Raw genomic sequence first — 70,215 nt, forward strand, 5'->3', positions numbered from 1 at the left:
TTGACCCTCAATGATTGAGACAGTGAACGTTCCCTTGGAAACTGTAGTGTACTCTTACTGCCCTCTAGTGAAAAATTACACACAGTCACATAGTAATACTGTATAGGGATCCAAACTGGTGGGGGGCAAAGAAGTTGAGAATGCGGAAACTAGCGTGATGTGTAGTATAGAGCTATGCAGGATTTCAACTGGATGACCCATTTAAGGTTTAAAACCACCCATTTCTCCAACATGTGAAGCCGAAGTGCAGTTGTAAAGAACACTACTGTTTCTAAAACAAGGCCAATACATAACAGGGTTAAAGCATCTATAGTAGCTATGCATTGTATTTGTACAGGGTCATTTCACATGTATAATACAGTCATTACAAAAGTATTTACAAAAAAAAATTGATATATATAATTCTTGATCCACTGTTGAATTTAGGCACAAATTAAGTGAACAAAATGCATTCCTATGATTTAGTTACGTACGCACTTTTGCTAAAAAAAATTACAAACCATTCTGTAAACAGTTCCATCATCCAGTTGATAGTCCAATGGATACCGTGCCATCTATATATATCAAGGAATACTGTTTCAAGGTGCAAATGTGCAACCAAAACAAGAACACAAACGTCATAGTATAGTCAAGGTCTACAAAGACCAAGCCTAATGTTTTGTGACACGTAAAAATCTGTCCATTTCAGGAGAGTTGTAACTACAAAACACAAGTCCCAAACTTCCCAGGTTTTCCAGAAAAATTTGATTCTGGGAATCCTTCCAACCACGATTTCTGGAATTTTGCAACTCTACTAGGGAATACTAGGAAGAGAAGCCTCCGGCAGATCATGATGATCCAGATGCATGCATAGAGAGATTTTTTTTTTTAAAGGACAACACTGCATGGATTTAATAGAATATCACTACAAATACTTCTCGCAATGCAAAATAAAATGAGCAAGACGTAGATGTCTATGTACAGGTATGAAGGTGTTATGGCAGCGTTTCCTAAACTCATTCCTCGGTACCCCAAGGGGTGCAAGATTTGTTTTGCCGTAACACTATACAGCTTATTCAAAAGATTAAAAATTTATGATTAGTTGATTATTTGAATCAGCAGTGTAGTGCTAGGGTAAAAACCAAAATGGGCACCCCTTGGGGCCCCCCGAGGACCGAGTTTGGGAAACCCTGTGTTATGAAATCCTTACATACAGTGCCTTTGGAAAGTATTCAGACGCCTTGACTTTTTAAAATGGATTAAATAAACAAATCAGCAATCTACACACAATACTCCATAATGACGAAGCAGAAAACAGGTTTTTAGAAATGTTTGCAAATTTATAAATACATTTAAACAGAAATACCTTATTTACTTAAGTATTCAGACCCTTTGCTATGAGACTCAAAATTGAGCTCAGGTGCATCCTGTTTCCATTGATCATACTTGAGATGTTTCTACAACTTGAATGGAGTCCACCTTTGGTAAATTAAATTGATTGGACATGATTTGGAAAGTCACACACCTGTCTATATAAGGACCTATAGTTGACAGTGCATGTCAGAGCAAAAACCAAGCCTTGAGGTCGAAATAATTATGTCGAGGCACAGATCTGGGGAAGGGTACCAAAACATTTCTGCAGCATTGAAGGTCTCCAAGAACACAGCGGCCTCCATCATTCTTAAATGGAAGAAGTTTGGAACTAACAAGACTGTTACCCGATGGTCACTCTGACAGAGTTCCTTTGTGGAGATGGGAGAACCTTCCAGAAGGACAACCATCTCTGCAACACTCCACCAATCAGGCCTTTATGGTAGAGCGGCCAGATGGAAGCCACTGCTCAGTAAAAGGCACATGACAGCTCGCTTAGAGTTTGTCAAAAGGCACCTAAAAGACTCTCAGACCATGAGAAACAAGATTCTCTGGTCTGATGAAACCAAGATTCAACTATTTGGCCTGAATGCCAAGCGTCACGTCTGGAGGAAACCTGGCAGCATGGTGGTGTCAGCATCATACTGTGGGGATATTTTTCAGTGGTAGGGACTGGGAAACTGGTCAGGATCGAGGCAAAGATGAACAGTTCAAGGTACAGAGAGATCCTTGATGAAAACCTGCTCCAGAGCGCTAAGGACCTCAGACTGGGGCGAAGGTTCACCTTCCAACAGGACCACGACCCATAAGCACACAGCCAAAACAATGCAGGAGTGACTTCGGGACAAGTCTCTGAATATCCTTGAGTGGCCCAGAAAGAGCCCGGATTTGAACATCTCTGGAGACCTGAAAATAGCTGTGCGGCAACACTTCCCATCCAACCTGGCAGAGCTTGAGAGGAATGGGAGAAACTCCACAAATACAGGTGTGTCAAGCTTGTAGCGTCCTACCCAAGAAGACTCAAGGCTGTAATTGCTGCCAAAGGTGCTTCAACAAAGTACTTAGTAAAGTGTCTGGATACTTATGTAAAGGTGATATTTCTGTTTTTTATTTGGGGTATTGTGTATAAATTGATGAGGGGAAAAAAACAATTGAATCAATTATATAATAAGGCTGTAACCTAACAAAATGTGGAAAAAGTCAAAGGGTGTGAATACTTTCCGAAGGCACAGCTAAAGCCTTTACCCAAGGTTTTGAGGAATCATGAGGAAAATCTAATGCTACCTATGCCATCTACACATGTACACAAATAAAGAATCAATTCATATTTCAACTCCTTATAATACAAATTAAAATGTGACTTTTAGCTATGAATCATAGTGGTACACTATCAATACACAAGGCAATGGAACTGAAGTTTTCCTTTGAAAAGTGAACTGTATGTGCGCCTATATATGTATTCAGGACAGAAAATAGATCTTTCCTACATCAAACTGTACTAGACTCTGCAGTATCCGAAAGTAGATGGAGACTGTCTGTTCAATGTTTCTTCATGGTAGAGATAAGAGCAGAAATGTGGACAATAGAGATTTCTGTCTAATAATGTATTGGCAGGCAGTCTCCCGTGTCAGTACTAACCAGGCCTGACCCTGAACAGGCGTGTTCTGGTTGTTATGGCCACAAGATATTTTTTTTAAACCCAGTTTTCTCCCCGAATTAGGTCCCTTGGCATCTCTGCAACTCCTCAATGGACTCGAAAGAGGCAAAGGCCGAGTCATGAGTCCTCCGAAACATGACCCGCCTGGCTGGCTGCCTTCTTACCACACCGCCTGCTTGACCCGGATGTCAGCCGCACCAATGTGTTCAATTGACGATGGGATTCAGCATGCAGGTGCCCGGCCCTGTCACAAGGAGTTGCTAGAGCATGATGAGCCAAGGAAAGCCCCACCGGCCAAACCCTCCCCTACCCCAGACGGTGCTGGGCCAATTGTGCGCCCTCCTATGGGGCTCCCGGTCACGGTCCATTGTGACAAAGCCTGGGACCTCATGTTTAAAACACAGGGTGGGAAAAAAATGTAATCATGCACATTTCTCAGATTAATTTAACAGATAAACAGTCCATTCAGTAGTAGGTTACTTACTCCGGCTTCTAGATGGACTGTAGAGGGGCAGGTTTGGTGGTACAGTGAGACCTGTCGTAACCAGTATAAATCTTACTGGTTCCCAGTAGGGCTGTGACAATACCAGTATCACAAAAAGATGTCCATGACAAAAATGAAAACACAAAGCAGATCTAACTCTGATCCTTTAATAACCTGCTGTATGCAAGATATTGTTGCTACAGCTTGGAAAATAAATACATGTGACTCTGGATGACAACATAATTACGTTTGATTCCAACATTAGGGATGCTTTCCGAAACAAGTTAAATCCGCTTTGTGTTTTGTTTCCTTGCCATGATACTAATGAGTATGGCAATACTGGTATCATCCTGGCCCTAGTTCCCAGTCCAGCCTCTTCACTAGTACACGTGCATGCGGCGCTCAGCAGCTGCCGCTAACTTTCTGCGTCGCAGGGTCATAGAGTCTAAAACTGAGCCTGCTGGGATGTCATCCTCAAGAGAGGGCAAACCTTCATCGTACTCATCATCATCGTTCATAGCAGCAGCATTTTCCTCTGGGCTCTTGCTCAGATATCTCCTGAGAGGGGCGCAGGAAGAGAGGAGCATGTTTTAGTTTTTAAGACCTCTGCTGGGTTCTTAGGGTTACGGTTGAGCCAGGATGTGGACATGAAGCTAGGGTTAGGGTTGAGCCGGGACGTGGACATGAAGCTAGGGTTAGGGTTGAACTGGGATGTGGACATGAAGCTAGGGTTAGGTTTGAGGCTAGGGTTGAACATGAAGCTAGGGTTAGGGTTGAACTGGGATGTGGACATGAAGCTAGGGTTATGGTTGAGGCTAGGGTTGAGCAGGGACGTGGACATGAAGCTAGGGTTAGGGTTGAGCCGGGACGTGGACATGAAGCTAGGGTTAGGGTTGAACTGGGATGTGGACATGAAGCTAGGGTTATGGTTGAGGCTAGGGTTGAGCAGGGACGTGGACATGAAGCTAGGGTTAGGGTTGAACTGGGATGTGGACATGAAGCTAGGGTTAGGGTTGAACTGGGATGTGGACATGAAGCTAGGGTTAGGGTTGAGCCGGGACGTGGACATGAAGCTAGGGTTAGGGTTAAACTGGGATGTGAACATGAAGCTAGGGTTAGGGTTGAGCCGGGACGTGGACATGAAGCTAGGGTTAGGGTTGAACTGGGATGTGGACATGAAGCTAGGGTTAGGGTTGAACTGGGATGTGGACATGAAGCTAGGGTTAGGGTTGAACTGGGATGTGGACATGAAGCTAGGGTTAGGGTTGAGCCGGGACGTGGACATGAAGCTAGGGTTAGGGTTGAGCCGGGACGTGGACATGAAGCTAGGGTTAGGGTTGAGCCAGGACGTGGACATGAAGCTAGGCTTAGGGTTGAGCCGGGACGTGGACATGAAGCTAGGGTTAGGGTTGAACTGGGATGTGGACATGAAGCTAGGGTTAGGTTTGAGGCTAGGGTTGAACATGAAGCTAGGGTTAGGGTTGAACTGGGATGTGGACATGAAGCTAGGGTTATGGTTGAGGCTAGGGTTGAGCAGGGATGTGGACATGAAGTTAGGGTTGAACTGGGATGTGGACATGAAGCTAGGGTTATGGTTGAGGCTAGGGTTGAGCAGGGACGTGGACATGAAGCTAGGGTTAGGGTTGAGGCTAGGGTTAGGGTTGTGGTTGAGGCTAGGGTTGAGGCTAGAGTTAGGGTTGTGGTTGAGGCTAGGGTTAAGGTTGAGCCAGGATGTGGCCATGAAGCTAGGGTGGTATTTAATATTGGCTTATTTAAAAAAAAAAAAATACTTTAGCTCAGCTTGATTTAGCTTGCCTGGTGCAGTGGAACCAATAGAATAGTCCCAAAAGTGTAACTGCAGACCCTGCCCATCTAACAAACTGTATTTGAAAGAAGTACTATTTAAAGCCAGGCATGTTAAATGTCCTGGTGCCGGGGGACATGGCTATCGGTGAGCTAATGGGGTCAGTGCTGCTCAGAGCCTCATGATCAGGGCGTATTAGCCATCTCTGACAATATAGATCAGTACCATTAACAGGAGCATGAGAAACACACTGAGCTGAATGGAATAGAACAGCATGAAAGGTGAAAAGTACAGGGTACGACCCCTTTAGCATACAGAACCAAATATTCTAACAAAAACACCAATAGACAAGTGGGCACAAACAGAGCATAGAAAAGGTAGTAAATATGATAAAATAGACAATTTGCATCATTCGCAACATCCATAATAGATTAATTTAAAATCCAGGCTAGCAGGTTAGGAACTGGAAGTGTTCCATTGAAGTCAGTGCTTTCTTTTTAACTTTAAATAAGCAGATCCAATACCTCTGTGCTCGTAGCAGTAGCTCATCTTTCCTCTGTAGCAGTATCTTCTGTCTCTCCTCGGCTGACTTGGAGAAGCGGCTGCCTCGGACCTCAAAGTCCTCCACCTCGGGGGTCACGAACTCTGAACTCCCGTTGGCCCCACCCACATCTTGTGGGGAGGGGTTGACCTGGGAGGCGGAGTGATCCACAGGCTGGAGAGGGAGACAGCAGACATTTTAAGCAGACCTGGAAGTCAGCTCTAAACTTACTGTGGAAGTCAAGTGTCCCAAGAAGGCTTTTCTCAAGTCATTTTGGGTATCGGCTCTTGGGATGAATTGACCCTGAACTCTATGTTAATGTCACATCCAAGGAGACCACATAAGCACCCCCACAACCAGCGTGTGGAGTTCCCTGTAGCAGTGTGGGACTGACTGACCTGTATGGGGAAAGGAACCACGATGCGTCCGTCCAGGATGTTGTCAGTGGTGACCTCTACAGAGCGGGTCAGCTGCAGATCCTGCAGCACAAGATGGTAGGGAACCTCCGGAAACATCTCCCCGATCTGATGGGCCTAAAGATAGCGAGAGAGGAGATGTATCATTATTTCAAACATCTAATGTAGCCTCCTTTCTTTACCTCCTTATCTTCATTGTTACTGACATGAGAGAATAGCACAGGTGAAAGATAACAAGAATAGAATGAGACACTGGTAAAAAAAATAATAATAATGGATGGACCCCACAAACACTGACCATGGCATTGAGCTGGGAGTTGTTGGCCTGTTGTACGATGCCCAGGATGTTGGTTGTGTGCATCACTTCCACAGAGAAACTGGGCAGCCAGCTGGCAATGCGAGAACCTAGTAAGGGTGAAATACATGCACGGTCAAGCTCATTAGATATTCATGGAGAGGTGTCCTCTCTAATCTGTATATGGATTTAGAGTGGTGAGAGAAAAGCCTGAATAATCGCCAACTGTGTCAGAGTAACCACTGAGAGGATGTCTATCTGCATATTTTATTGGTGTTACTCTTGGCCCTAAAGATACTGAGGCCTGATCCAGAAAACAACAAAACTAGTAGGGACTACAGATGTAATTTAGTTTCATAGCCAACACTGACACATTTACATTGATGAGTAAAGCATTTGACAGGGTTAACTACTGTAATCAAAAATATCCTGTCAATGGGGGTGAGGCCTGAAATAGTCCCATGGGTTTGGGACTTTCTCTCTGGACAGGAGACAACAGGTCATTATGGTGCCCCATCTGAATGGGAGTCATTCATGTGGGGTGGCCCAGGGAACCCTCCTTGGCCTGGTCCTTTTCCTTGCCCTCATCAATGACGCTGAACATGAAGATGCCAACCCTGTGTGGAAATATATATTTTTGAGATATGTGGTAGTAGAGTAGTGGCCTGAGGGAACACACTTAATGTATTGTGTAAAGTGTTATGAAATGTAATGTAATATTTGAAGTTGTATATAACGGCCTTAATGTTGCTAGACCCCAGGAAGAGTAGCTGCTGCCTTGGCAGGAACTAATGGGGATCCTTAATAAATACAAATACAAAGCTGCCACCCACACCATGTCTTTATAGTATTGTTGTCTGTATACAAAACATTAAGAACACCTGCTCTTTCCATGACATAGACTGACCAATGGCTGCAACATTGAGAGCATCCCGACTAGCTGCATCACCGCCTGGTATGGCAACTGCTCGGCATCTGACCGCAAGACGCTACAGAGGGTAATGTGTATGGCCCATTACATCACTGGGGCCGAGATCCCTGCCATCCAGGACCTCTATACCAGGTGGTGTCAGAGGAAGGTCCTAAAAACTGTCAAATACTCCAGCCACCCAAGTCGTAGACGGTTCTCTCCGTTACCGCACGGCAAGCAGTACCGGAAAGCCCAGTCTGGTACCAAAAGGCTTCTTAACAGCTTCAACCCCCAAGCCATAAGACTGCTGAACAGTTAATCAAATGGCTACACGGACTATTTACATTGACACCCTTATTTTATTATTTGCACTGACTCTTGCACAGGCTTGATGTACACTCAGTGGAATCCACACAAACACACTCACATATACTACACTGACACTAACACACACACACAATTAATCTCTGTTATTATCTATGCCTAGTCACTTTACCCCAACCTACATGTACATATTACCTCTACCTCGTACCCCCGCATATTGACTCGGTACACCTTGTATATAGCCTAGTTATTGCTATTTTATTGTGTGTTACTATTTTTCCTTTAGTTAATTTCGATAATTTTTTTTTAAACTCTGCATTGTTGGTTAAGGGCTTGTAAAGTAAGCATTTCACGGTAAGGTCTACTACACCTGTTGTATTTGGCGCATGTGACAAATAAAATTTGATGTGACTTGTTAAATCCACTTCAATCAGTGTAGATGAAGGGGAGGAGACAGATTAAAGAAGGAGTTTTAAGCCTTGAGACAATTGAGAGATGATGGTGTATGTGTGCCATTCAGAGAGTGAATGGGCAAGACAAAATATTTAAGTGTTTTTGAACGGGGTATGGTAGTAGGTGGCAGGCACCCTGGTTTGTGACAAGAACTGCAACACTGCCGGGTTTTCACACTTAACAGTTTCCTGTGTATCAAGAATGGTCCACCATCCAAATGACATCCAGCCAACTTGACACAACTGTGGGAAGCATTGGAGTCAACATGGACAGCATCCCTGTGCAACGCTTTCGACACCTTGTAGAGTCCACGCCCTGACGAATTGAGGCTGTTCTAAGGGCAAAGGTGGGGTGCAACTCAATATTAGGAATGCGCTCTTAATGTTTTTTACACTCAGAGTATATTGCATATTTTAACATTGTATTATATTAAGTGTTTCACTGGTTTAGGATTTTACTATTTGATAATTATTTAATTATTCATGATATGAATGTAAATTGCTGTACAATTCAGTCTGACTGCGAGAAACCAATAAAACCTACTACTTATTTACATACTTTTAAAGCGCCAAACATGTACGCAAAGCAATGTTCTAGAATATTGGACCATTGGCTTTGATACTTTTCGAATTCTCAGCACGGCTCAAGCAATTTCTCCAACTGTCAACACACTCAAATGAATATAGAGGACACATACCGGAGATACGTTGGTTGGGAATTTAGTGCGTCCCCTGCAGACGGTGGTCTCAGAAACGCATAGCTATGTCACAATGGGATGCGGGACTATGATTTACACTTAAGCCTAAATGTTGATTAATGTGTCCTGTCCCTGTGAAACAAATTGGTTCTGATTCTGAGTGCTAGTAAAAAAGTAGAAAAGTGAGTATACTGGGTGAGTGTTGGGGCCTCACCGTCAAAGTGGAAGAAGTGGTTGTGCTGGTTGAGGTGTGGCCTTGCCTCTGGCCCGGGGCCTCCAGGGCCCATGTTGTCTTCCAGCATGGGCTCCCTCTGCCTCTCCTCTCTCTCTCCTCCAGCCCCCTCGCTGATGTTCAGAGACATACGGCACGTGGGACACGACGTGTCCTGCTCCAACCAGGAACGCAGGCAAGAGCTGGGCACACAAAAACACACTGTTAATAGTGACCATAATAATGCTTTGATTTTATGTAGCACTAGGCACATAATGTTAAATCATGATAATGGACTGGAGTTATGTATAGCAGAATAGATAGTTGTTGTGGTTGCTGAAATGCGCACTGCATGGGGGTTAAGCGTTTTTGCATATCTGCTCACTTGTGGAAGAGATGTCCACAGGGCAGCTTGCGTGCTGTCATCATGGAGTCCCAGCAGATAGCACAGTCATCATTGTTCGCTACCAGCTCATCAGAGGTGGCCACAGCAAACCTGCAATCAACAATATACTTAGAAGAACAATACTTTGTCCATTTTCTTTTCAGATCATGGAAATTAATCTTTTGCTTTCAACCTTTTGCCTTCATATATGCCTCAGAGCATAGATGGATACAGCTATAACACAATGTAATGTACATAAATACAGGTACTGTTCAGTATGTCGAAAGAAAAAGCTAGCTGACTGAGCAACAAACCTGGCCTCCATGTTGTTGATGACACGGAGGTAGTTCTTGTGGCGACGGATTCTCTTCTGCACCTCATGGAACAGGTAACGCAGCTGCATGAAGATCACCAGGCTGGCCATAGAGAGCCAGATGTTACCAAACAGCTGAGAGTAGAAGGGGAGAAGAGGGAGAGAAAGAGGAGAAAAGAGCAGAGGAGAGGATAAGAGAAAGAGTTGGTAGAAAGAAGACATTCTGGTTACAGCATGAAGGGACCTATAGATAAATGGACACTAGTAACGACCCTAGTAACAAGTCAAATACGGACATGCCACTCTTGTGCAGTTGTTTTGTGTGAAAGTGAGTGGATGTGAGGATGGGTCTTGAACTCACCAGCATGTGGATGTGGTGCATAAGGTCCAGCCCCAGCAGAGCCAGCTCCATCACAAAGTCAGTGTAGTAAACGTAGGATCCTTTACTCTCCCAGGTGCCTTCATGGTTCAAGTCCCACAGGTGGATAGAGTACCTAGAGGGAGCAGGAACAGGTGTTCAGTGCGTGCGTGCGGCCTTTTCAGATTGTTACAGGCTTTGGTTTTCCCATTTATATTTTGAGGTTGGACGTTAGCACGTGAGGCGCACAGACTGGTGTCACAACACCTGTGCTGGTTTGTCATCTTGTTAGTGGGAAGGTCTTTCACCTGTGCTGGCCCAGGTGATTTTTAAGAGTGGCTGGCCCAGTGCTCCAGTTGTCTGGAGAGATGTGGAAGGTCAACTCCCTATTAGATTTCTAGACAAACAATCCTTTATCTGATCTTCCCCGTTTTTGTTTTGCTCCAACATTTTGGTTTGCTTCCTGTCTGAGTTTGGTGTGGGTTTTTCTTTTATTTGTCTCTTAGTGGGCACATTTAGTGGGTGCTCATGGTGGGTGTCTTTTAGGTTCCAGTTGTTGTTGCTATGCAACTTTCAGTTGACATCCCCAAGAGTATCTTTCAGAACCCCTCCTAAAACCCCACCTGTTTCATTTTGTTTGATGTCAGTGACTCTTTGTTAGTTCCCCCTTCTGTTTGAGTGCCATGTTTGGTTTTCTTGCTGGGGAACGTTAACAAGATGTACAACCAGTTGGTAATGAGTTTATACAAGATATACAATATTTTGGCAATTGCCTGCACAATCACTTACCGGATAATGACATGTCCAGTTCTAACGAACACCAGCATACACTGAAAGGAAACAATGGTCTGGTTAGATAATGGGGAGCATCATCAGATAAGACCATGATGTATACATTAAAAACACACAGATAAGCACTACATCACAAATGTTTATCCATATAGAATAGAGAAACAAAGGCAAGAGGACCCAATAGACTTTTTAAATGTTGCCTCCATCTCAAAATGCATTGGAGAAACATTCCTCTCCTGAGGCGAGGAGACACGATGAATCAAGGAAAAACAGTTGAGATCAACCTGGGGAGCGGGCTCCAGGCATCCTACCTCAGCGGCCATGAAGGTGACGGTGTGTACGCCATGGGGATTTCCCAGGAGACCACAGAGCAGTGCCAGGCCACAGCAGGTCAGCAGCATACCCACCAGCATGGTCAGAACCCTCACATGGCTGCCCATAGGAGTGGTGGGTGAGAATGACAGCTGTAACAACACACACAAGACTCAATGATAAAGTACGATACTGCCGTGGATGATAATAGAATATCATAACATTAAAAACCCTATTCATGAACCGGGAAAATTAGAGTTTGTTTTACACCAATAGCCTTACAGATATTGGCTAAATACAAATGATAAAACAATATTGTGACTTATCCCTCACTTCAAAGGCAGTCATAGTCAATGAACTAATCACTGATCATAATCTTGATGTGATTGGCCTGACTGAAACATGGCTTAAGCCTGATGAATTTACTGTGTTAAATGAGGCCTCACCTCCTGGTTACACTAGTGACCATATCCCCCGTGCATCCCGCAAAGGCGGAGGTGTTGCTAACATTTACGATAGCAAATTTCAATTTACAAAAAAAAAAAGGACGTTTTCGTCTTTTGAGCTTCTAGTCATGAAATCTATGCAGCCTACTCAATCACTTTTTATAGCTACTGTTTACAGGCCTCCTGGGCCATATACAGCGTTCCTCTCTGAGTTCCCTGAATTCCTATCAGACCTTGTAGTCATAGCAGATCATATTCTAATTTTTGGTGATTTTAATATTCATATGGAGAAGTCCACAGACCCACTCCAAAAGTCTTTCGGAGCCATCATCGACTCAGTGGGTTTTGTCCAACATGTCTCTGGACCTACTCACTGCCACAGTCATACTCTGGACCTAGTTTTGTCCCATGGAATAAATGTTGTAGATCTTAATGTTTTTCCTCATAATCCTGGACTATCGGACCACCATTTTATTACGTTTGCAATCGCAACAAATAATCTGCTCAGACCCCAACCAAGGAGCATCAAAAGTCGTGCTATAAATTCTCAGACAACACAAAAATTCCTTGATGCCCTTCCAGACTCCTTCTGCCTACCCAAGGACGTCAGGACAAAAATCAGTTAACCACTTAACTGAGGAACTCAATTTAACCTTGCGCAATACCCTAGATGCAGTTGCACCCCTAAAAACGAAAAACATTTGTCATAAGAAACTAGCTCCCTGGTATACAGAAAATACCCGAGCTTTGAAGCAAGCTTCCAGGAAATTGGAACGGAAATGGCGCCACACCAAACTGGAAGTCTTCCGACTAGCTTGGAAAGACAGTACCGTGCAGTACCGAAGAGCCCTCACTGCTGCTCGATCATCCTACTTTTCCAACTTAATCGAGGAAAATAAGAACAATCCAAAATTTCTTTTTGATACTGTTGCAAAGCTAACTAAAAAGCAGCATTCCCCAAGAGAGGATGGCTTTCACTTCAGCAGTAATAAATTCATGAACTTCTTTGAGGAAAAGATCATGACCATTAGAAAGCAAATTACGGACTCCTCTTTGAATCTGCGTATTCATCCAGGGCTTAGCTGTCCTGGATCTGCACAGCTCTGCCAGGGCCTGGGATCGGGAGAGACTCTTAAGTGTTTTAGTACTATATCTCTTGACACAATGATGAAAATGATCATGGCCTCTAAACCTTCAAGCTGCATACTGGATCCTATTCCTACTAAACTACTGAAAGAGCTGCTTCCTGTGCTTGGCCCTCCTATGTTGAACATAATAAACAGCTCTCTATCCACCGGATGTGTACCAAACTCACTAAAAGTGGCAGTGATAAAGCCTCTCTTGAAAAAGCCAAACCTTGACCCGGAAAATATAAAAAACTATCGGCCTATATCGAATCTTCCATTCCTCTCAAAAATTTTAGAAAAAGCTGTTGCGCAGCAACTCACTGCCTTTCTGAAGACAAACAATGTATACGAAATGCTTCAGTCTGGTTTTAGACCCCATCATAGCACTGAGACTGCACTTGTGAAGGTGGTAAATGACATTTTAATGGCGTCAGACCGAGGCTCTGCATCTGTCCTCGTGCTACTAGACCTTAGTGCTGCCTTTGACACCATCGATCACCACATTCTTTTGGAGAGACTGGAAACCCAAATTGGTCTACACGGACAAGTTCTGGCCTGGTTTAGATCTTACCTGTCGGAAAGATATCAGTTTGTCTCTGTGAATGGTTTGTCCTCTGACAAATCAACTGTACATTTCGGTGTTCCTCAAGGTTCCGTTTTAGGACCACTATTGTTTTCACTATATATTTTACCTCTTGGGGATGTTATTCGAAAACATAATGTTAACTTTCACTGCTATGCGGATGACACACAGCTGTACATTTCAATGAAACATGGTGAAGCCCCAAAATTGCCCTCGCTAGAAGCCTGTGTTTCAGACATAAGGAAGTGGATGGCTGAAAACTTTCTACTTTTAAACTCGGACAAAACAGAGATGCTTGTTCTAGGTCCCAAGAAACAAAGAGATCTTCTGTTAAATCTGACAATTCATCTTGATGGTTGTAAAGTCGTCTCAAATAAAACTGTGAAGGACCTCGGCGTTACTCTTGACCCTGATCTCTCTTTTGACGAACATATCAAGACTGTTTCAAGGACAGCTTTTTTCCATCTACGTAACATTGCAAAAATCTGAAATTTTCTGTCCAAAAATGATGCAAAAAAATTAATCCATGCATTTGTTACTTCTAGGTTAGACTACTGCAATGCTCTACTTTCCGGCTACCCGGATAAAGCACTAAATAAACTTCAGTTAGTGCTAAATACGGCTGCTAGAATACTGACTAGAACCAAGAAATTTGATCATATTACTCCAGTGCTAGCTTCCCTACACTGGCTTCCTGTTAAGGCAAAGGCTGATTTCAAGGTTTTACTGTTAACCTATAAAGCGTTACATGGGCTTGCTCCTACCTATCTTTCCGAGTTGGTCCTGCCGTACATACCAATACGTACGCTACGGTCACAAGACGCAGCCCTCCTAATTGTCCCTAGAATTTCTAAGCAAACAGCGGGAGGCAGGGCTTTCTCCTATAGATCTCCATTTTTATGGAACAGTCTGCCTACCCATGTGAGAGACGCAGACTCGGTCTCAACCTTTAAGTCTTTACTGAAGACTTATCTCTTCAGTAGGTCATATGATTGAGTGTAGTCTGGCCCAGGAGTGTGAAGGTGAACGGAAAGGCTCTGGAGCAACGAACCGCCCTTGCTGTCTCTGCCTGGCCGGTTCCCCTCTCTCCACTGGGATTCTCTGCCTCTAACCCTATTACAGGGGCTGAGTCACTGGCTTACTGGTGCTCTTTCATGCCGTCCCTAGGAGGGGTGCGTCACTTGAGTGGGTTGAGTTACTGACGTGATCTTCCTGTCTGGGTTGGCGCCCCCCCTTGGTTTGTGCTGTGGTGGAGATCTTTGTGGGCTATACTCGGCCTTGTCTCAGGATTGTAAGTTGGTGGTTGAAGATATCCCTCTAGTGGTGCGGGGGCTGTGCTTTGGCAAAGTGGGTGGGGTTATATCCTTCCTGTTTGGCCCTGTCCGGGGGTATCTTCGGATGGGGCCACAGTGTCTCCTGACCGCTCCTGTCTCAGCCTCCAGTATTTATGCTGCAGTAGTTTATGTGTCGGGGGGCTAGGGTCAGTTGGTTATACCTGGAGTACTTCTCCTGTCTTATCCAGTGTCCTGTGTGAATTTAAGTATGCTCTCTCTAATTCTCTCGTTCTCTCTTTCTTTCTCTCTCTCGGAGAACCTGAGCCCTAGGACCATACGTCAGGACTACCGGGAATGATGACTCCTTGCTGTCCCCAGTCCGCCTGGCCTTGCTGCTATTCCAGTTTCAACTGTTCTGCCTGCGGTTACGGAACCCCTACCTGTCCCAGACCTGCTGTTTTCAACTCTTAATGATCGGCTATGAAAAGCCAACTGAGATTTATTCCTGATTATTATTTGACCATGCTTGTCATTTATGAACATTTTGAAAATCTTGGCTCTCTCTAATTTTCTCCTTCTCTCTTTCTTTCTCTCTGAGGACCTGAGCCCTAGGACCATACGTCGGGACTACCGGGCGTGGTGACTCCTTGCTGCCCCCAGTCCGCCTGGCCTTGCTGCTATTCCAGTTTCAACTGTTCTGCCTGCGGTTATGGAACCGCCACCTGTCCCAGACCTGTTGTTTTTCAACTCTTAATGATCGGCTATGAAAAGCCAACTGAAAATTATTCATGATTATTATTTGACCATGCTTGTCACTTATGAACATTTTTGAACATCTTGGCATAGTTCTGTTATAATCTCCACCCGGCACAGCCAGAAGAGGACTGGCCACCCCTCATAGCCTGGTTCCTCTCTAGGTTTCTTCCTAGGTTTTGGCCTTTCTAGGGAGTTTTTCCTAGCCACCGTGCTTCTACACCTGCATTACTAGCTGTTTGGGGTTTTAGGCTGGGTTTCTGTACAGCACTTCGAGATATTAGCTGATGTACGAAGGGCTATATAAAATAAACTTGATTGACTTATCGTTTGCCAGAAAAGGATAACTCCTATATAGGACTATTGGAAACGAACATATTCAAAGCGGTCCTTGCAGAGCTGGACCATGAGGTGCATGAAGACGAGGACAGCGAACCACAGACACCACATCACCACCTCCTCCACCGTCTGAACGTTGAGCACCCCGAAGATGAAGATAAACTTGTAGAAGATGAAGTTCCAAAACTTGTCCTTCAGGTGCTGTATAGACAGAGAAAGCAGCCAGGGCAGATAGGGCATTAAAACATTTGATTTAGTCGCAAAAGCTTTCTTGTTTTGAGGAAGGATTGTTGACATATATTTTACAGTTGTATCCAAAAGCATAATTTATCAATGATTTATCAAAGATTGGCATATTTATTACATTTTGGCCTTATCCAGGCCTCTCGTCTGGGATCCGTGAGGAATCACTCATTGCCTAAATTGGCTAGGATTTAATTCAGCTGCATAATAAAATGTTTATGATAGTGGCCTCGATCTTAGCATGCATATTACACGGGACCTGGCAGTTTGCAGTAAGGGTTTCAAGGAAAAACATTAGGCTACCTGGTTAATGAATGACATTACCTAGAAAAACACAAAACGCATTCCTACTTACCTGTTTTTCACTGACACGGAGCGGCCCAAAGACAATGCACTGGATCACCTTTGCAATCAACATCAGGACACAGCAGGCTGTATTCACCATCACCTGATCAACATGACATATTGAATTGAAAGTTAAATCAGCCATCAAATGAAACAGCAAATTGACACTATCCCAAATCTATTATTTCAATATCAAGGTAAAAGTTTGTCCCAGGTTACGAAAGTCTCAATTGCAATATCAGCACAATATCTAGCGGACTAATCTCCACGGTACAGGAAGTTTCTGATGAACTTCACCAACAGCGTGGAGCCAAGACCAGGCTTTCTGGAATATACTGTACAAAGTCAAAAGTTTGGACACACCTACTCATTCAAGGGTTTTTCTTTATTTTTTACTATTTTCTACATTGTAGAATAATAGTGAAGACATCAAAACTATGAAATAACACATATGGAATCATGTAGTAACCAAAAACAAAAGTGTTAAAAACTAAATATATTTTATTTTTGAGATTCAAAGTAGCCACCGTTTACCTTGATGACAGCTTTGTACACTCTTGCCATTCTCTCAACCAGCTTCATTAGGTAGTCAACTTGAATGCATTTCAATTAAAAAGGTGTGCATTGTTAAAGATAATTTGTGGAATTTCTTTCCTTCTTAATGTATTTGAGCCAATCAGTTGTGTTGTGACAAGGTAGGGTTGGTATACAGAAGTAGAGGTCGACAGATTATAATTTTTCAACGCCGATACCGATACCGATTATTGGAGGAGCAAACAAAGCCGATACCGATTAATCGGCCGATTTTATTTATTTATTTGTAATAATGACAATTACAACAATACTGAATGAACACTTATTTTAACTTAATATAATACATCAATAAAATCAATTTAGCCTCAAATAAATAATGAAACATGTTCAATTTGGTTTAAATAATGCAAAAACAAAGTGTTGGAAAAGAAAGTAAAAGTGCAATATGTGCCATGTAAGAAAGCTAAAGTTAAAGTTCCTTGCTCAGAACATGAGAACATATGAAAGCTGGTGGTTCCTTTTAACATGAGTCTTCAATATTCCCAGGTAAGAAGTTTTAGGTTGTAGTTATTATAGGAATTATAGGACTATTTCTCTCTATACGATTTGTATTTCATATACCTTTGACTATTGGATGTTCTTATAGGCACTTTAGTATTGCCAGTGTAACAGTATAACTTCCATCCCTCTCCTCACCGCTACCGGAGCTCGAACCAGGAACACGTCGACAACAGCCACCCACGAAGCAGCGTTACCCATGCAGAGCAAGGGGAACAACTCCAAGTCACAGAGCGAGTGACGTTTGAAACGCTATTAGCGCTCACCCCGCTAACTAGCTAGCCATTTCACATCGGTTACACCAGCCTAATCTCGGGAGTTGATAGGCTTGAAGTCATAAACAGCAGAGCTGCTGGCAAAACGCACGAAAGTGCTGTTTGAATGAATGCTTACGAGCATGCTGGTGCCTACCATCGCTCAGTCAGACTGCTCTATCAAATCATAGACTTAATTATAACATATTAACACACAGAAATACGAGCCTTAGGTCATTAATATGGTCGAATCCGGAAACTATAATTTCGAAAACAAAACGTTTATTCTTTCAGTGAAATACGGAACCGTTCCGTATTTTATCTAACGGATGGCATCCCTAGTCTAAATATTGCTGTTACATTGCACAATTTTCAATGTTATGTCATAATTACTACAATTCTGGCAAATTAGTTTGCAGAGCCAGGCAGCCCAAACTGTTGCATATACCCTGACTCTGCGTGCAATGAACGCAAGAGAAGTGACACAAAATCACCTGGTTAATATTGCCTGCTAACCTGGATTTATTTTAGCTAAATATACAGGTTTAAAAATATATACTTCTGTGTACTGATTTTAAGAAAGGCATTGATGTTTATGGTTAGGTACACGTTGGAGCAACGACAGTCCTTTTTCGCGAATGCGCACCGCATTGATTATATGCAACGCAGGACACGCTAGATAAACTAGTAATATCATCAACCATGTGTAGTTATAACTAGTGATTATGATTGATTGATTGTTTTTAATAAGATAAGCTTAATGCTAGCTAGCAACTTACCTTGGCTTCTTACTGCATTCGCGTAACAGACAGGCTCCTCGTGAGGCAGGTGGTTAGAGTGTTGGACTAGTTAACCGTAAGGTTGCAAGATTGAATCCCTGAGCTGACAAGGTAAAAATCTGTCGTTCTGCCCCTGAACAAGGCAGTTAACCCACCGTTCCTAGGTCGTCATTGAAAATAGGAATGTGTTCTTAACTGATTTGCCTAGTAAAATAAAGGTGTTAAAAATAAATTACAAAAATATTTATAAACGGCAATATCGGCGTCCAAAAATACAGATTTCCGATTGTTATGAAAAGTTGAAATCGACCCTAATTAATCGGCCATTCCGATTAATCGGTCGACCTCTAGAAGATATCCCTACCAAGTCCATATTTTGGCAAGAACAGCTCAAATAAGCAAAGAGAAACGACTGTCCATCATTACTTTAAGACATGAAGGTCAGTCAATCCGGAAAATTTCAAGAACTTTGAACGTTTCTTCAAGTGCAGTCACAAAAACCATCAAGGGCTATAATGAAACTGGCTCTCATGAGAACCGCCACAGGAAAGGAAGATCCAGAGTTACTTCTGCTGCAAAGGAAAAGTTCATTAGAGTTACCAGCCTCAGAAATCGGCAAATAACTGCACCTCAGAATGCAGCCCAAATAAATGCTTCAGAGTTCAAGTAACAGACATAAACTGTTCAGAGGAGACTGCGTGAATCAGTCCATCATGGTCGATTTCCTGGAAAGTAACCACTACTAAAGGACACCAATAAGAAGAAGAAACTTGCTTGGGCCAAGAAACATGAGCAATGGACATTAGACCAGTGGAAATCTGTCCTTTGGTCTGATGAGTACAAATTTGAGATTTTTGGTTCCAACCGCCGTGTCTTTGTGAGACGCAGAGTACGTGAACGGATGATCTCCGCATGTGTGGTTCCCACCGTGAAGCAAGGAGGAGGTGTGATGGTCTGTGTCTGTGATTTATTTCAAATTCAAGGCACACTTAACCAGCATAGCTACCACAGCGATACGCCATCCCATCTGGTTTGCGCTTAGTGGGAATATGATTTGTTTTTCAACAGAACAATGACCCAAAACACAACTCCTGGATGTGTAAAGGCTATTTGACCAAGGAGAGTGATGGAGTGCTGCATCAGATGACCTGGCCTCTAAAATCACCCAACCTCAAGCCAATTGAGATGGTTTGGGATGAGTTGGACCACAGAGTGAAGGAAAAGCAGCCAACAAGTGCTCAGCATATGTGGGAACTCATTCAAGACAGTTTGAAAAGCATTCCAGGTGTCTCTACCTCATGAAGCTGGTTTCAGAGAACGCCAAGAGTGTACAAAGCTGTCACCAAGGCAAAGGGTGGCTACATTGACGAATCTCAAATATATTTTGATTTGTTTAACACTTTTTTGGTTACTACATGATTCCATGGTGTGGTATTTCATAGTTTTGATGTTTTAATTATTATTCTACAATGTAGAAAATAGTAAAAAATAAAGAAAAACCCTTAAATAAGTAGGTGTGTCCAAACGTTTGACTGGTACTGTAGCTCGGACTATATCGATTCACCCAAGGTTAATACTTCAAAAAATATTAAACACCCACCTTGTACCTATGTTTGTCCTCTGTAGATGTGTGCCTTTGTTTACTGAAATCTATACTTTTTCAATAAACATTAATCAAATACCACCACTGACTATTTCATTGTTGAGATTCAATGGGCACATGCGCATTTACACTGAGTTGCCATCTTAGAGCAAGACCAATGAGCAAACAGTCGGTAGTTGTATTTGATTAACCCTGTATTGAAAAAGTATGGATTTCAGCAAACAAAGAAAGGCACGCAACTACAGAGGACAAACATAGGTACATGTTGGCCGTTTCATAATTAATATTTTTTGAAGTATTGACCTCAGCCAAATCGATGTAGTCGGAGCTAGATTCCGCAAAGCCTGTCCTCAGCTCCACGCCGTTGGTAAAGTATATCATTAAACATCCTTTACCATGGAGTGGAGTTTAGTCCGCTACACAATATTCAGATAATTCAGTACAATTCAAAGCATGACTATCAACAAACCACAGGAGCAGAGTTCATGAACTTACCCAAACAAAAACAGTGTCTGAGACCAGGTACAACCGGACAGTGGCTGCCACATCGCTAAGGCTGGTGATTGGGTCCTCATCATCATCACTTTCTACAGGAGTACTGCTCTGTGTCTGTGTGTACTCTACTGGCTCTGGGACAGTACAGTAGCCACTCAATATTGACCCAGCGAGAAATACAGCACTCAGAGCTGTGTATGTCTGCAAACTGGGCCATGGAAATCTCTCCAAAAACAGCAAAGGCATATTGACTGGTGCAAGGTTTGCCACTTTGGAAAGTTCAAATAAATACGTATTGAGTGAACACCAACTATTTCGAGAGATTTTTTATCAACTACTGATTTAAAGCTGAAATGTCACTTTTTGGAAGACCCCACCAAATACACATAGAAATTTAGGTAATAGATATGTAATTCTCATTGAAAGCAAGTCCAAGCGGTAGATATGTTGTGTGCGCTATATCTTTCCTTCCCGTTTTACATTTTCTATTTTACTTTCAGTTCAGACACCAGCTTCAAACAGATGAAAATACTATATTTTTGGTTATTGAAAATATATTTATCGACTGTTTATATGGTACACTGATTCTGTTTTTATCACAAACTGAAATTAGGCGAACTATTAGAATTTTAGCAAGCAAGCAGGAAATGGCGCAGCGATTTATGCCTAGTGCACATTTAATTTAGAGTTACTTAGAAAACGTTAACTTCATTATCTCATTTGTAGCTAAAACCGTGGTAACGTTTGATATGTATCCTCCTTGGCTAGCTAGCTAGGTATATGGACGACTGGTAAATCAACAACAGTTTAGCTAGCTAACGTTAGCTAGCTAGTAACCAGGATTAAAAACTGTGATATGACATTTCGTCCACGCTGATAACTATGTACGATGTCGCCAAATACCAACTGTATATCGGCGTCTCTCTGAAAAAACCGTCAAAGCCTTAACTGTGTCGACCCTCCTATTGCATGTTGCTGTAGCAATATCTCAGTTTCCACCTTATTGCGTCTATTTCGGTGTACTTCCGGTTTTGGAGCATCTGGATTCCTCTCTGGATTGGCTGGATCAGGGAGCGCTCTAGTTACATAAAAAATATCAGAATTTGTCTGCCTGTGTGAACGCAGCCATGTTGTCTCAGCAAGGGACCTCATTCAGAGTAAGGCATCATACCTACAGTGCCTTCAGAAAGTATTCATACACCTTTACTTATTCCACATTTTGTTATGTTACAGCCTGAATTCAAAATGTATTAAATATATGTTCTTCTCACCCATCTACATACAATACGCCTATAATGACAAAGTGAAAACATGTTTTTAGAAATTTTAACACATTTATTGAAAATTAAATACAGAAATATCATATTTACATAAGTTTTCACACCCCTGAGTCAATACATTTTAGAATCACCTTTGGCAGCGATTACAGCTGTGAGTCTTTCTGGGTACGTCACTAAGAGCTTTGCACACATGAATTGTACAATATTTTCACATTATTGTTTTAAAAAATGTTCAAGCTCTGTCAAATTGGTTGTTGATCATTGCTAGACAGCCATTTTCAAGTCTTGCCATAGATTTTCAAGCAGATTTGAGTCAAAACTGTAACAAGGCCACTCAGGAACCTTCAACGTCGTCTTGGTAAGCAGCAGTATAGTTGGCCTTGTGTTTTAGGTTATTGTCCTGCTGAAAGGTGAATTTATCTCCCAGTGTCTGTGGAAAAAAGACTGAACGAGGTTTTCCTTTAAGATTTTGCCTCTGCTTAGCTCTATTCTGTTTATTTTTATCCTAAAAAACTCCCTAGTCCTTGCCAATGACAAGTATACCCATAACATGATACAGCCACCACCATGCTTGAAAATTGTGTTGGGCTTGCACCAAACATAACACTTTATATTCAATAAAATCAAATGTATTTATGAAGCTTTTTTTTACAACAGCAGATGTCACAAAGTGCTTATACAGAAAACCAGCCTGAAACCCCAAACAGCAAGTAATGCAGATCTAGAAGCATGGTGGCTAGGAAAAACTCCCTAGAAAGGCAGGAACCTAGGAAGAAACCTAGAGAGGAACCAGGCCCTGAGGGGTGGCCATTCCTCTTCTGGCTGTGCTGGGTGGAGATTATAAGCGTACATGGCCATTAAGGCCAGATTTTACTTCAAGATGTTCAAACGTTCATAGATGACCAGCAGGGTCAAATAATAATCAGTGGTTGTAGAGGGTGCAACAGGTCAGCACCTCAGGATTCCATAGCCACAGGCCAAACAGCAGAAACTGGATCAGCAGCACGACCAGGTGGACTGGGGACGGACACAGCCAGGAGTCATCAGGCCAAGTAGTCCTGAGGCATGGTCCTACGGCTCAGGTTCTCTGGGAGGGCAGAGAGAGAGAGATGGGTGCATACTTAAGTTTACACAGGACACCAGATAAGACAGGATAATTACACCAGAGGACAGACTGACCCTAGCCCCCCAGCACATAGACTATTGCAGCATAGATACTGGATGCTGAGAATGGGGGGGTCGGGGGACACTGTGGCCCTGTCTGACGATACCCCCGGACAGGGCCAACCAGGCAGGATATAACCCCATCCACTTTGCCAAAGCACAGCCCCCACACCAGTAGAGGGTATATCAGGAGACCACCAACTAACTACCCTGAGACAAGGCTGAGTATAGCCCACAAAGATGTCCTCCACCGCCAAGTCCGAAGGGGGGCAAAACCGGACAGGAAGATCACGTCAGTGACTCAACCCACTGAAGTCTGGCACGTCGTAAAGCTAGCAAGCTGCATTCGAATGGCTACTGCTGGCTAACGCCTCTGTCCCGAAGCAAGCACCAGTTAACCTTGAGCTAGCCTCGAGCTAGGCCCATCTCCTGGCTAGCCGAAGAGGTCTACCAGCTAATTCCTGGGTTACAATACCTCTTTTGCCAATTGGCCTGGACCCTTTATTGCCGACACGGAGCCCTGTCGATCCATCACGACTGCTCTGCCAACGTAATCGTCCGTGGTTGTTTCAAAAGGCTCTTCCGTTGCGACGTCGCCGAAGGCCCCTCTGCAAGGCCCCGACCCGCTAGCTGTCCGAATCGTCATGTCTCCAGCTTGCCTACCGTAGTAGCGACTACTGAACGACACCCTGACTCACCTATTGCTGCTCATTGGACCCTATGATCACTTGGCTACACATGCCTCTCCCTAATGTCAATATGCCTTGTCTATTGCTGTTTTGGTTAGTTATTATTGTCTCATTTCACTGTAGAGCCCCCCTGCCCTACATGCCTTAGATAGCCCATTTGTCACACCCCCCACACATGCGGTGACCTCACCTGGATTAACTGGTGCCTCTAGACCAAACCTCTCATCATCACTCAATGCATAGGTTTACCTCCACTGTACTCACATCCTACCATACCCTTGTCTGTACATTATGCCTTGAATATATTCTTCTAAGCCCAGAAATCTTCTAATTTTATTCTCTGTTCCGAACTCACTAGACAACCTTTTCTTATAGCCTTTAGGCGTACCCTTATCCTACTACTCCTATGTTCCTCTGGTGATGTAGAGGTTAACCCAGGCCCTGCAGCCCCCAGCACCACTCCTATTCCCCAGGTGCTCTCATTTGTTGACTTCTGTATCCGTAAAAGCCTTGGTTTCAAGCATGTTAACATCAGAAGCCTCCTCCCTAAGCTTGTTTTATTCACTGCTTTAGCACACTCCGCCAACCCTGTTGTCCTAGCCGTGTCTGAATCCTGGCTTAGGAAGGCCACCAAAAATTCTGACATTTCCATCCCCAACTACAACATTTTCCAACAAGATAGAACTGCCAAAGGGGGCGGAGTTGCAAGCTACTGCAGAGATAGCCTGCAGAGTTCTGTCATACTATCCAGGTCTGTGCCCAAACAATTCAAGCTTCTACTTTTACTTTCCACCTTTCCAGAAACAACCGTTGCCACTTGTTATAGACCCCCCCTCAGCCCCCAGCTGTGCCCTGGACACCATATGTGAATTGATTGCCCCCCATCTATCTTCAGAGTTCGTACTGTTAGGTGACCTAAACTGGGATTTGCTTAACACCCTGGCTGTCCTACAATCTAAGCTAGATGCCCTCAATCTCAAACAAATTATCAAGGAACCTACCAGGTACAACCCTAAATCCGTAACCATGGGCACCCTCTAAGATATCATCCTGACCAACTTGCCCTCTAAATACACTTCTGCTGTCTTCAACCAGGATCTCAGAGATCACTGCCTCATTGCCTGCGTCTGTAATGGGTCCGCAGTCAAACGGCCACCCCTCATCAATGTTTAAAAGCTCCCTAAAACACTTCAGCGAGGAGGCCTTTCTAATCGACCTGACCCTGATATCATGGAAGGATATTGACCTCATCCCGTCAGTAGAGGATGCCTGGTTGCTCTTTTAAAAGTGCTTTCCTCCCCATCTTACATAAGCATGTAGAACTATGAACCGATATAGCCCTTGGTTCACACCACTTGACTGCCCTTGACCAGTACAAAAACATCCTGTGGCATTCTGCATTAGCATCGAATAGCCCCCGCAATATGCAACTTTTCAGGGAAGTCAGGAACCAATATACACAGTCAGTTAGGAAAGCTAAGGCTAGCTTTTTCAAACAGAAATTTGCATCCTGTAACACAAACTCCAAAAAGTTCTGTGACACTGTAAAGTCCATGGAGAATAAGAGCATCGCTTCCCAGCTGCCCACTGCACTGAGGCTAGGAAACACTGTCACCACCGATAAATCTACGATAATCAATAATTTCAATAAGCATTTTCTACGGCTGGCCATGCTTTCCACCTGGCTACCCCTACCACAGCTCTGCATCCCCTGCAGCAACTTACCCAAGCCCCCCCCCGTTTCTCCTTCACCCAAATCCAGACAGCTGAAGTTCTGAAAGAGCTGCAAAATCTGGATCCCTACAAATCAGCTGGGCTAGACAATCTGGACCCTCTCTTTCTAAAATGATCCGCCAAAATTGTTGTAACCCCTATTACTAGCCTGTTCAACCTCTTTCGTATCGTCTGAGATCACCAAAGATTGGGAAGCTGCTGCGGTCATCCCCCTCTTCAAAGGGGGAGACACTCTAGACCCAAACTGTTGTAGACCTATATCCATCCTGCCCTGCCTTTCTAAAATCTTCAAAAGCCAAGTTTACAAACAGATCATCGACCATTTCGAATCCCACCGTACCTTCTCCAATATGCAATCTGGTTTCCGAGCTGGTCATGGGTGCACCTCAGCCACGCTCAAGGTCCTAAACGATATCATAACCGCCATCGATAAAAGACAGTACTGTGGAGCCGTCTTCATTAACCTGGCCAAGGCTTTCGACTCTGTCAATCACCGCATTCATATTGGCAGACTCAATAGCCTTGGTTTCTCAAATGACTGCCTCGCCTGGTTCACCAACTACTTCTCTGATAGAGTTCAGTGTGTCAAATCGGAGGGCCTGTTGTCCGCACCTCTGGCAGTCTCTATGGGGGTGCCACAGGGTTCAATTCACGGGCCGACTCTTTTCTCTGTATATATCAATGTATATGTATATATCTACGCAGACGACACCATTCTGTATACATCTGGCCCTTCTTTTGACACTTAACAAATCTCCAAACGAGCTTCAATGGCATACAACTGTCCTTCCGTGGCCTCCAACTGCTTTTAAATGCTAGTAAAACTAAATGCATGCTCTTCAACCAATTGCTGCCTGCACCCGCCCGCCTGACTAGCATCACTACTCTGGACGTTTCTGACTTAGAATATGTGGACAACTACAAATACAGTTGAAGTCGGAAGTTTACATACAACTTAGCCAAATACATACTGTTTTTCACAATTCCTGACATTTAATCCCCATAAAAATACCCTGTCTTAGGTCAGTTAGGATCACCACTTTATTTTAAGAATGTGAAATGTCAGAATAATAGTAGAGAGAATTATTTATTTCAACTTTAAATTCTTTCATCATATTCCCAGTGGGTCAGAAGTTTACATACACTCAATTAGTATTTGGAATCATTGCCTTTCAATTGTTTAACTTGGGTCAAACGTTTCGGGTAGCCTTCCACAAGCTTCCCACAATAAGTTGGGTGAATTTTGGCCCATTCTTCCTGACAGAACTGGTGTAACTGAGTCAGGTTTGTAGGCCTCCTTGCTCGCACACGCTTTTTCAGTTCTGCTCACAGATTTTCTATAGGATTGAGGTCAGGGCTTTGTGATGGCCACTCGAATACCTTGACTTTGTTGTCCTTAAGCCATTTTGCCACAACTTTGGAAGTATGCTTGGGGTCATTGTCCATTTCAAAGACCAAACAGTTCTTTTTTTCTTTCATCATACCAGAGGACATGATGAAAAAAATGTATGATCTTTGTCCACTTGTGCAGTTGTAAACCATAGTCTGGCTTTTTTATGGCGGTTTTGGAGCAGTGGCTTCTTCCTTGCTGAGCGGCCTTTCAGGCTATGCCGATATAGGACTCGTTTTACTGTGGATATAGATACTTTTGTACCCGTTTCCTCCAGCATCTTCACAAGGTCCTTTGGTGTTGTTCTGTGATTGATTTACACTTTTCGCACCAAAGTACGTTCATCTCTAGGAGACAGAACGTGTCTCCTTCCTGAGCGGTATGACGGCTGCGTGGTCCCATGGTGTTTATACTTGCGTACTATTGTTTGTACAGATGAACGTGGTACCTTCAGGTATTTGGAAATTGCTCCCAAGTATGAACCAGACTTGTGGAGGTCTACAATTTGACAAAAATTATGTCAATTAGCCTATCAGAAGCTTCTAAAGCCATGACATCCTTTTCGGGAATTTTCCAAGCTGTTTGAAGGCACAGTCAACTTAGTGTATGTAAACTTCTGACCAACTGGAATAGTGATACAGTGAATTATAAGTGAAATAATCTGTCTGTAAACAATTGTTGGAAAAATTACTTGTGTCATGCACAAAGTAGATGTCCTAACCGACTTGCCAAAACTATAGTTTGTTAACAAGAAATTTGTGGAGTGGTTGAAAAATGAGTTTTAATGACCAACCTAAGTGTAAGTAAACTAACCTGTGTAAACACAGGTTACGGAGAGCTGGTAGTCCCATCCACCAAACTACCAGGTGTGAAACAGGGAAGGGACTCAGGGGGTATGCTAATTTGGTATAGAGCAGACCTAACTCACTCCATTAAATTAATCAAAACAGGAACATTTTACATTTGGCTAGAAATTCAAAAGGAAATGATCTTAACAGAGAAAAATGTCCTCCTGTGTGCTACCTATATACCCCCATAGAATCCCCATACTTTAATGAAGACAGCTTCTCCAACCTGGAGGGGGAAATCAATCATTTCCAGGCCCAGGGACATGTACTAGTCTGTGGCGACCTAAATGCCAGAAACGGACAAGAACCTGACACCCTCAGCACACAGGGAGACCAAACACCTGCCTGGAGGTGACAGCATCCCCTCCCCCATATGCCCCCCTAGGCACAACTATGACAACATAACCAACAAAAACGGGTCACAACTCCTGCAGCTTTGTCGCACGCTGGGTATGTACATAGTCAATGGTAGGCTTCGAGGGGACTCCTATGGTAGGTACACCTATAGCTCATCTCTTGGCAGTAGTACTGTAGACTACTTTATCACTGACCTCAACCCAGAGTCTCTCAGAGCGTTCAGTCAGACTGACACCCCTATCAGACCACAGCAAAATCAAAGTCTACTTGAACAGAGCAATACTCAATCATGAGGCATCAAAGCCAAAGAAACTGAGTAATATTAAGAAATGCTATAGATGGAAGGAAGGGAGTTTGGAAACATACCAAAAAACAATCAGGCAACAACAAATTCAATCCCTTTTAAACAATTTCCTGGATAAAATGTTCCATTGTAATAGCGAAGGTGTAAACTTGGCAACAGAAAATCTTAACAGTATATTTGACCTCTCAGCTTCCCTATCAAATCTAAAAATCTTAAATAGAAAACCAAAGAAAATGAACAACAATGACAAATGGTTTGATGAAGACTGCAAAAATCGAAGAAAGAAATTGAGAAACCTGTCCAACCAAAAACATAGAGACCCGGAAAACCGGAGTCTACGCCTTCACTACGGTGAATCACTAAAACAATACAGAAATACACTACGGAAAAAGAAACAGCACGTCAGAAATCAGCTCAGTGTAATTGAAGAATCCATAGACTAACCATTTCTGGTAAAATTGGAAAACACTAAACAAACACGAATAATTATCTATCCAAAATGGAGATGTATGGGTAAACCACTTCAATCTCCAATCTATTTGGCTCTATAACAAAGAACAAACAGCAAAAACATATACATGATCAAATACAAATCTTAGAATCAACTATTAAAGACTACCAGAACCCACTGGATTCTCCAATTACCTTGAATGAGCTACAGGACAAAATAAAAACCCTCCAATCCAAAAAGGCATGTGGTGTTGATGGTGTCTTCAATGAAATGATCAAATATACAGACAACAAATTCCAATTGGCTATACTAAAACTCTTTAACATTCCTTAGCTCTGGCATCTTCCCCAATATTTGGAATCAAGGACTGATCACCCAATCCACAAAAGTGGAGACAAATTTGACCTCAAAAACTAACGTGGGCTATGCGTCAACAGCAACCTTGGGACAATCCTCTGCATTATCATTAACAGCAGACTCGTACATTTCCTCAGTGAAAACAATGTACTAAGCAAATGTCAAATTGTCTTTTCACCAAATTAGCGTACAACAGACCACGTATTCACCCTGCACACCCTAATTGGCAAAACAAACCAAAACAAAGGCAAAGTCTTCTCATGCTTTGTTGATTTCAAAAAAGCCTTCGACTCATTTTGGCATGAGGGTCTGCTATACAAATTGATGGAAAGTGGTGGGGGAAAAACATACGACATTATAAAATCCATGTACACAAACAGGTGTGCTGTTTAAATAGGCAAAACACACACACATTTCTTCCCACAGGGCCGTGGGGTGAGACACGGTGGGGTGAGATGCAGCTTATAAGCCCCACCCTCTTCAACATATATATCAACGAATTGGAGCGGGCACTAGAAAAGTTTGCAGCACCCAGACTCACAATACTAGTTCCTGAAGTCAAATGTCTACTGTGTGCTGATGATTTGGTGCTTCTGTCACCAACCAAGGAGGGCCTACAGCAGCACCTAGATATTCTGCACAGATTCTGCCAGACCTGGGCCCGGACAGTAAATCTCAGTAAGGCCAAAATAATGGTGTTCCAAAAAAGGTCCAGTCGCCAAGACCACAAATACAAATTCCATTTAGACACCATTGCTCTAGAGCACACAAAAAACTATACATACCTTGGCCTAAACATCAGCGCCACAGGTAACTTCCACAAAGCTGTGAACGATCTGAGACAAGGCAAGAAGGGCATTCTATGCCCTCAAAAGGAACATAAAATTCAACATACCATATCCATTAGGATCTGGCCAAAAATACTTGAATCAGTTATAGAACCCATTGCCCTTTATGGTTGTGAGGTCTGGGGTCCGCTCACCAACCAAGAATTCACAAAATGGGACAAACACCAAATTGAGACTCTGCATGCAGAATTCTGCAAAAATATCCTCCGTTGTCACGGCTGTTTAAAGAAGAGGACCAAGGTGCAGCGTCGTGAGCGTACATTTTCCTTTTATTAATAAAAATGACCCCGAACAAAACAATAAACACTACAAAAACAAACCGTGAAGCTAAATGCTATGTGCAGTCAACTTCCCACAAAGACAGGTGGAAAAAAGGGCTACCTAAGTATGGTTCTCAATCAGAGACAACGATAGACAGCTGCCTCTGATTGAGAACTACACCCGGCCAAACACAAAGAAATAGAAAACATAGAAATAAAGAAACTAGAATGCCCTTCCTAACCTCCTGCCCAATGTATGACCATCTGGCCTCCAGTGCGTCTCCTCGGCCAGGGATATCCTGCACCAGCCCTACGCACGGTGTCCCCGGTTCACCAGCACAGCCCAGTGCGGCCTGTTCCAGCTCCCCGCACTTGCCGGGCTACAGGGGGTATCCAGCCAGGACAAGTTGTGCTAGCTCTGTGTTCGAGACCGCCAGTGCGCCTCCATGGCCCAGTGTATCCGGTGCCTCGGCAAAGGAAGAGGCCTCCTGCATGTCTCCCCAGCCTGGTGAGTCATGTGCCTGTGCTAAGCCCTAACCCTCCTGCATGTCTGCATGTCTCCCCAGCCTGGTGAGTCCTGTGCCTTCTCCCAGAGCCAGGCCTCCTGTGTGTCTTCAGTGATGATCCATGGCACGAAGCCTCCAGTGATGATCCATGGCACGAAGCCTCCAGTGATGATCCATGGCACGAAGCCTCCAGTGATGATCCATGGCACGGAGCCTCCAGTGATGATCCATGGCACGGAGCCTCCAGTGATAATCCATGGCACGGAGCCTCCAGTGATGATCCGGCGCTGCCAGAGTCGCCCTCCTGTCCGGCGCTGCCAGAGTCGCCCTCCTGTCTGGCGCTGCCGGTCCACGTCCCGCACCAGAGCCGCCACCGCGGATAGATGCCCACCCAGACCATCCCCTATAGGTTTAGGTTTCAGCACTGGGCTGTGCTGGTGAACCGGGGACACCGTGCGTAGGGCTGATACAGGATATCCCTGGCCGAGGAGACGCACTGGAGGCCAGATGGTCATACATTGGGCAGGAGGTTGGGAAGGGCATTCTAGTTTCTTTATTTCTATTTCTTTGTGTTTGGCCGGGTGTAGTTCTCATACTTAGGTAGCCCTTTAGGCACCTTTGGGGGGGGGGGGGGCACTGTCACGCCCTGACCTTAGATCCTTTTTATGTCTCTATTTTGGTTGGTCAGGGTGTGAGTTGGGGTGGGCATTCTATGTTTTTGTTCTATGTTGTATATTTCTATGTGTTTGGCCAGGTGTGGTTCTCAATCAGAGGCAGCTGTCTATCCTTGTCTCTGATTGAGAACCATACTTAGGTAGCATTTTCCCACCTGTGTTTTGTGGGTAGTTGTTTTGTGTGAGTGACTGACAGAACTGTTGCGTTTTTTTCCACTTTTGTTTTTTGTTTCAGTGTTCAGGCTATATTAAAACATCATGAACACGTACCACGCTGCGCTTTGGTCTACTCCTTCTTCCTCAGACGAACGACGTTACAATGATCTTCGGATGTTTGCACTCACGAGATTTCCAGTTACACAATAAATCTTCCTTTTGTTCGATAAAGATTATTTTTATATCAAAAAACCTCCATTTGTTTGGCGCGTTATGTTCAGTATTCCACAGCCTTAGGCAGGACATCAAGGCTTGACAAATTCCAAATAGTATCCGTAAAGTTCGTAGAAACATGTCAAACGTTTTTAATAATCAATCCTCAGGTTGTTTTTAACATCAATAATTGATAATATTTCAACCGGACTGTAAACTATTCAATACTGGAGAGAAAGAAAATGTAGAGATCCAGTGTCGCGCGCATTAACTAATGTAAGGACATCCGTCTATCCACTGACGCGTTTTGATAAATCTCGCTCATTTTTCAGAATAAAAGCTTGAAACTATGTCTAAAGACTGTTCACACCCCGAGGAAGCCATTGGAAAAGGAATCTGGTTGATATCCCTTTAAATGGACGAAAGGCAGGCAATGGAACAGTGATTTTTCAAAATAAGAGTCACTTCCGGGTTGGATTTCCTCAGGTTTTCGCCTGCAAAATCAGTTCTGTTATACTCACAGACAATATTTTGACAGTTTTGGAAACTTTAGAGTGTTTTCTATCCTACTCTGTCAATTATATGCATATTCTAGCATCTGGACCTGAGAAATAGGCAGCTTACATTGGGAATGTTATTTTTCCAAACATAAAATTCTGCCCCCTAGCTTCAAGAGGTTTTAAGAAGGATGCCTGTATCTTTGTAGTGAATGGGATTTTTTTTTACCCATCTACAAATAGGTGCCCTTCTTTGCATGGCATTCGAAAACCTCCCTGGTCTTTCTGTTTGAATCTATGTTTGAAATTCACTGCTCGACTGTGGGACCTTACATATAATTGTATGTGTGGGATACAGAGATGAGATAGTTATTCCAAAATCATGTTAAACACTATTGTTGCACACAGGAGCTTATTATGTGACTTGTTAAGCTTTCCATAACAAAGGGGTTGAATACTTATTGACTCAAGATATTTCAGCTTTTAATTTGAAAATAATTTACAAAAAATTCTAAAAATAGAATTCCACTTTGACATTATGGGCTATTGTGTAGGCCAGTGACACAAAATCTGAATTGAATCCATTTTTAAAAAGTCAAGGGGTGTGAATACTTTCTGAAGACACTGTACATGTTGTCCCATTCCTGTGGTCGCAACATCATGCATGTGTTGACTGAGTGGGAAAAAAGGAGAAAGTGTAACCACCTACACCCACGACCCACCTGTTGTAGGCCTATATGATTTTGAAACCACTCATAGATACAGCCAACAATATTTTTTTTCTTTTTTTTCTTTTAATTGAACAAAACCACCTGATGAAGAATCTTTGACTTTGAAATAGCTGCTTCACACCTGACATATTGCCAAAGAGTGTCATATAATTCTTTATAAAATTGTAAATTCTTTGGAAAGTAAAATCTTAAAATAGAAAATGGGCATACAATACCAGGCCGGCAATACAAGGCTACGAAAATGTATCATTATTCTAAAGAATCATACAACTGCAAGAGCTACAGTATAAAAAAATAGATTAAAATCTAATGTATTTTGCTAATAAATATTACATTAATACAGCATTTACTATTTGGCCTTCTTCAGCCTCTTCATTGACATCAAGGTTCTTTCAACAGCAAATTAGTCATTTTTATGCATTTATAGACATTAGTTGACATATTTTAGCTGTGCCTCCATCTGCTCTTTTTCAAAAGGCGACAGGAAAATCTTTGGTATGAGAGGCATAGCCATCTTTTTTCCTGAAAGATACTTTAGTTTGACTTGAAAATCCTGATCTGTTAAACAGGCATAACTTCTCTACAACCTAACCACCTGTATGAATTACCAGCGACTGGGTTGGTAATTGCACCAGTTAAAGACATGCTTGGGAACTTTGGTGACTACGAATTATTTTTTCAACCTCCCGTTTTGGGATGGATGTGTCAATGTGTAGTTCATACATGCATAATCTATGAGCAGAATTACTGTCTTCTCTCAATTAGTCACGAAATCCCTAGTTTGAAAGCGACTGTTTTTTTGTGAAGCTGTGCTGTGCCAGTTTCGCTACATTTTCCCCCACATGGGCCAGCCCCCCAGCAATTCAAGTTCTAGCCAATGAGCTTCAGCCCCTCGCCATTTGATTGACAGCTAGCAAGATGCACACACAGCAGAGCGACAGAGAGAGCAATGACTTGGTGCACATATGTGACATAGTACGCAATTTTCAGGGACAACTTTTGGCTTGTGAGTGCTACTTTCAAAACTACTGGCTAAAAAGTATACAAAAGAACAGGAGAATCTCTTTAAGCCACCACAGTTTTGCCATCAAAATTGTGATCAGTTAATAATAGAACTGCCAAATGCATTGATAGCACCAGTCAACTCATGTCCTGAGTAATGATGATTAGAAAACGAATGAAAGACAAAGAATGGAAGAACATTGTCACTGGAGAATCACAGAATCCCATTCATAAGGATCCTGTCCTGGTTGGCTGGACTCTGCTGCACCACCACCAATGAGCTGAGATATGTCTCTGTCGATGATCTCATTCACTGCAAAAGAGAGACACACAGGGGTTTAGTTTCAAGCCTCTTGTTGTTGGTTTCTTTATAGTTGATTCAGCCATCTGAGAGCAGCATTGGCCATCTCCTAAATATAAACCAAATCACAAATGTAAAAGTAAGTAAATGACACATCAAGCAATACAACATTGACACATACAATGCAGTGCATTGTTGATACAGATGTAGGATCTTAATTTGAGCCAGTTTACTACAGCTGGAAAATTATCCTGCAGCAACAGGAAATGTGAATTATTATGTTGATTATAATTCATTAATATTTTTTGTACGGGATGATACACTTTACGTTAGGGCAAATCAGGTTGAAATTTTAAAGTGGAAATTAAAAACTTTAGAAGTATTTGCATTTCCTGCTGTGCAGGAAAACTCTCATCAACAAAAGACTGATCAAATTAAGATCCTACATCTGTACATTGTATTATTTTAGTGACACTCTCCATCTACAAATGTCACGCATTATGAAAAATGACCAAGCATTGAGGCCTTGTCTAAAGGTTAGAATTGGCTGTATGGTGAAAACATATTCTGGAGCTTTATCAAATGGTGTGATCCATGTCGATGGCTGAGGCTCCGGTCTGTATTTGTGATGTCTATTTATATTCCCCACAGTGCAACAAAAACACATGGATCATAAGGCCACATATACACTGTCTATTCATAGCCTGCCCATGAAAATGTGGTGTGTTTGAAACCCGAGCTGTGTATGAGGGTAGATGAAAGACCACATGTAAAAAATAAAAAATAAATAAAAATATATGTTTCATTGTCACATACACTGGATAGGTGCAGTGAAATGTGTTGTTTTACAGGGTCAGCCATAGTAGTACAGCACCCATGAAGTAAATTGGGGTTAAATGCCTTGCTGAAGGGCACAGCGACAGATGTTTCACCTTGTCGGCTCGGGTATTCAAATCATCAGTCCTTTTGGTTACTGGCCCAACGCTCTAACTGCTTACCTGCCGCCCAAACAAACATATGTAAACAAACACACAGCACCAGGCTAGCACTGTGGGGACCGAAATAACAAGTCCCTGGCTTTTCCAACCAACAGACTGACGGGAACTCAGACAGCTTGACTGCACCAGCTCCCTTCCTCCAAGACCAGTTGCAAGACACTGTAAGGGCCTTAAACTATTTTATGCTTTAAACCTCTTATGGCTGAGATCGGCTAAGATCCCGTTAATGGGATCGATTTGACAACAGCCAGTGAAAGTGCAGGGCGCCAAATTCAAACAACAGAAATCTCATAATTAAAATTCCTCAAACATACAAGTATTTCACACCATTTTAAATATAAACTTGTTGTTAATCCCACCACAGTGTCCGATTTCAAAAAGGCTTTACGACAACAGCACACCAAACGATTATGTTAGATCAGTACCTAGTCACAGAAAAACACAGCCATTTTTCCAGCCAAAGAGAGGAGTCACAAAAAGCAGACATAGAGATAAAATTAATCACTAACCTTTGATGATCTTCATCAGATGACACTCATAGGACTTCATGTTACACAATACATGTATGTTTTGTTCGATAAAGTGCATATTTATATCCAAAAATCTCAGTTTACATTGGCGCGTTACGTTCAGTAATGTTTTGCTTCCAAAACATCCGGTGATTTTGCAGAGAGCCACATCAATTTACAGAAATAGTCATCATAAACTTGAATAGAAGATACAAGTATTATGCACAGAATTAGAGATATACTTCTCCTTAATGCAACCGCTGTGTCAGATTTCAAAAAAACTTTACGGAAAAAGCAAACCATGCAATAATCCGAGTACAGCGCTCAGACAACAAAACCATGTTGGAGTCAACAGAAGTCAGAAATAGCGTTATAAATATTCACTTATCTTTGATGATCTTCATCAGAATGCACTCCCAGGAATCCCAGTTCCACAATAAATGTTTGATTTGTTCAATAAAGTACATCATTTGTCCAAATACCTCCTTTTTGTTCGCGCGTTTAGCCCAGTAATCCAAATTCATGAGGCGCGAGCAGACGAAAAGTCAAAAAGTTCCGTTACAGTCCATAGAAACATGTCAAACGATGTATAGAATCAATCTTTAGGATGTTTTTATCATAAATCTTCAATAATGTTTCAACCGGAGAATTCCTTTGTCTTCAGAAATGCAATGGAACGCAAGCTAACTTTCATGTGAACGCGCGTGGTCAGCTCGTGGCACTCTGCCAGACCCCTGACTCAAAGAGCCCTCATTCCCCTCTCCTTCACAGTAGAAGCATCAAACAAAATTCTAAAGACTGTTGACATCTAGTGGAAGCCCTAGGAAGTGCAATATGACCAATATCCCACTGTATATTCGATAGGCGATGAGTTGAAAAACTACAAACCTCAGATTTCCCACTTCCTGGTTGGATTTTTTCTCAGGTTTTTGCCTGCCATATGAGTTATGTTATACTCACAGACATCATTCAAACAGTTTCAGAAACTTCAGAGTGTTTTCTATCCAAATCGACTAATAATATGCATATCTTAGCTTCTGGGACTGAGTAGCAGGCAGTTTACTCTGGGCACCTTATTCATCCAAGCTACTCAATACTGCCCCCAGCCATAAGAAGTTAAGCAAAACAAAATTACTAAAACTAAAAGATCCCAGCACTGTAAATCAATGAAATCACTGTCATTTGAAATTAAAATTGATTAAATCCTTTGAATTAAATCATTATCACCTAATGTGGCATAAGCTTGCTGTACCTTAATTTATGTATCAGAGTCGCAGAAACCCTGTAGGGTGAAAGTCCAAGTTCAAAGAGGACCCTTCCACCAAACTCAGACCAGGCGTCTTATTTCCAAGCCATATGTAGTGAGGGGGTTGTGGGGGTGCTATGAATACCTGTCATCACTGCACTGTGACAGCTGTGCCACAGACGGTAACTGAAGCAGATTAGCATGCAAGTTACCATCTGTGTGATTATAGTGTCTATAGTGTCAATCACAGTTAAAAGTGTTATCTCCTCAACTAGCAACCAGGGCTCCTGCCTATAATTAACCTAGATCAGCGTTCTTCAACCCTGTTCCTGGAGAGCTACCTGGTAATAGGTTTTCACTCCAACCCCAGTTGTGACTAACCTGATGCAGCTGATCAACCAGCTAATTATTAGAATTAGGTATGCTAGATAACCTACGGGACGGTAGCTCTCCAGGAACAGGGTTGGAGAGCCCTGACCTAGATCATAATGTACGCAAACACACATAGACATATGTGCACAACCGCGCACACACACATACATGGGCAGGCAGCCATGCAGCCCTGTAGGACAGCAAACAAAGACCCAGTGGGCATATGCCTATGGTGACAAGAAAACTGGGCAACAGTGACTGACTGTGTGGTTGGGACAAACACAGTCCGTCCAGCGAGAGGTGATTCATTAAAATATCTGGTCGGCATGGTGAGAGCCTGAGAGCTTAATGGTTCATTGCCTGGCCCCTGAAGGCTTGTAATTACAGCCAGCCCTACTGCTGCCTATCACCTAGCCCACAGTGCAATGGCATCCATTGATTCCTGCACTGTAATGTTCTTTATTTCTGCTTTCTAACCGATTTCTTTAAAGTAACTCTCCTGAGAATAAAATAAATAAGACCGATCAGATAGGGAAAAATCAACTATTCTACCCCTTCATTCATAGCTAATGGCCCAGTAATAACTGTGCTCTAAATACCCAAGATCAGTGGTTCCCAAACTTTTTATAGTCCAGTACCCCTTCAAACATTCAACCTCCAGCTAGCACAAGGGTCAGCGCACTCTCAAATGTTGTTTTTTGACATCATTGTAAGCCTGCCACACACACACTATACGATACATTCATTTAACATAAGAATGAGTGTGAGTTTTTGTCACAAGGCAGCTCGTGAGAAGTGACAAAGAGCTCTTATAGGAGCATGTCACAAATAATAACATAATAATAATCAATAATTTTGCTCTTTATTTTGCCATCTTACATATAAAACTTTATTTGTTCATTGAAAATTGTGAATAACTCAGGAATTAAACACAGGTTAATGAGAAGGGTGTGCTTAAAAGGATGCACATAACTCTGCAATGTTGTTTTGTATTGGACAGCGTCTCAGTCTTAAAAAAAATTCCACACACAGTCTGTGCCTGTATTTATTTTTCATGCTAGTGAGGGCCTAGAATCCACTCTCACATAGGTACGTGGTTGCAAAGGGCATCAGTGTCTTAACAGAGCGATTTTCCAACGCAGGATAGAAATCTGGCAGTGGCTTCTGATTAAATAAAAATTTCACAGAACCGCTTGTTTCAATTTCGATGAGGCTCTCTTGTTCAGATATCGGTAAGTGGACTGGAGGCAGGGCATGACAGGGATAACGAATCCAGTTGTTTGTGTCATCCGTTTCAGGAAAGTAACTGCGTAATTGCGCACCCAACTCACTCAGGTGCTTCGCTATATCACATTTGACGTCGTCCATTTGCACACAAAAAAATCATACAATGATGGAAAGACCTGTGTGTTGGAGCTCTTCTCTGTCCTTGTTAATGCAGACAGAGAAGAGCTCCAACTTCTTAATCATAGCCTCAATTTTGTCCCGCACATTGAATATAGTTGCAGAGAGTCCATTGAATATAGTTCCTGTAATCCTAGATTCAGATCATTCAGGTGAGAAAAAACATCATCCAGCTAGGCCAGTCGTGTTAGAAACTCGTCATCATGAGTCGGTCAGACAAGTGGTCAGACAAGTGAAAATTATGGCCAGTAAAGAAAACTTTAAGCTCGTCTCTCAATTTAAAAAACGTGTCAATACTTTGCCCCTTGATAACCAGCGCACTTCTGTATGTTGTAAAAGCGTTACATGGTCGCTGCCCATAGCATTGCATAGTGCAGAAAACACACGAGAGTTCAGGGGCCTTGCTTTAACAAAGTTAACTATTTTCACTGTAGTGTCCAAAACGTCTTTCAAGCTGTCAGGCATTCCTTTGGCAGCAAGAGCCTCTCGGTGGATGCTGCAGTGTACCCAAGTGGCGTCGGGAGCAACTGCTTGCACGCTCGTTACCACTCCGCTATGTCTCCCTGTCATTTTGCGGCATCAGTACAGATACCAACACATCTTGACCACCAAAGTCCATTTGATGTCACAAAGCTGTCCAGTACTTAAAAAATATCCTCTCCTGTTGTCCTGGTTTCCAGTGGTTTGCAGACGAGGATGTCTTCCTTGATTGACCCCCATAAACGTAACAGACATATACCAGGAGCTGTGTCAGGTCCACCATGTCTGCTGACTCATCCAGCTGTAACGCATAGAATTCACTGGCTTGTATGCGAAGCAGTAATTGTTTCAAAACATCTCCTGCCATGTCACTGATGCGTCATGAAACAGTGTTGTTTGATGAAGTCATTGTCTGTATAGAATTTTTGGCCTTTTCCCCCAGCATTGTCCCAGCCATATCCGCGGCAGCAGGAAGAATTAAGTCCTCCACAATAGTATGAGGCTTGCCTGTCCTCGTCACTCGGTAGCTCACCATATAAGACTCTTCCAGCCCCTTCTTATCAATGGTATCTGCTTTTATACATAACTTACTAGTCAAAAGTAGAATTAATTCTTGCTCAAAAAACACCCGCGGCTTATTTTTCAAATTGACGTGTTTTGTTTCTAAATGTCTGCGCAAGAGTGAAAGTCTCATTGAGTTGTCAGATAGTACTTTTGCACATATATCACACTGTGGCTGAGGAAAGGCACTACTCCCAATATAAGTGAACAACAAATCAATTGAGATCTCATCATATTTGTGCCTCTTCGATGGTCCAACGTCCCTGTCTGTTGTTCGGTGCTTTCCCGGGTAAGGGGGCAGTAGCTCTTCGGATGCATCAGATTCACAACTGTCAGTGTCCATGCTAGCTGGGCTAACAACAAATGTAGAATTACTGGTGCTAGCATTGGATGTGCTCGTGGAAGCAAAACAACTTGTGCAGGTGTAGTACTGGTAGTAGCTGGTATGTGTCTTTTTTTAACCATTTAACAATTTTCGAGCAAACGGAATGAGCAGCAGCTACGTTTGACTACATACGGACCGTTAGTGGAATTCCCGCGAGAGTAACGGTTAATGTAATTGGATGTTAATTATTTGACTAGGCTACCTGTATTTGACATTGTGTTGTTATTTTGCTGAACACCAGATGGTTTCATTTTAGGCAGTAAAACGAGGATACTCAGGCGAGAAAAAAACCTCACACAAATGTATAGCGCCGTTGGAAAATATACTGTTTGAAAATTTTAGAATATTTAAATGTTTTATATAAATGTTTTTAATAATAAAAAAAGAAGTTTTTATATTAATCACTTTTTTATTGCCGTACCCCCGACAGCATTGCGCATACCCCAGTACCCCAGTTTGGGAATACCTGCCCTAGAGAACATTTATCATCTGAGCCTCTTACCATCATCCAGTGTGATCTCCTGGAGCCTCATGTTGCCGAGAGGCAGCTTCTCCTCTGGTTCTTGCTTGATGTTCACTTTCTCTTGGTCGTTTGAGAAAAGGAAATGGGGGGCCGGGGGACACTCCTGGGGGTCACTACTAGAGGCCAGGCCCTGGGCTCTGCTGGGGGACAGTTGCCTCAGAGGACCCCCAGAGGAGGCTGATGCTGACGGGGAGGTGGAGCAGGTTGCTTGTGCTCCAGGGGTGGGGGAATACGAGGCAGGCAAGTTTCTGGCAGAGTGATAGCTCAGATTATACTCAGCCTGTAGGGCTGCCAGGTCAGAGTCTGATTGGGAGCAGTGGTAGCTTAGAGAGTGCAGCTGGCTTGTATTCTGGGTGTGGTTTCCCGCAGACTGGAGAGTGGCGCCAGAGAGATCAGGTCCAATGAGGCTCTGGTACATTTCCCTATGAGGGCTGGAGGCAGCTGGTTTGGTCTGGGCAGACTGAGGTCGATTGACCTGGGGTGCGGCAGGGCCAGGTCTCATGGGAGAGCTGGCCTGGCCGCTGTAAGGCACATTGTGTTGTGTGACCTGGTAGACAGGCTTTGTCCGAAGGGGTGGCATGGGGTCAGGTGTATGCACAAGGCTTATCCGCTGGTATCCCATACGGGGGCTGTAGCTGTGGAGGTGAGGGGAGTGCTGAAGAGGCGAGGAGCCAGAGGGAGTGTATGCTGCCTGGGAGGGTGGATCACAAGGCACTGGGTGACCACCAGAGGAACCATACAAGGCCTTGTCCTGAGAGAAGGCCTCGCCAGGAGAAGTCAGCTGGCTGCTGGTTGGATATAGGCCAGGGGGATTGGTGCAGGTAGACAGATAGGCTGAGTCTCTGTGCTCTTGCTTCACTCGAGTAGCCACAACTGTACAGTCAATGGCAGTGGGATAATGGTGTGGAGAAGCACCAGCCAAGTATGTGAAGTTTTGTGTCTGGCTTCTTCTCCTCTTCCCGTTACACACATAGAACTGCACCTGGACTGCAGAGCTCACAGTTGTGTTGTGGTAGGTAGGAATCTCAACCACGATTCTGGACTGCAAAGAGAATGTTTCAAAATGATTGATTATCTATTCAAGGGATCCACGGTTTCTGTGAGGTCCATTTCTTTTATTAATGTAATGTACATTACTACTTACTCTTTTACTCTTTTCTCCAATAACGTTTCCATCAACTTCCCATTGTGTGTGTCCATCTGGAGAGATAAAACATCACAATTAATAACACATTAATAAACCTCTGCTAAAGTTGGGCAGCGTCACCATCTCTTACCAGGGCTTTTCTCCAGGAAGATGACCTTTGACTCTGGGGATATGTTGGAGCCGGTGATGACCATCTCCTCCCCCCCACTGACCAAGCAGCTGACGGGACTGCAGCTCTCCATCTGGGGAAGGTCTGTGGCCGAGCGCTGGGCTGCAAGCCAATTACATTTAACTATTAAATATACTGTACAGTAAAACAACATTATGTAAGCTACTGTATAAAATAAATTCAAGGGGAAAACTCTGACTTCTAGTTATAGTCTTACCTAATTATTATAGCCAATAACTTAATACAGGTTACATAAATAAAGAGTTTTCCTGGTCAAGTCGGCAGGGTAGCCTAGTGGTTAGAGTGTTGGACTAGTAACCGAAAGGTTGCAAGATCGAATCCCCGAGCTGACATGGTAAAAATGTGTTGTTCTGCCACTGTTCCTAAGCTGTCATTGAAAATAAGAATTTGTTCTTAACTGACATGTTAAATTAAGGTAAACTTTTTTTTTTTTTAAGTCCCATAATGGAGAAAAACTCAGGACTCTATGAATCATGTACATGTATCTTTGAATGTATGTACATACCATATACCAGGGATCATCAAGTAGAGGATGGTCAGGGGCCGGTACATAATTACAGATAATTTGTGGACCAGATATATTTAACTAAAACATAATAATTTCAAACCTTGCTACATTTGTATACGTTCATATATATTTCTCTATTATGCATGGGAATACTTTGGAACAGATTTCCAAAATTATGATTTGCTGGTGTTTTTAGTCTTTATTGTCCAACAATCTATAAAAATATATCTATTTTGTTTTTTAAATATATTATTATTTTTTGCTCAGAAAAATAAAATCGTACGCGGGCCAAATTTGGCCTGTGGGCCGCCAGTTGGGGAACCCTGCCATATACAATATGTAGCCCTACTGAAGATACTCACAGCACTCCACAGGAATAGAGGCAGCTTGCAGGCACATGACCTTTCCGCTGGGCTGAGGGATATACACACGGAATGCCACTCGCACACGTGTGTTCTTCCTCCCGATGTCTGTCTCCCCCTTCCTGAGCTCAATGTCAGAGTTCCTCAGCTTCAAGATGCCTGCACAGTCAATACTATAGAGGGGGACATACAAGCACAAGACAACATTATATAAAGGCCATTTGAATATAAAAGCTAATAATTAAATATAGTAACCTAATAAAATAGGCCTATAATGCTATGAATAGTTCAAGTTATTCATGTGTAATTTGATGGTGTTATGCAGTTTGTTGATTAGTCACAACATGTATCAGATAGTGTGAGAGAGATCTAGTCTCAAGACAAAATAATACCTGGATTTTTCTACTATGGAAGGCAGCCACATTTCCATGACAAAATAAACTCAGCAAAAAAAGAAACCTCCCTTTTTCAGGACCCTGTCTTTCAAAGATAATTCGTAAAAATCCAAATAACTTCACAGATCTTCATTGTAAAGGGTTAAAACACGGTTTCCCATGCTTGACCCATAACCAATGAACCATAATGACCCATAACCAATTAATGAACATGCACCTATGGAACGGTCGTTAAGACACTAACAGCTTACAGACGGTAGGCAATGAAAGTCACAGAAAACTTAGGACACTAAAGAGGCCTTTCTACTGACTCTGAAAAACACCAAAAGAAAGATGCCCAGGGTCCCTGTTCATCTGCGTGAACGTGCCTTAGGCATGCTGCAAGGAGGCATGAGGACTGCAGATGTGGCCAGGGAAATAAATTGCAATGTCGGTACTGTGAGACGCCTAAGACAGCGCTACAGGGAGACAGGATGGACAGCTGATCGTCCTCGCAGTGGCAGACCACGTATAACAACACCTGCACAGGATCGGTACATCCGAACATCACACCTACGGGACAGGTACAGGATGGCAACAACAACTGTCCGAGTTACACCAGGAACGCACAATCGCTCCATCAGTGCTCAGATTGTCCGCAAAAGACTGATAGAAGCTGAACTGAGGGCTTGTAGGCCTGTTGTAAGGCAGGTCCTCACCAAACATCACCGGCAACAACGGGCACAAACCCACCGTCGCTGGACCAGACAGGACTGGCAAAAAGTGCTCTTCAGTGATGAGTCGCGGTTTTGTCTCACCAGGGGTGATGGTCAGATTCACGTTTATCGTCGAAAGAATGAGCGTTACACCCAGGCCTGTACTCTGGAGCGGGATCGATTTGGAGGTGGAGGGTCCGTCATAGTCTGGGGCGGTGTGTCACAGCATCGTCGGACTGAGCTTGTTGTCATTGCAGGCAATCTCAACGCTGTGCGTTACAGAGCAGACGTCCTCCTCCCTCATGTGGTACCCTTCCTGCAGGCTCATCCTGACATGACCCTCCAGCATGACAATGCCATCAGCCACACTGCTCGTTCTGTGCGTGATTTCCTGAAAGACAGGAATGTCAGTGTTCTGCCATGGCCAGCGAAGAGCCCGGATCTCAATCCCATTGAGCACGTCTGGGACATGTTAGATCGGAGGGTGAGGGCTAGGGCTAGGGCCATTCCCCCCAGAAATGTCCGGGAACTTGCAGGTGCCTTGGTGGAAGAGTGGGGTAACATCTCACAGCAAGAACTGGCAAATCTGGTGCAGTCCATGAGGAGGAGATGCACTGCAGTACTTAATGCAGCTGGTGGCCACAAGATACTGACTGTTACTTTTGATTTTGACCCCCCTTTGTTCAGGGAGACATTATTCCATTTATGTTAGTCACATGTCTGTGGAACTGTTCAGTTTATGTCTCAGTTGTTGAATCTTGTTATGTTCATACAAATATTTACACATGTTAAGTTTGCTGAAAATAAATGCAGTTGACAGTGAGAGGACGTTTCTTTTTTTGCTGAGTTTAGCAAAGCTATGGTCTGTTTCAATTTTTTTTTCTCTATGTAAAAATATGCTTATTCTTCAGATGACAATCCGTTCCCATTTTTTACATGCTATGATCTGTTCTAAATCTTAAAAAATGAATAGAATTCACAGTGGAAGCCATTTTACATTTTAGATCATAAAACTAATAAATCAGAAGCACAAATGTTATATTTTTTGCCTTTGAAAACATAAATCTTGCATGGTTATGACCAGTACCTGCTGGACATATTGTTTTCGGGGAGCAGAGGTATTTCCAGAACCTTTGTACTGCTTATTACACTTTCCTGGCAAGCAGTAGCCACCGTCTTTCCCGTTACTCTGTGCACCTGGTAGAAGGCATGCGGTCTCAAGTAGCGATCGTCTGCCGTTCCAATGAAAATCTGCAGGTTGACTGGCTTCTCGTTGTATCCAATGAGCTGAAAATGAAACCAATCCATAGAGATATTAATAAGCATACTATTGAAGCATACTAGAGCATTTGATCTACAAAGCTATAAATACACTGTTTCACTTCTTCTTATGAGCACTCTTTTTCTGAGCGCTGTTTTCTAAGAAGACCTGATTATAATGTGATTATAATGACAACATGAACTGAATAGTGTATATTTCACTACATATGCATAACTGTGTTCATCATGTTTGGGTCTATTTATAAACAGTATGCCAAAACAATACCAAAGCTCTGTACAGATAGCATTACACTCAGAGAACGTCTAAAATGTGACCTGAAGGATGAGCACTATTTAGTTTACTTATGGAGGGTTTGTAGTGCGCTTTCCCTACAGGAGTCCTGTAAGGAATATCCAGAATTGCCCACAATGAAATGTCCAAATTGAAACCAATTGAGGTCACCACAAATTTGTTGTGCCATAAAGGAGCATGAGATTGAGGAATGTTGAACCAGCCTATGTGATGTAATGTACGGGGAAACACTGTTAGTGGCATTACAGAGGACTAGAGAGTGAAGCTGTGTGGCTTTAACACCAGAGTCAATTCAATGTAACACTTCCTTTGATATCTCAGGATATAACACGTTGATTGACACTTCAAGGTTACAACTGAACTGCAAACAGCAGTTAATCACAACATAATTTATTCAAACCAGGCATAAAGTTTTAACCATTTTCTGTTTTGCTTTGATCTCTTAGAGAGCCTCAAAGTTTGCAGTGTATCAATAGCACAATCATATTGATATTCTAGGTGAGAGCCTGACACTGACCCTCTATACATACATTTGTCATGTTGACTTGGATTTACATAGAATGTGTCTAAATACTTTAGCTGTGCTAGATTGAGCTTGCCAAGTGAAAATACTAATTGAATCCAGGTCTGGTGTCATGATTTTGGGAAAGTCTTGCTTATTACCTTGACTAAAGGGTGTCCTCCTGAGGCAGCCTTGATGGCCCCCCGACTGCCCTCTGTCTCATAGTGGGCCCTGTGGTGGCCCCGCGGCTGCACATCCACCTTCAGCTCACACTGGCCAAACTGGCTGGGCAGGGGCCAGTCCAGAGGGGGCAGGGACGAGGTCCTGGGTGGGGGAGCCAACACAGGGCTGTATTAATTAGGCAGCAAATGGAAGGAAACAGACTGAAACAGGGAGGGACCTGAACTTGTCCAATAAGCAATGCTCATTTTAAATTGACATTGTTTTGTTATGTTTTGGTACATTTTGCTACAGAGAGTGTGCACTAATGAATATGACCCAGCAGCTCTTTCTCATAAACATACAGTCATTCAGATTTGGTGTTAAAAATACCATGGGGGTCTGTGTTTTGTTCTTCACCTTTAGTAAAGCTGTGCTGACCCTTTGCTTTGCAAGGGTTCTATGATAGTACAATGTCTGCACCATGCTGAGTGATCGGGGAAATGAGAACACGTTTTCAACCAGTGGTTGGCATTATGAAGCACGCATGTGAGTATTGATGCCGATGTGATTATGAATAACAAACCTGAAAAGGGGTGTGTTGCCAAGTTTGGGTTTGCTCCAGGTGAAGTGTGAGGGAACCGAGAGAAAAACTTCTTCAAAAAGGCCATCCTGTTTTAGAGTAGACCCAGACTCCTCTGCAGGTGAATCCAGGTAAGGCAAAGCAGCTCTGTGGTCTTCCAGCCCCTGCCCGGAATCTCCCTGTGCTTGGAATAGACCCATGTGAGCCTGATGAGAGGTCCTCCTGGTCTTGGACGGAACGTCTACCTCAGGGAAGCTGTACAGGAGGGCCCCCATGGCACCAGGGCTTCCAACCACCCAGGTATCCTCTGTCACACTGCCCCTGGGAGAGTGGCCCGGTGTGGGGCTGGGGGAGTGGTGTGGCGAGGGGGAGGGGGAGGCTAAGTGGACGTCGGCACTGGAGTGCCTTCTTTTCCCACAAGGGGATGTGGGTCTTGAGCCAGACCTGGAGGTGGGATGCAGATTCAGCCAGTTCTCATCTGTGACGCTGTTGCGCGGGGAGTGACAGGGGGACTGGCGGGGCGATTGGCGAGGGGACTGGTGGGGCGAGAGTGAGTAGGTGCTCATGAAGTACTGCTGCTGCCACAGCTCTACCCCAAATCCCCCTGCGGCCTGGCCCTGTGGTGAGCAGATAGGGGAGGCCAGGGGAGAGGCCAGCGGGGAGCCCAGGGTGAAGCGGGCGGCCGCCTCGTTTAGCTCAGCCTCCACGTCATCATACACGTGGGAGAAGGACTCGCAGGAAGACATGTCAGACAGCCAGCTCCTGGAGGACAGGCTGCTGCAGGGGCTGGGGTTCAGGGAGGATGAGTCCCTGTAACAGGGGTCCAGGGACAGGTAGAGGTGATCCGTGGACGAGGAACACTCGCGGCTGCACTCCCCCCCGCCATCTGCCCCGCTGATGAGCAAGGCATCCTGGCTGGAGACCAGCTCTTGGTGACTGATAGATGTGATTTGGATGCTTGGGCAGTCAAATGCCTTGGGGATGTGTCCAGTGGCACTGTATCTGGAACCGTGATCTTCATAGCTGGAGCTGTGGTGGTAGTTACCATGGGCCTGCAGAGGAGCCTGGTTAGAGACAGCTTGATGGCGCTGGTGACTCTGTTGTACGTCCGGGGCCTGGTCAATAGGCTGGGTGGTGTAGTATTGCGTGCTGTCATCAGGTTCTGGACCAGCTGGGTATAGAAAGAAAGTAGGCCAATTGAGAGTGTTGTTCATTTGCAATGTAAAGTGTCTACTCTTTAGAGCGTAGCAGATAAAAACAGTGCCACTGCACCCTGTATTAATCCGGAGTCCAGACAAAGGAACAGACAAACAAATGATAATTCTCTGATCTATTACTCTCTATTTGCATCTATCCTACAACAGCCTAGACTAGTCATCCATAGGTTAACCCACTGGGAAAGGTTTGTCATAAATGCCATTGCAGTCTCTACAAAATGTGGGGAAGACAAGACTAGAGACTGACCTGTTTAGCAGAGGCCACTGTAGAATGGCGATATATAGATTAACAGCAGCACTCGCCAGGCTAATTCGCATAACTGTATGTGCTCACAGCTGTCAACAGAGCAGAAGCAGCAGCATTAGAAGCGGCCTACTACTAATAAACAGTTTCACACAGGACACACGCCCACACACACTGTTTCTCTCTGGCCTGGTCTGGTCTGCATGCAAAATGCAAAGAGGGTGAAAGGTCAAATGGCTGATTGTGCCTAGATATGGAGCACATAAAATAATTGCCTTTGGCCTTGACTTATTTGCAAATGCAATGAATGTAATGAATATAAATATTATCTGATGCAACATGGGCCCAGCAACCCCTCTGGCTGGGTGGTAGAGTGTGGCGCCTGAATGAGCTGCGGGTGCCATTTACAACCGTTAGAAATAAGGAAGGAAACAGACAAGAGAAGGGCTGATGGCAAGAAGGGAGTGGGTGGCTATCATTATGATTTATGCTCCTCCATTACAGTAGACATCACCTTTCACTTTTCATACCCCAATGTCGCTGGCATTTGATCCCTTTTGAGTCCTTTCTACTGAAAACTGCTGCTGAAATCTTTATCTTTGTGCAATACCAATAAAATAGCAAAATGGGCAGTTGTCAGTAAAATAGTATTTTATCCTACAAAGTACATAGTTATACACTGAGTACACCAAACCTTAAGAACACCTTCCTAATATTGAGTTGCACCCCCCCCCCCTGAATTGAGTTGCACCCCCCCCCCTGAATGGCACACATACACAATCCATGTCTCAATTGTCTCTAGGCTTAAAAATACGTCTTTACCTTTCTCCTCCCCTTCATCTACACTGATTGAAGTGGATTTAAAGTTGCACTATGCAGAACTCGCTACACCATTTCCTGGTTGCTATAACTCTAGTTCGCCTAATTTCAGTTTTTGTAACAAAATAAGCTAGTATAGTGTAAAGAATCCTTGTACCATCTAAACCTCTGTGAAATATATTTTCGATAATCAAAAATATTGTATTTTCAGCTGTATGAAGCTGGTGACAAAACCAAAAATAAAAGAGCAAAAACACAACTTAAGAACAGGAAGCATAGAAATAGCGCACATAGAGCAGATCTACAAATTCTTAGACTTGCTTTCAAGTAGAATGATAGATCTATAACTCACATTTCTGTGAATTTGGTCAGGTTGCCCAAAAAGTTACATATTGCCATTTTAACAAGTGACATCAATAAGGGATCATAGCTTTCACCTGGATTCACCTGGTCAGTCTATGTCATGGAAAGAGCAGGTGTTCATAATGTGTTGTGCACTCAGCGTATATTGAGCCACTGGGATTTTGCATGTCAGTGCTGTCCAAATTTCAACTGGACCAGTATCTGATTAGATATAATCCAATGTATCAGTGCAATTTATAACTGTGTAATAAACTCAGTGGTGGAAAAAGTGCCCAATTGTCATAGTTGAGTAAAAGTAATGATACCTTAATAGAAAATTACTCAAGTAAAAGTGAAAGTCTCCCAGTAAAATACTACTTGAGTAAGAGTCTAAAAAGTATTTGGTTTTAAATATAATGAAGTATGTAATTCCTTATATTAAACCAAACCAGATGGCACAATTGTCTTGTTTTTATTTTATTTTTACAGATAGCCAGGGGCACGCTCCAACACTCAGACATAATTTACAATGAAGCATTTGTGTTTAGTGAGGTAGGCCAGAACAGAGGCAGTAAGAATGACAAGGGATGTTCTCTTGATAAGTGCATGAATTGGACCATTTTCCTGTACTGCTAATGAGTACTTTTGGGTGTCAGGGAAATGTTTGGAGTAAAAATTATACTGAACTAAAATATAAACGCAACATGTAAAGTGTTGGTCCCATGTTTCATGAGCTGAAATAAAACATCCCAGAAATTTGCCACATGCACAAAAAGCTTATTTATCTCAAATTGTGTGCACAAATTTGCTTACATCCCTGAAAGTGAGCAGTACTTCCAACCGGCCTCATAACCGCAGACTACGTATAACCACGCTAGCCCATGACCTCCACATCCGGCGGTGTCGTCTGAGACCAGTCATCCGGACAACTGATGAAACTGTGGGTTTGCACAAACAAAGAATTTCTGCACAAACTGTCAGAAAACGTCTCCGGGAAGCTCATATGTGTGCTCGTCGTCCTCTCCAGGGTGTTGACCTGACTGCAGTTTGGCGTAGTAACCGACATCAGTGGGCAAATGCTCACCTTCGATGGCCTCTGGCACGCTGGAGAAGTGTGCTCTTCATGGATGAATCCCGATTTCAACTGTACCGGGCAGGTGGCAGACAGTGTGTATGGCATCGTGTTGGTGAGCGGTTTGCTGATGTCAACGTTGTGAACAGAGTGCTCCATGGTGGTGGTGGGGTTATGGTATGAGCAGCCATAAGCTATGGACAACAAACACAATTGCATTTTATTGATGGCAATTTGAAAGCACAGAGATACCGTTACGAGATCTTGAGGCCCATTGTCGTGCCATTCATCCGCTATCACCTCATGTTTCAGCATGATAATTCGCTGTCCCATGTCGCAAGGACCTGTACACAATTCCTGGAAGCTGAAAATGTCCCAGTTCTTCCATGGCTTGCATACTCACCAGACATGTCACCTATTGGGCATGTTTGAGATTCTCTGGATCGACGTGTACTACAGCGTGTTCCAGTTCCCGCCAAATCCAGCAACTTCGCACAGCCATTGAAGAGGAGTGGGACAACATTCCACAGGCAATAATCAACAGCCTGGTCAACTCTATGCGAAGGAGATGTGTCGCGCTGCATGAGGCAAATGGTGGTCACACCAGATACTGACTGGTTTTCTGATCCACACCCCTACCTCTTTTTTTAAGGTACGGTGCCATGAAAAAGTATTTTCCCCCTTCCCTTCCCTAAAATGTAGCATATTTTTTTACACTGAATGTTATCAGATCTTCAACCAAAACGTAATATTAGATAAAGGGAACCTGAGTTTACAAATAAATAATAAATAATGAAAATAAAAAAATGGATACTTACTCTATTGAATTAACAAAGTTATGCAATACCCAATTCCCATGTGTGAAAAAGCAATTGCCCCCTTACACTCAATACATTGCAAATGCTTCCTGTAGTCGTTGATCAGTCTCACATCGCTGTGGAGGAATTTTGGCCCACTCTTGCATGCAGAACTGCTTTAACTCAGAGGTTTTCAAGAATGAACTGCTCATTTCAAGTCCTGCCAAAACATCTCAATTGGGATTAGGTCTGGACTTTGACTAGGCCATTCCAAACTTCAAATGTGTTGCTTTTTTGCCATTTTCATGTCGACTTGATCGTGTGTTTCGTATCATTGTCTTGCCGCATGACCCAGCTGCATTTCAGCTTCAGCGCACAGATGGAGGCCTGACATTCTCCTGTAGAATTCATGGTTCCTTCTATTAAGGGAAGTCATCCAGGTCCTGAGGCAGAAAATCATCCCCAAACCATCACACTACCACCACCATGCTTGACTGTTGGTATAAGGTTCTTACTGTGGAATACAGAGTTTGGTTTTCGCCAGGCATAATGAAACCCATGTTGTCCAAAAAGTTATACTTTTGACTAATCTGTCCATAGAACATTCCTCCAAGAGTCTTGATGATCATCCAGGTGCTTTTTGGCAAACTTGAGTCAACTTTCTGGACGAGATGGGTCCCATTGGGACGGCAGGAAGGCTAGTGGTTAGAGTGTTGGGCCAGTAACCGAAAGGTTGCTGGATCGAATCCCCGAGCTGACAAGGTAAAAATCTGTCATTGTGTCCCTGAACAAGGCAGTTAACCCACTGTTCCCTGGTAGGCTGTCATTGTAAATAAGAATTTGTTCTTATTAACTGACTTGCCTAGTTAAATAAATTGTCTGGTACAGATACCCAAAAAAACGACTTAAGTAGTACTGTCAAGTATTTTTCCTTAAGTACTTTACACCACTGAATAAACTCCACATCATTCAGAATGGCTGGTGTATTAATGCAGTGTAATCGTAAAACACTGGCGTCGTATTTTATATGTGTGTTATAAGTTTTAAAACTTTCAAAACATTCATGTTGCCTAAGTAAACTACACATTTAAAGATATAAAAAGTAAATGCTTATAACTGAATCTGACAGTCTAGATTTATTAGGCTACAATTGATACCTTACAACAGGGATAATTAACTAGATTCAGCAGCGGGACGATTTTTTCTTGAGCGGGTGGTCAGGGGGCCAGAACATAATTACAAATAATTTGTAGACCAGATATATTTGATTAAAACAGCATTTCAAACCTTGTTTACATTTGTGTAAATCACATATAATCTCTTTATTATGCGTACCTTTGAACAGATTTCAAAAATTTAAATCACTTGGGAGATGATTGGCTGGTGTTTTTACAGTATTTTATGTTCAACAAATAAAAATAAAAACTTTTGGGGTTTTTTTATCCAGAAAATTTGGGGGCCAAATAAAATCACCTGCGGGCCAAATTCGGTCCGTGGGCCGCCAGTTGGTGAACCCTGCCCTACAAGACAGTAGCGACACATGTAGGTCAATGACTGCAGCCTACATTCGTAGTTTTTCTACTTTGGCTCCAGGACCAGGTAGCCAAGGCAAAACGGCAAATTGGCATCGAATGGTTAACTTTATAACATTCTATTACGGCTTTGGCGAATAGAGCGAATACATTGTTGCATCAAAAAAAGAAGATAACTCACCTACGGGGCCTAGCTGTTGTTGCGCCTCCTCCCCGAAAATAAGTCTGAAGTCCAGCTCCTCATTGCCGCTAAAATTTACAGTACTCATTCGGTCTGACGAGTCGTTTTTTTGCCGTTGTTTCAGAACTGCATTCAAGATTTTAACGATATAAGGAGGAAATGTTTGTTTGTACTATTAACAGCAACAAGAAGCCTATCCGAAGTTGTAAATAGTTAAAACGACTCCAAAATGCGTGTTCCCTCCAGACGACATTTATAACGACGTTATAATCTCTCGATACTTTACCAGTTCAGTTATGCAAATAAAAAAGACGCATAGACAATAGTTTGTCCGTAGTTATTCTCGACTACCGTTGAAGAAGCAGTCAGTCTACTCACTAAACTTCCATATTACAAACAAAGCATTGACACAGCTCCGTTCATGACGTCAGCTAAATCCACCACAGGCAGCAGCCTGCGTACAGTACAGTAGCTGGTGAGAGAGGGTGCTGTACAGGCTACTTCACAATTATTAGAGTATCAAATCACCTGGCAAGGCAGTGTCTCTGGTTACGAATAAAGATAATTAGAATCAAACTGTTTAATTAAAAACAAAAACAATTGATTCAATAGCAGCCAACTCTCAATGTATACAATCAACAAAAACGTTTATTGTATAACGTGAAAGAGCAACAACCAATTAATTTAGGATGAAAACATAAAAAGCAAGTTTTCCTAATTTTGTAAGGTCCCATGTGAGACAATGGTGCAATAAATACTGCCTGAGAAAATTAACTCTCTTTATACAGATCCTGTACCGCCCTCCTCTGGCAGATTTCATTACACTGTACATACACTCCTGTCAATAATTATAAAATAAAAACTTGCTTCTGGTTAATAAGAGTAGTGCAGAAAGTTGAAAAGTGGTTTTCTAATGTCACTTTACAGAAGAAACCTTTCAATATTGCAAGAGTAAGCAGAATGTATGATTTCAAGTAGCCTGACAAACTGTCTTGTTACACATTTGGACCTGTTTCTTTGTAAACTAATCCGATTACCAGTTTGGTTTATCAAATAAATAAAAATAATAGGGCCATTTAATAAATCCATACAGAGCATGATTTCTGCAAACCAACACCAAACAGGCTTGTTGTCACTAAACAAAATAATCCAGGAGAAAAAATAAATAGCATTGAACGCCTCATGCTGATGTCTGTTTGACTATTTGGGGGGGAGCTGACAGAATATCTCAGACACTGTACGCTACTCGTTGCAATGTCTCAATCTCACAATAATATGGCCGCTACTGTATCAATCACTCCCCATGGTAAGAGCTGACCCCCGCTGCAAAACAGCCACCATTTAATATAAAAGGTACATGCTGTCTTATTGCGGTCGTAAAGCAATCATTTTACACAGTGTAGTAGTCAGGCTGTGCTTGTCTTGTGCTGTACACTATTTGGAATAGTTGGTGACCCGTTGCTCTTCTGGGTTTTCAGACAGGTGTCTTTTCCTGGCTCCAAAGTATGTAGTGGTGTCCTCCTCATCTGGCGTCTCGTTGCTCTTCTCCTCCCTCTTCCTCTTGCCCACCAACCCAGAGTACTCTTCACCAGCCCGCCCCTCTGGTAGCCCCAAAACACGTAGACATACTATAGCAGAAGCCTGCTCTGCATATTTCTTTGACTTCTCCCTGCATGGTTATAAAAGAGAAAGTGTTTTTGTGTGTGAATACAGTGTACTTTAGCATTTGTATGAGTAAATAACACTGCTTTTAAGCATTATGTGTTATAACAGTGTTATCAAGCTTTAAATTCCCAGGGTTTAACTTGGTCACAAATAGAAATAAAATGAATTAAGCCTTTTGTGAACTAACAACTAACACTGGCATCTGCTAAATGACTAACATTTAAAATGTCTATAACACTTTCACTATTAACTCACCACAGAGTGGATCTGTACTTTTTCCCTGTCATCGTTACCATGGATTGGAAGGCCCGGTCTTGAGAGCGCTGTACCTGTAAACATCATACACAATGCACATAGGCACACTACACATAAATGCACTCTGGTTTTGACATATATGTTGAAATACCATGGCTAATCTAAAGTGGTCATCTTACTGTCTCATATCGTGGTTGCTCCAAGTTCTCCTTGCGGCTCCACTCCAGCAGGAACATCTTAGGGCTGAATTCTCCAGGGTACTCCCTCCTGACACACAAACATCACACTTCCATCATACTATGTACAGTCATAATAATATGTGCAATATGTAATATTCACAGTAATATATTACAGGACTTCCCACTACCTACCTGCCTACACAACTCAACTAGTGATTTACTAGACATAAACCAATGGTCTTAAAGGTGCACTATGCAGAAATCGTTCCGCCGTTTCCTGGTTGCTGAAATTCTAAGAGTTCGCCTAACTTCAGATTGTGACAAAACCACCAGTCATTGTGTAGAGAATCATTGTACCATCTAAACCTCTGTGACATATCTTTTCCACAACCAAAAATATAGTAGTTGGTGTACAAAACTGACAGTACAAGATGCAAAAACTAAACTTAAGAACAGGGAGCATAGAAATAATGCACATAGAACAGATCTACAGCTTCTTAGTATTGTTTTCAATTAGAGTAACAGATCTATAAATGAAATTTCTATGCAAATTTGGTCAGGTCTATCTTACATCCCTTAAACGGCATCCACCAGACAGAGTACGGTAGAGCTGCTGTAACCCGATGAGAGAGATGTGTAAGAGGAGTTCCAAATGGCCTTAGAACAAACCGTTCAAATTTGACACGCATTGTGGTGACATCACCATCTAGAACAGGCTGGTCGGGGTGATTGTGGTTGGTTTGGATGGCTTCCCTTCTGGCTTGTAGTTCTGCCTGGGTCTTCTTATAGTACTCCTGCAGCCCATATCCCTCACTGGAAAACACAGGTGTAGAGTTAAATACCCAAACATCAAACTTGAGTACCAACACTACAATTTTTGAGTACTTATTACCAAAAAGGTTCACCAATAGAATAATATATGAAATATAACTACATTTACTAGGAAATTAACTAGAATACTGGAATTCTGAAGTTCTCTGACATCATGACTCAAAAGACATGTACCAGATCTCTTCGTTGGTTTGGGCAGATTTGAGTTGCTTCCCCAGTGGAGACTCCACCTTATCCCTCAGCATCTGACAGAGGCAGTACTTGGTGTTGAAGGCATGGTTGTCGTAGCGGATGGCCTACAAATACAAAAAGCACAAACATTTCTTAATTGGCTTCTACATGACACAATGTATTTTATGCTTGGTAAAGTTGGCATATAGCAAGTCATCTTTGATTTACGTCCCTGTAGTTTGTGATTGCGCCATTATCAGATCAAAAGACAAGCCTTTGATTACCTAGGTAACTTTCCTATGTCATACCACAATATGTCAATCTACAATATGACAGTGATAGTTGAGTTTGGCATTTTAACACAGTGGGTCTCCTGCAGAGTGAGGTAAAGTGGACGGAGGGCGGTAGACTCACGTATTTGAGGTACTCCTCCATGACCTCCTCCACAGACAGCAGTCCCTGACTGCGGAACACTGAGGGGTTCCACATAGCCGCCCTGGCAACCATCACAGAGGACGCCCCGGTGGCCTTCCGGAACTCCTCGATGTCAGCGTGGGCTTTGACCCGGTCCAGAGAACCTCCGCTACACAAAATACAGTAAGTGTCAAAGGAAAGGACAGTCAGTCACAACCATAGAGATGAATAATTGATTTATCTCCGTGTTCACAACACCTTTGAGAGAGACAGAGCGACTCACTTAGCGATGACAGGAATGGACACCGCCTCAGCTATAGCCTGGATGAAGTCACAGTGAACAGGGTGTCTTGGTCTTTCATCTTTTAACCTGAGGAAGTAGAGTCAGTCACAAATCAATTTGGATATGCAATACCCCCAAAAAGAAAATGAGCCACAAAAACAAGCATCTAAAATCAGATGAATGCAAAATACAATATATATATACAAAAGTATGCGGACACCCCTTCAAATGAGTGGATTTGGCTATTTCAGCCACACCCGTTGCTGACAGGTGTATGAAATCGAGCACACAGCCATGCAATCTCCACAGACAATTATTGGCAGTAGAATAGCCTTACTATAGAGCTCAGTGACTTTCAACATGGCACCGTCATAGAATGCCACCTTTCCAGGAAGTCAGTTCGTCAAATTTCTGCCCTGCTAGAGCTGCCCTGGTCAACTATAAGTTCTGTTATTGTGAAGTGAATACTTCTAGGAGCAACAACGGCTCAGCCTCAAAGTGGTAGGCTACACAAGCTCACAGAACTGGACCGTTGAAGCATGTAAAAATCATCTGTCATCGGTTTCAACACTCACCACCGAGTTCCAAACAGCCTCTGGAAGCAACGTTGGCACAATAATTGTTCGCCGGGAGCTTCATGGTCAAGCAGCCGTACACAAGCCTAAGATCACCATGAGCAATGCCAAGCGTCGACTCTGGAGCCGTGGCAAAGCGTTCTCTGGAGTGATGAATCACGCTTCACCATCTGGCAGTCTGACGGACGAATCTGGGTTTGGCGGATGCTAGGAGAACGCTACCTGCCCCAATGCATAGTGCCAACTGTAAAGTTTGGTGGAGGAGGAAAAATGGTCTGGGGCGGTTTTTTATGGTTCAGGCTAGGCCCCTTTGTTTCAGTTTCCTGGTTCCGCATTACAATGCCCCCATGCACAAAGCGAGGTCCATACAGAAATGGTGTGTCGAGATCAGTGTGGAAGAACTTGACTGGCCTGCACAGAGCCCTGACCTCAACCCCATCGAACACCTTTGGGATGAACGCCGACTGCGAGCCTGGCCTAATCACCCAACATCAGTGCCCGACCTCACTAATGCTTGCGGCTGAAGTCCCCGCAGCAATGTTCCAACATCTAGTTGAAAGCCTTCTCAGAAGAGTGGAGGCTTTTATAGAAGCAAAGGGGGGACCAAATCCATATTAATGCCCATGATTTTGAAATGAGATGTTCGACGAGCAGGTGTCCACAAACTTTTGATATTGTAGTGTAACAAAGGGGATGATAAGAACAGGACTTTACCTGCCATGAACGGCAATAGCTGCCACACCTGTGTTCTCAATTCTCTTTACCAGACTAAGAGTATCTTCCAGCTGAACACACACATAAACACAGGGGTCAGTCAGTCTGCCTCACAAGTACAATTTTAATGACGAATGTAATCTTTAACAAGTGAGGTCAAAAGACTAATGAATTTGGCTCAAAACCCATGACACCCATCTTATTGCTGTAGAAAAGGCATTGTCCTTTTAAAACTTACTGTGGGCAATATTCTGATTTTACATGTCACTGGTTTGGACACTCCTTTCACAAGTGTTCTAAGAATCTAGACAAAGAGAGATGACAAAAATATTGATTTTATTTCTCAACAGTGCGATATTCAATTAGATTGAGCTTACTGATGGGGGAGAAGATTGACTACTCACCGCTTCGATTTTGTCGGGGTCTGAGAGCAGAGCAGCTCCCATCCCACCCTACAGGAGATACAGAGAAGCGAGGGGTCAGCAGACAGTCACCTTAGTGTGAACATTATATTAGGTCTGAACTGACTGACCATTCATTGACTGCTGACTGTGTCACTCATAGCCCACCTTAGTAGAGTATTCCTTAGGACAGCCCATGTTCACATCGATGGCAGCCACATCATTCTCCCTACACATTACAAAGAGGAATATATAAGAACAGGTGCCAAGGGGCAATAAGGCTTTCCTTTTCACTTGTGAGGTAGACCGTAGAACAGATTGTAGTGCCTCTCAACCTAGACCTCAGTTGCTGACAAAATATGCTTACATGTTCTTCCTATATACCAATAGAAATGGAACAGAAAGAATAGATGGACAACAGAAAGACAATGTTCAAGACTCACACTAGTCGCGCCACAATCAGTGCTCTGTCTGGGTCCGCAGTTCCCTGCAGAAACAGTAAGAGGCAGTCATGTTGGTCCCATCTTTGACATGTTGAATAAATAAGGACGAGTCCTGTCTATGTATGATATTGACTTCAATAGCCCCCCCCCCCCCCCCCCCAATTCCTCTAATGAAACATTGCAGACAGTGAAGGCTCTCATGTATTGTCTACCATCTGGAAGACAACACGGTCTTTCTCCTTTTCGCAGGTCCTGAACATCACTCTCTCATCAGGAGCCACGAAATCCACCGTCTCCAAGACCTCTGCAAATCACAACACACGCGCACACACACACACACTATAGCATCTCACAGTGACAGTTGTTGCAACAACAGTAATCAAAGGACTGTAGTAGGGTAGGTGAGACATACTTACCATTGACAACTCTCTGACACTGTGCCATTTTGATGTCAATCAACTCCTACAAAACATACAAAAATGGATTGAACACAGTAATCAAAGACAACAGTTTCAAAAGATAGATTGACAGTCAATTGCCCCAAAGCCATATAATGAAGCACACCTTCTCCACTGACAGACTTACCTCAGAGTACACAATGTCAGCACCATAATCCAGGGACAGCAGTCTCGTTGGTAAGGTGCCAACACGCACCATAGGTGCCAGTGCATTTACATTGCGGAAACACAGTCTACCCACTGTATTGGCCGTCATATTTTCTTTATTCGCCTGGTTCGAATGGAAACAGAAAACAGGCAAAGCTATTAGAACAAGCTGTCCATGTCCTGAGTCTCTTCTTGGTGAAGAGGTTAGGTTAAGTGAAGTAATCAACAACGAATGGTGGGTGTAATTCTATACGAATCAGGGTTAATAACAGCATTGCTTTAGCCAAAGACAGTTTTAGCTGCGTTGACAAACATGTTTGGTGTCGCTGTTCGCTTGCGTACAACCAGAGAAACGTGGCAGATATAACGTATTGCTGGTAATATAATTGGAGGACACACATCTGGCACTTACGATATCCTGTTTTTACTCCATAATCAAAATAACTCACCGTCATTTACAGAAAGTACATTATAGTGGTCTTCATTTGATCACCCGGAACGCGTGTTGACTCGACTTCCTGTTTGAAACCTTGCATCATCAAAACTCGCCGATTTGGTATAGAAATTACTGCATAGAACAGACAAATTCACTAAGAGTAATGTTGTTCTAAAGTGGTCGTTTGTGTGTTGTGTGCTGCATACCTAACTGTACCGGCTGTGTAAACCTGATGAACGTAAAACACATTATAAGGTATAATATTTTAAAGCCACATATAAATACTTTTTTTATTTTTCTCTGGCTGGCAGTTACTGGTACATTATTGGCAAATTTAAACAGTTGAATACTTTATAGTGAGTGCAAAATTATGATAAATGATGATGGCAATGAAACAAAGAAGACAAAGCATGAAGTCATTCATTTCCGATAGGTATTTGATTTATTGTGGTATTATTGTCATTTTCTCATTTACAAAAAAGTGCACTAAAATACATTCCAGTTAACATTCCAAGTACTGAACACCTGATGCTTTACAAATAATTTACAGTGTAAAAGCTCTTCATATCAAGACTGCTCTAGAGATTTGAACTAAAATGGATATAAAGTAGTAATAAATCTTGCATAAGCACTGTGTTTTACCTGACTGGCTTAATGATCATGGCAGCTGTTGGAGAGACAACTCAGACTCACGTAGTACTAACAAACTACATAATGATATCCTAAACCTACATCATTATCTGGTTATTGGCATGAAATATGTTTCTTGAGTCATGTGTGGTATCAAGTACAGTATCCATCTATCTACTACAATACAGTATATATCTATGAATCTAGGCTACTTAAAATGTATGTTAATTTCAAAAGAAATGCAACATATCATCTTTTTTTTTACAGTAACAGTCAAGGGCCTGGTCATATGAAGAACACAATATCAGTTAAAGAGCTCTGTTTAGGGAAAAGAAATGAAATGGCAGTACAGTGCACCACTGGAAAAGCAAAGGCCTTTTGTATGTTTTTGTCAGGTTACCAGCACAACATTTAGTTTTAAGTGTGGTAGAGAATAGAAAATAAAATAAGTTAACTTGATATTAGAATCTTAGTTTAGAAACAAGCATTAGAAAAGTCCAGCAAGCATTTTGTGAGCAGTTTTACTTCCACATAACACTGGTATAAATTGGTGTTTGGGTCATTATGTCAGCTGTGAACATTACAGTTGTTGTGTATTTACAGTATATGAAATAGAATCAGTAGTGTTAAAGGCAATGGCAAAAGTTAAACAAACTAATTACTGTAAAAACATAGTGACACTCAACTATCAACTACAACCATCTATCATTCAGCAGTATACAATCAGAACACATCTATGTTGTTGGCTGTTGCTGGCTAAAGAGATTAATTTCCAAAGGATTCCAGTCAAAGGCTCTGAGGTCTTTGTTCAGATAGTTTTGAATATGTTCACAAATCTGAGGAAGTCATGACATGTGGCAAATTAACAACTGGCAAGAAGCAGAATATGGAAGAACACAGTGCTTTTCAAATTCTCATAAGGAACACACAAAGCAAAGCAAATTCCAAATTCAAATAATAGGTAAGATACACTTTTGTTAATAAGGTACACAATTTCCCCTAAAAGGCACAATGATGCACAGTAAATCTTAGGTGAATTAAAACCCAAAGGCTCAAATACTTCCTTAGGGCATATGAAGTCTGTTTCAAAATGTGATACTGTTGCCATTAGCTTGTTGTCCTTGACGACTTAGTACAAAAAGAGAATACATTTTTTTTGCAAGTGGCCCATGCCTCAAAACGCAGGCAATTCCACCTAGCTGTAAAGAAATGGATATGAGTCTGAGGTTACCAGAGACCAGACAATGGGCTCCACTATAAGGAACGGGCCGTGTCTGTACTCATACAGTGACAGAATATACAAAAAGAAAAATACTTCAGAAGGCAAAAAGAGTTTAAGACTTCCTAGATAGAGTGTCAGAAGATTTGTCGGGCCATTCTTCGATTGGACTGATCTCGATGGGGTCGAACTGGGGGAAGACCACGAAACACAGCCTCTGTGCCACGTAGGTCGCTGACTCTGTGAGAAAACAGGTCCCACGTTTAGCATCACAAAAAAGTGTCTGACCAGACCACTAACATAGTATTCCTTTTAAATGCCATATATCTGGGTCTACTTAAATAAAGAATGGTTTGATACTTGTTATATATAGGGTTTAGGGAGTTTGAATACCATTAAATACATGTGGTTGAATTCAGAAATTCAGATATTTTGGGGGGCAAAGAAAGAGGCCAGGATTACTAAAACAAGCATGTATTGTAACGGCGTTCCTCCTCCTCTTCATCCGAAAAGGAGGAGTAGTGATTTGACCAAACTGCAGCGTTGTAGTTCGACATAATATTTATTAAACAAAACAGAAAACACGACGAACACGAAACACTTGAGAATTTACAAAATAACAAACGCAGTCAACAGACCTGGACACGAACTACCATATAACGTGAAGAACGCAATAACAGGAAAACTGACTACATAAAACGAACGAACAAACAAAACCGAAAACAGTCCCGTGTGGCGTAACATACACTTACACAGACACAGGAGACAACCACCCACAAACAAACAATGTGACACCACCTACCTTAATATGATTCTCAATCAGAGGAGATGAAAACCACCTGCCTCTAATTGAGAACCATATTAGGTACCCATTAACCAACATAGAAACAGAAAACATAGACTGCCCACCCAAACTCACGTCCTGACCAACTAACACATACAAAAACTAACAGAAAACAGGTCAGGAACGTGACATAACCCCCCCCTTAAGGTGCGAACTCCGGGCGCACCAGCACAAAGTCTAGGGGAGGGTCAGGGTGGGCATCTGACCACGGTGGTGGCTCAGGCTCTGGGCGAGGTCCCCACCCCACCATAGTCAATCCCAGCTTACTTCTCCCCCTCAGAATGACCACCCTCCTATTCCACCCACCTAATATAAGAGGCAACACAAAAATAAGGGACAGCTCCGGGACAAGGTAGCTCAGGACAGAGAGGTAGGTCAGGATAGAGAGGTAGCTCAAGATAGAGAGGTAGCTCAGGATAGAGAGGTAGCTCAGGATAGAGGGGCAACTCCGGACTGAAGGGCAGCTCCGGACAGAGAGACAGCTCTGGACTGAGGGGCAGTTCTGGATACATGGCAGCTCTGGACGCTCATGACTAGCTGACGGCTCTGGACGCTCATGGCTGGCTGACGGCTCTGGACGCTCATGGCTGGCTGACGGCTCTGGACGCTCATGGCTGGCTGACGGCTCTGGACGCTCATGGCTGGCTGACGGCTCTGGACGCTCATGGCTCGCTGACGGCTCTGGACGCTCATGGCTCGCTGACGGCTCTGGACGCTCATGGCTCGCTGGCGGCTCTGGACGCTCATGGCTCGCTGGCGGCTCTGGCAGATCCTGTCTGGTTGGCGGCTCTGGCAGATCCTGTCTGGTTGGCGGCTCTGGCAGATCCTGTCTGGTTGGCGGCTCTGGCAGATCCTGTCTGGTTGGCGGCTCTGGCAGATCCTGTCTGGTTGGCGGCTCTGGCAGATCCTGTCTGGTTGGCGGCTCTGGCAGATCCTGACTGGTTGGCGGCTCTGGCAGATCCTGACTGACGAATGGCTCTAGCGGCTCCTGACTGACTAACGGCTCTGACGGCTCGGGACAGACGGGCGGCTCTAATGGCTCGGGACAGACGGATGGCTCAGACGGCACTGGGCAGACGGATGGCTCAGACGGCACTGGGCAGACGGATGGCTCAGACGGCACTGGGCAGACGGATGGCTCAGACGGCACTGGGCAGACGGATGGCTCAGACGGCACTGGGCAGACGGATGGCTCAGACGGCACTGGGGAGACGGATGGCTCAGATGGCGCTGGTGAGACGGATGGCTCTGGCCGGATGAGAAGCACTGTAGACCTGGTGCGTGGTGCCGGAACTGGAGGCACCGGGCTAAGGACACGCACCTTCATGCTAGTGCGGGGAGCAGGGACAGGGCACACTGGACTCTCAAAGCGTACTATTTGCCTGGTGCGTGGTACCGGCACTGGTGGCACCGGGCTGAGGGCACGCACATCAGGACGAGTACGGGGAGAAGGAACAGTGTGTACAGGGCTCTGGAGACGCACAGGTGGCTTAGTGCGTGGTGCCGGAACTGGAGGCACTGGGCTGGAGACACGCACCATAGGAAGAGTGCGTGGAGGAGGAACAGGGCTCTGAAAACGCACTGGAAGCCTGGTGCGTGGTGTAGGCACTGGTGGTACTGGGCTGGGGCGGGGAGGTAGCGCCGGAAATACCGGACCGTGCAAGCGTACTGGCTCCCTTGAGCATTGAGCCTGCCCAACCTTACCTGGTTGAATGCTCCCCGTCGCCCGACCAGTGCGGGGAGGTGGAATAACCCGCACCGGGCTATGTAGGCGAACCGGGGACACCATGCGTAAGGCTGGTGCCATGTATGCCGGCCCGAGGAGACGCACTGGAGACCAGACGCGTTGAGCCGGCATCATGGCACCTGGCTCAATGCCCAATCTAGCCCTACCAGTGCGGGGAGGTGGAATAACCCGCACCGGGCTATGCACACGTACAGGAGACACCGTGCGCTCTACTGCGTAACACGGCGTCTGCCCGTACTCCCGCTCTCCACGGTTAGCCTGGGAAGTGGGCGCAGGTCTCCTACCTGCCCTTGGCCCACTACCTCTTAGCCCCCCCCCAAGAAATTTTTGGGGTTTCTTCACGGGCTTCCGTGCTAGCCGCGTACCTTCATAAATCCGGTCTCTCTCTCCCGTTGCCTCCGCTCTCCTAATCGCCTCCAGCTGTTCCCATGGAAGGCGATCTCTTCCAGCTCGGATCTCCTCCCATGTGTAGCAACCTTTTCCATTTAACACGTCCTCCCATGTCCACTGCTCGAACTCACGCTGCTTGGTTCTGGATCGGTGGGTGGTTCTGTAACGGCGTTCCTCCTCCTCTTCATCCGAAAAGGAGGAGTAGTGATTTGACCAAACTGCAGCGTTGTAGTTCGACATAATATTTATTAAACAAAACAGAAAACACGACGAACACGAAACACTTGAGAATTTACAAAATAACAAACGCAGTCAACAGACCTGGACACGAACTTACATATAACGTGAAGAACGCAATAACAGGAAAACTGACTACATAAAACGAACAAACAAACAAAACCGAAAACAGTCCCGTGTGGCGTAACATACACTTACACAGACACAGGAGACAACCACCCACAAACAAACAATGTGACACCACCTACCTTAATATGATTCTCAATCAGAGGAGATGAAAACCACCTGCCTCTAATTGAGAACCATATTAGGTACCCATTAACCAACATAGAAACAGAAAACATAGACTGCCCACCCAAACTCACGTCCTGACCAACTAACACATACAAAAACTAACAGAAAACAGGTCAGGAACGTGACATGTATTTGCAGGACTCAAGAGGAGGACACTCACCGATGAAGTCATAGATACACTTTGGCTTGGCTTTCCAGTGCACCCCCAGGAAGTAGACTGGTACACCAGTGAGCATGATGACCAGCCCAACACCACACACTACAGGCTCAGAGTACAGGCTGAAGCCCAGTAACAGGGCCCAAAACATCAGGTAGGTGATAGGAACAAGTAGGTTTACCTGATAAGAAGGGATGAGAACAGATTTTGTTTTTATAATGAAGAGAGTCAACATGACGTCTCACCTTCCAATGAATCACTCTAGTGAAGAGGACAGAAGAAAATAGCTGCTTCTACTCTGTATTCAACAGTTGATGAGAACAGGTTCACTGTGTTGCTGTAGTTTGTTAGTTTTTGTCAATTACTGTGTCAATCATTTATCTGATTGAACCATGCCTGGATTAATAATACCTTAATTGGTCTGTAAAGTTTGGGCTTCTTCCATCGGTAGTAGAGCAGGCCTGCGATGGTGACTCCATAGGAGAGGTAGTTGATGAAGGACACATAGTTGATCAGGTTGTGTGTCTCTCCAATACACAGGATTACAATGGTGGCAGTACACTGCAAGACAGAGAGAGAGAGAGAGAGAGAGAGAGAGAGAGAGAGAGAGAGAGAGAGAGAGAGAGAGAGAGGGAGAGAGAGAGAGACCGTTATTGAAGACATAAGGTAGAGGGGTATAGGACCTGCATGTTGGCCACTGAGTGTCATTTGAGAAAAAAACATACAGTAGAGACGTAGTAGTGTTAGGTAGTCTTACGCAGCAGAGGAGAGCAGGGATAGGGGTGCAGTTCTTAAAGTGAATCATAGCCAGCAGGCTGGGTAGATGTCCTTCTCTGGCCCCAGAGAAACACAATCTAGAAAGACAAATAAAACCCAAAATGGCTTATAAACATTTAATTTACTTAAAAAACACACATGCCTCCGTTTCTATGGCTGTGTCTCAATCCAAAGGCCGCATCCTTGTGGATTGAGACACAGCCAGCCTAGAGGACATCTTCCCCAGGGTTGACCCCTCACCTAGAAGATGTGAAGAGGTAGCCGTTGATGCCTCCAAACGTAGACAAGGCTACAGAGATGGGCATAATGACAGAGAACATCCCCAGGAGCTTCTCTCCAAATGTCTGCAGCAGAACAAGAAGGTTTACATTTAAGACACAATTCAAGCCAGGGATAACTCTTGATGTACAGCAAGTTAAAGGTCATCTCTATGTAAACATGCATTGTGTTGAACATTAATTAAAGGTCAATAAATCAAATAAGGGCACCATTAAAGTACAGTACACAATGCAGTTTTTATCATTTTGCAAAGCAAAGCGAACAGCGTTACTCACGACAGCCACAGCATTGGATGACAGCAGCTCCTCAGGTGACATGGCGGAGAAGTAGGCGATGTTGGTGAGCGTGTACACAAATGTCACCAATGGGATAGAGATGTAAATGGCACGAGGTAGGTTCCTGATGAGGTAATCCACACGGTACACAAACTACCGATGAGGTCATCCACACGGTACACAAACTACCGATGAGGTCATCCACACGGTACACAAACTACCGATGAGGTCATCCACACGGTACACAAACTACCGATGAGGTCATCCACACGGTACACAAACTACCGATGAGGTCATCCACACGGTACACAAACTACCGATGAGGTCATCCACACGGTACACAAACCATTGATGAGGTAATCTACACTGTATACAAACCATGCAATCAACACACAGTCTCATAAATCATGCATTGTTAGAGAAATAAGAAGGCAGCTGATATGCAAAATATAACTCTATAGAATGTAAAATTGCAGGATATCACTTTTTTTCCCTTAGCAATATGTTCATTGATATAACATCACAACATACAACTATGCATCACTCCACAATGCTTGCTTTCACGCATTCACAGCCGGACTGCATATTCAGTACACAGCATTGGATTGATAAACAGAATAGAATAGAATGCAAAGGAAAATAATGTTTGGTGAACCAGAAGCTCACCGTCGCGGTTCAACCACTTCCTCTGTGACGTAGTTCAGGAAGTTCCATCCACTGAAGGCGAATGAGGCCTGAAGGAAAGCCAGAGCGATCTGCCCAACCGAGGGAGTCGTGCTGAACTCAAAGGCCACCTGAGGCGTCAGTCCCTCGTAGTTACCTGGAGAAGTACAAATTCACCATCAATGTCTGAGGGGCTGTTTTAGGGAAATAGCTTAATAGTCTCTTTGACCATTAAAAGGTGCTATTGACCTTCGGCACCTGGGTCATGTTCAGTAGGCACAAAACCAAAGAAAGCAATCCGAAACGGGGAGGTACTATCTGAACTTGCTAAATAAGAAACCTTCTATTCATTTTCAGTTGCAAAATGTCTTGCATGTCCCAGGATTGCTAAAATGAAAACCAATCTAGAGAGAGGGTAAGTGTGTGTGTGTGTGTCTCACCCTTGCAGATCTGCACCAGGCCGACCACTATGATGAGACCCAGGGCCGCCAGCTTCCCCACCGTGAAAACATCCTGGATCCTGGTGGCCATACGTACACTGGAACAGTTCACCCAGGTCAGGAACACTGCAGACACACACGGAGGCATACATGCACACACACACACACACACAAATACTTTAAAGTAATTGTCCAGTGAAAATCGGACTTTTAAAACTTCTGTTAACTCATACCCAAATAACGTTATTGACTCGTCCTATACTCGTATTTGTGGCCAAAGCATAAATTGGAGAAAAAAACACTTAAAAAAAACACCTCAAGCTTGTATCTCAAACAGAATGTTTAAAAATGCTTGCTATTTCTCATAAAGGCTTGCCAATCAGCAGTCGACTCGCATTAATATTTTTTATGATCAGTATACGCCCACACCATTCTGTTGTTGGGGTATGCCCACACCATTCTGTTGTTGGGGTACGCCCACACCATTCTGTTGTTGGGGTACGCCCACACCATTCTGTTGTTGGGGTATGCCCACACCATTCTGTTGTTGGGGTACACCCACACCATTCTGTTGTTGGGGTACGCCCACACCATTCTGTTGTTGGGGTATGCCCACACCATTCTGTTGTTGGGGTATGCCCACACCATTCTGTTGTTGGGGTATGCCCACACCATTCTAACACAGAAAAGCTGCTTTTTAACATACTTAAATAATAAAAAAATTATAAAGAAAACTATTTCACTCATATTATAATTAATTATAGGTCATATTTCATAGAAATCTGGAAACACTGGACAGTTACTTTAAGGCAAGCATTTATTGAGAAAAGAAAATACTATTTAAACCCAGGTATAGAATACGGTAGCCTAAGAAAGTTACCAACAATGATTAGTCAGAAGTCATGTTTGTCCTCACATAGGGAAGCTCTCGCCCAATCGGAATGTGGCATTAGGGATGCCAGGCAAGCCGTGAGGTGCACAGTAATGTGACATGTTCTCTCCCAGTCAGTCAGGGCTCACGCCTGGGCACATGGTGTTGGTCGGGCGGCAGCGGCCTAGCAGTTGCCATGGCAGACCGGAATGTGGGAAATGGTAAGGCAAAGGGGTGGACACGATTGTTTCACCTCGTCCATCACTGTCATTGGCTTGCCTCTCTTTCTCATGGTGGCCTGGCTCTCACAAACAAAGGCTAGGTGTCAAGGCCCCCAAAACAAACCGCTTCCGATGCAACAGAACAAAACCCAGAGAGGACATGCGGGCAGGTCCCTGAAGAGGCTGAGAGAAAGCTCACGTTTTCTCCAGATCGTTGGCATCCAGTCCCCCAAAAAACAAGTGAGAATAATGGCCCCTAAAAGCAAGGATCACAATTAAAAAAAACATGGGCCACAATGCTGTTGGCTTGTTGGCTTTTCCGCAGCTCAATCATGGTACAATGGGGATTTTTTCTTTTTTTTTCTTTACTTCATGGGGTTCAGTGGAGGTACAGTGGAGGTCCACTCAGGCTTGTTGCCAAGTAATTAGTAATACTAGCATGTCCAAATTGTACATAGAGTGAGGGGTGCAACCCTGTGAAAAGCAATACACAAATCACAGGCGACAAAATTGGCTCTAACTTTAGCGAATGGGACAGACACTGTACATGACATTGAATTTAAGTCCAAGTTCCTTCAGGTTCACAAAAATGGTTGCAGTGACGTCATTCGGATGTCTTTTGTGGTGTCACAGTCAACTTCGTTGTAAAAGGATGTTTTTAGATGTATTTTTAGCGACCAATAAAAGGATGTCTATAACCACCTAAAAACCAAATGTCTCCTTGATAAAGAACTTAAAACTAATTTACAACCAGATAATTAGGTCACTAGGACATCCCATGGCATATTTTGCCCATTGGGATGATTTTATACATACTTTAGAAACTGTACTCTTCATCCGTCTTTGTTTCCCTAACTTTCCGGCTCACTCTTCCCCCTCCTGTCTGCCACTTCCATTTTCTATTTGACACACCATGCATTTCAATATTCCTGTCTCCCCCTTCCATTTTCTATTTGATACACCATGCATTTTAATATTCATGTCTCCTCTCTGAGAGTTTTAAAAG

At 43.4% G+C, this 70,215-nt stretch overlaps 4 protein-coding genes across 4 annotated transcripts in view; all 4 read right to left on the reverse strand.

Annotated features, from left to right (window-relative positions):
* Window positions 1-3,644: 3,644 nt before the first annotated feature.
* amfra (autocrine motility factor receptor a) lies at window positions 3,645-21,639 on the reverse strand. Its single transcript, XM_039017625.1, has 13 exons — window positions 20,636-21,639; window positions 16,423-16,515; window positions 15,861-16,025; window positions 11,302-11,454; window positions 10,988-11,028; window positions 10,202-10,334; window positions 9,842-9,975; window positions 9,528-9,638; window positions 9,146-9,345; window positions 6,551-6,657; window positions 6,235-6,369; window positions 5,820-6,010; window positions 3,645-4,049 (listed from the first exon to the last, which is right to left on the reverse strand). The coding sequence occupies exons 1-13, from the start codon at window positions 20,879-20,881 to the stop codon at window positions 3,872-3,874; spliced, it is 1,887 nt and encodes a 628-aa protein (XP_038873553.1). The 5' UTR covers window positions 20,882-21,639; the 3' UTR covers window positions 3,645-3,871.
* Window positions 21,640-32,908: 11,269 nt separating this feature from the next.
* On the reverse strand, window positions 32,909-53,648 carry LOC120066325 (nuclear factor of activated T-cells, cytoplasmic 3-like). The gene is made up of 9 exons (XM_039017626.1): window positions 53,194-53,648; window positions 46,993-48,160; window positions 46,409-46,571; window positions 45,260-45,459; window positions 43,083-43,255; window positions 42,153-42,293; window positions 42,020-42,075; window positions 40,855-41,917; window positions 32,909-34,409 (listed from the first exon to the last, which is right to left on the reverse strand). Exons 1-9 carry the CDS (start codon window positions 53,279-53,281, stop codon window positions 34,300-34,302), a joined length of 3,162 nt encoding a protein of 1,053 aa, XP_038873554.1. The 5' UTR covers window positions 53,282-53,648; the 3' UTR covers window positions 32,909-34,299.
* A 175-nt stretch (window positions 53,649-53,823) lies between these two features.
* dus2 (dihydrouridine synthase 2) lies at window positions 53,824-60,250 on the reverse strand. The gene is made up of 16 exons (XM_039017627.1): window positions 60,179-60,250; window positions 59,710-59,853; window positions 59,541-59,586; window positions 59,337-59,428; window positions 59,125-59,168; window positions 58,850-58,910; window positions 58,685-58,732; window positions 58,519-58,584; window positions 58,281-58,351; window positions 56,992-57,078; window positions 56,709-56,877; window positions 56,298-56,419; window positions 55,962-56,105; window positions 55,293-55,380; window positions 55,114-55,187; window positions 53,824-54,862 (listed from the first exon to the last, which is right to left on the reverse strand). The coding sequence occupies exons 1-16, from the start codon at window positions 60,182-60,184 to the stop codon at window positions 54,628-54,630; spliced, it is 1,497 nt and encodes a 498-aa protein (XP_038873555.1). The 5' UTR covers window positions 60,185-60,250; the 3' UTR covers window positions 53,824-54,627.
* A 1,879-nt stretch (window positions 60,251-62,129) lies between these two features.
* The window catches only part of slc7a10b (solute carrier family 7 member 10b), a 14,208-nt gene continuing 6,122 nt past the window's right edge, over window positions 62,130-70,215 (reverse strand). Inside the window, exons 4-11 of the mRNA XM_039016916.1 lie at window positions 68,118-68,243; window positions 67,681-67,834; window positions 67,015-67,138; window positions 66,701-66,804; window positions 66,441-66,537; window positions 66,095-66,244; window positions 65,687-65,864; window positions 62,130-62,254 (exon numbers count right to left, since the gene is read on the reverse strand). Coding sequence (XP_038872844.1) covers window positions 62,130-62,254; window positions 65,687-65,864; window positions 66,095-66,244; window positions 66,441-66,537; window positions 66,701-66,804; window positions 67,015-67,138; window positions 67,681-67,834; window positions 68,118-68,243 — 1,058 coding nt within the window. The remainder of the gene's footprint in view (window positions 62,255-65,686; window positions 65,865-66,094; window positions 66,245-66,440; window positions 66,538-66,700; window positions 66,805-67,014; window positions 67,139-67,680; window positions 67,835-68,117; window positions 68,244-70,215) is intronic.

Source organism: Salvelinus namaycush, chromosome 21, assembly GCF_016432855.1.
Source record: "Salvelinus namaycush isolate Seneca chromosome 21, SaNama_1.0, whole genome shotgun sequence".
Lineage (NCBI taxonomy): Eukaryota > Metazoa > Chordata > Actinopteri > Salmoniformes > Salmonidae > Salvelinus > Salvelinus namaycush.

Bases quoted from the DNA above. Each gene is read 5' to 3' on its own strand.
- amfra (XM_039017625.1), bottom strand. From the start codon at position 20,881: ATGCCTTTGCTGTTTTTGGAGAGATTTCCATGGCCCAGTTTGCAGACA. The intron at 10,335-10,987 runs GTAAGTGATTGT...TGCTCCCTCTAG, and splicing joins ACTGGACATGTCATTATCCG to GTACTCTATCCACCTGTGGG. The intron at 9,639-9,841 runs GTTTGTTGCTCA...TGTTGATTGCAG, and splicing joins ATCAACAACATGGAGGCCAG to GTTTGCTGTGGCCACCTCTG.
- LOC120066325 (XM_039017626.1), bottom strand. From the start codon at position 53,281: ATGAGTACTGTAAATTTTAGCGGCAATGAGGAGCTGGACTTCAGACTT. The intron at 45,460-46,408 runs GTAATAAGCAAG...TTTCATTTTCAG, and splicing joins GAGGACACCCTTTAGTCAAG to CTCATTGGATACAACGAGAA. The intron at 41,918-42,019 runs GTAAGTAGTAAT...TTCTCTTTGCAG, and splicing joins TTGGAGAAAAGAGTAAAAGA to TCCAGAATCGTGGTTGAGAT.
- dus2 (XM_039017627.1), bottom strand. The intron at 59,169-59,336 runs GTAGACAATACA...CTGTTTCTGCAG, and splicing joins ACCGTGTTGTCTTCCAGATG to GGAACTGCGGACCCAGACAG. The intron at 56,106-56,297 runs GTACATGTCTTT...TGTGTTTTCCAG, and splicing joins CAAACCAACGAAGAGATCTG to TGAGGGATATGGGCTGCAGG.